The sequence below is a fragment of the Archocentrus centrarchus genome, chromosome 13, assembly GCF_007364275.1.
Source record: "Archocentrus centrarchus isolate MPI-CPG fArcCen1 chromosome 13, fArcCen1, whole genome shotgun sequence".
Taxonomy (NCBI): domain Eukaryota; kingdom Metazoa; phylum Chordata; class Actinopteri; order Cichliformes; family Cichlidae; genus Archocentrus; species Archocentrus centrarchus.
Window position 1 is genome coordinate 10,686,704 of NC_044358.1, and position 72,089 is coordinate 10,758,792.

The 72,089-nt window shown below is 41.7% G+C and overlaps 5 protein-coding genes across 5 annotated transcripts; 2 read left to right on the top strand and 3 right to left on the bottom strand.

Moving 5' to 3' along the window:
* The first annotated feature begins 10,884 nt into the window (after nucleotides 1-10,884).
* Nucleotides 10,885-11,826, top strand: LOC115790115 (olfactory receptor 142-like). Its single transcript, XM_030743784.1, has one exon. The coding sequence runs from the start codon at nucleotides 10,885-10,887 to the stop codon at nucleotides 11,824-11,826; it is 942 nt and encodes a 313-aa protein (XP_030599644.1).
* Nucleotides 11,827-23,700: 11,874 nt separating this feature from the next.
* LOC115791152 (olfactory receptor 11A1-like) lies at nucleotides 23,701-31,354 on the bottom strand. Its single transcript, XM_030745279.1, has 2 exons — nucleotides 31,331-31,354; nucleotides 23,701-24,633 (listed from the first exon to the last, which is right to left on the bottom strand). The coding sequence occupies exons 1-2, from the start codon at nucleotides 31,352-31,354 to the stop codon at nucleotides 23,701-23,703; spliced, it is 957 nt and encodes a 318-aa protein (XP_030601139.1).
* A 9,153-nt stretch (nucleotides 31,355-40,507) lies between these two features.
* LOC115791151 (olfactory receptor 142-like) lies at nucleotides 40,508-41,440 on the bottom strand. Its single transcript, XM_030745278.1, has one exon. It carries the CDS (start codon nucleotides 41,429-41,431, stop codon nucleotides 40,508-40,510), a length of 924 nt encoding a protein of 307 aa, XP_030601138.1. The 5' UTR covers nucleotides 41,432-41,440.
* Nucleotides 41,441-50,109: 8,669 nt separating this feature from the next.
* LOC115791093 (olfactory receptor 52N2-like) lies at nucleotides 50,110-51,039 on the top strand. The gene has a single exon (XM_030745192.1). It carries the CDS (start codon nucleotides 50,110-50,112, stop codon nucleotides 51,037-51,039), a length of 930 nt encoding a protein of 309 aa, XP_030601052.1.
* Nucleotides 51,040-62,365: 11,326 nt separating this feature from the next.
* Nucleotides 62,366-63,292, bottom strand: LOC115791150 (olfactory receptor 11A1-like). The gene has a single exon (XM_030745276.1). The coding sequence runs from the start codon at nucleotides 63,287-63,289 to the stop codon at nucleotides 62,366-62,368; it is 924 nt and encodes a 307-aa protein (XP_030601136.1). The 5' UTR covers nucleotides 63,290-63,292.
* Between the last annotated feature and the right edge of the window lie 8,797 nt (nucleotides 63,293-72,089).

A 72,089-nucleotide genomic window follows, 5' to 3' on the forward strand; every position in this document is an offset into this window, starting at 1 on the left:
GTGCTGCCATGGTATTCTGTGCTCTTGTGTGCTAATGTGTTATCCATAGGTGTCTAGTCTGTGTGACGTTAATTCCTGTTTTATTTTTTGTAGGTCTTTGGTCCTTATGCTTTAGGTTTAGTTTTGCTTCCTGTGTTTCCTACCCAGCTGTTTCCCATTTGCCCATTTCCTAGTGTGTACATGTTGTCCGTGTTCCAGTTAGTTCTTTGTCGTGTCAGTAGTTGTTCTTCGCTGTCGTGTTGGAATTTCAAGTCAAGTCAGGTCTAGTCAAGTCATTTCTCATCACTCTCCTGTCTGGATTGATTCCAGGGAGAGTTCATGTTTTGTAGCTCATGTGTGTAAATAAAAACCGAGTGTTCAAACACCATCCCAGAGTTTACATTTGGGGTCCTCCTTCCTGCCTACTCAGTGGTGAACCGTGACAATGTCAGGTCTGGGGTCTTCTGGGGGTGATAGCACGGCACCTCTGGGTGTATGACTTCCAGATTGGAAGCACCAGTCAGGGTGGAAGAGGTCGTTATGACCTACAAGGGCCTCATGTTCATGACCAAGGCAAGCCACCATGTAGGAGGAGTTTGGCTGTGGTCATGCTTGGAGGGGAGATGGGCGCCACCAAGCTAATCAAGCCCAGAGAAAAGACATGTACTTTTTTAATGGTCTGTCTTATTGTAATTATGTGTTTGAATTCAAACAACTTAATATCATCAGGTGTTGCACAAAAATCTAGTTTATACCAGTTTTAACTGAACTGGATTGATGATATTGGATTGAAGATATGTTGGGCATTGATTAAAAGACATTTTGATTGTTAAGAACTATGAAAGATAAGTTTGGTCAATTAGAACATACAATTTAGTTCAATTTGTACTGGAGTAGTGCTTACTTAACAAGCTGAGTTAAATAAATGGGTGGTGAATGATTGCTTAAACTAGTTCTTAACAATCAAAATGTCTTTTAATCAATGCCCAACATATCTTCAATCCAATATCATCAATATATTAAGTTGTTTGAATTCAAACACATAATTACAATAACAGAGACCATTAAAAATGTACAGTCTACTCAGAATTGATAAGTAATAGCTGCCACAACCAAAAGACATACTGAACCTCTCTAGCCATACCATCCTAATTGTTTTAGCAGGCGTCTGCATTCCATCACTGATCCCTCGTGGGTGACATAGAGTCTTGATCTGCACATCACTTTTTTTGGAGCTCGGCATGCTCATGTCGTAAACCCTTGTTGCATTCCTCAGCATCAACCTCTCTAACCCTATGGGTTATTACTGTGGTTCTGGGATCTTCTTGCAAAGGCTGGTATGAACCCAAGAGGCGCAACCTTTGACCTTAACTGCTGTCTGTGTTGTCAGTAGTACATGAAATGGTTTCTGCCACTGTTTTTGCTTCCAGATGGTTCTCCTGAGATCTTTGATCAGCACCAAGTCTCCAGGTCTGAGAGGGTGTAGGTTTGTTTGGGGTAGTTGTGGAAGGGCTGGTTTAATCTGTCTACGGAGAGAGGACAGAGCAGATGAGAGATTTATACAGTAGCGTAACATTTGATCCTCACAGTGCTCTGTGGTGGGAAGAGGACGTCCTGGGGTCCCTATCCCTGTATTTGGTGGATGTCTAAACAAAATTTAGAACAGACTGAGGCTACGTTTAACTCTTGCAGAAACGATGTATGGGTAGACATGGTTAGTTATTGGGACCATACCAAACTTCACCTGTTATGTAAGCCTGTTGTTTTCCATAACCATTTCTCCTCTGGGTTGGTCATGCTTTGTATAGCTTGTAAATCTGTGTTAGGAGATGGAGTTAGTGTGGTTTTGATGTTAATGCTCTAGTCTGGTTTCACATTCTGTTTAGCTGCTGCATTTTCTGCTGCGTCTGCTCTGGAGTTGCCTAGAGGGGTTGCCTAGTCTTTTGAGTTAATGTGAGGTTCACATTTACAAACAGCTGCAGCTTTTGGGAGCAATAAGGCATCCAGCAATGCAATGCCACTGGTCACTGGTCTTTGTCACCCTCCATACTCCTGCAATAAAACAATTGTCATGTATCCACCCTTCACGTCGACTGTCTGGCTGAATGGTTTATCAGGATTTGGTAAACCTAAAGTCAGTTTTAAGTCAGTGAAAGCTTTGTCAGCATCTTCACTCCACTTTAGTCTGTCATGTGCAGTCAGTCCCCTCCCATGTATCATTGCTGACAGTGGAGCCTCTCGCGCAGCATAGCTGAGGATCCACTGATGGCAGCATGACATCACATCTAGAAAACTCATCATTTGTTTTTTTGTTTGTGGTTTTGGAATGGATTGAATAGCTGCAATCCTTTTTGGAGAGAGGGACTTACCGTCTGATGAGATCACGTGTCCCAGATAGGTGACCTTCTCTGAAGCCCACTGTAATTTGGAGAGACTCGCCCTGTGACTGTTCTCAGTGAGGTATTTCTACAGTGCTTTTGTGTTTTTGTCTCGCAGGCCTGATTAGAAGGGGAACAGATCATCAACTCATTGACATATTGCAACAATGTGGAACCCTCTGAAGGGTGAAACCTGACAGGTTTTCTTTTAGTACACTATAAAAAAAACTGTGGGGGCCTCATTTAGGCCCATGAGGCAAGAGAAAGCAAACCAAAACTGAGTGGCAGGATCAACCTTTAGACTGAAAAATGCATTAGCCAGATCAATCACAGAAATATATTTGCTTCCTGGTGGAACTTAAGCCAATATGGTGTGGGGGTTGGGAGCTTCAGGCGCCCTGGGGTGTATTGCTGCATTCATTGCTTGAAGATCTTGCACAAAGCACCATTCTTCAGGCTGCCCTTTATCCCTTGTTTTATTACAGGAAATATTGGCGTACAGACTGAGCTACCTTTACATGGGATGATCCTGCCTTCACTAAAGAGTTGAACACAGGAGTAATACCCTTCACAGCTTCTGGCATTAATCGATATTGATGCTTACATGGTCTGAAGTCAGACTTGGGAGTCACCACCAGAGGAGGAGCACCTTTCATTTCCCCCACATCATTTTTAGTGGTGGAAACATGTGGAACACTGTAATGGATTCTGTAAAAAAATGTTTTTGCTGCACACTTATCTTTTGTCCCAAATATACTGTCTATTCACACTTACTTATTCATACATACTTCAGTGTTCTGTCTCTCTCTATGCCATTTTTCCTCGTACTGTTTATCAGTTCCCTCAAACACATGCACTGTGACATGTAACAAGTCTGCTTCCCTGTAGTCAGATTTGTGTGTGTGTGTGTTGCTGTGCAAGCTTCACCAGTTCATTACAAACAGGAAACACAACAGTCTGTTGGAGTCTCCACTCATATGCATACAGTGGCAGATCTGAGTGATATTTAACCATCTGCAACATTCTGTTCACCTGTGTTATGATCAAGCCATTTTTCCCTGACACAATGACAGTCAATGTCTTCACACTGTAACTCTATTGTATATGCTTCAATTATTGTAAAGCCTCCTGCTCCTACAGTTTTAATTTATCTACCACTAAATTTTGGTTTTAAATCTTCCTGTCTAATCACTGATTCAGTAGGACTACAGTCTACTCATGAATTAACCTTTTGTCCTACAACTTGGTCAGTTAGTTGTGGCAAGTGTTTGTAAGCAGTAGATGAGCTCAGCATTTGGTAATAGGTGTGTTTGTTAGGTCTTTAGGCTTTAGCGGTGATATGAGATATGGTCATGTTTATTTGTGTAAGCTGGTCTTCACTGGATGTGTGTGTGTCTGTCTTGTTTTCATTGTGTGTGTGTGTGTGTGTGTGTCTGTCTTATTTCCATTGTTTACCTTTTGTTGCAATATCTGGGCACCCTTCCCCTTCTCAGCCTCCACCCCGAGTCAGTCGGCCTCAGTTTTCTGCTTTTCAGGACAATCCTTAACCCAATGTTCAGTGGCACCACACTGTAAACAGCTTTCTCTCTTTCTCCCCCCACCTTGTTTGTAATTGTATCATCTGTGATGTATATTCTGGACACTCGAGTGGAGAGAGGAGCTGTTCTGGTGGTCGAGGCCAAGTGCAATGAGACGTGGGTGGTGGCCAAAGCAAAAACTTGGGTGTGACGGGAGTTTGGTGAGGCCATGGAGAAAGACTTTTGGACAGCCTTGAAGCAATTCTGGCAAACCGTCAGGTGATGCAGGAGATGAAAGCAGTGCTCTACTCCTATGGTTAATAGTTCAGGTGGGGCACTGCTGACTTCAACTGAGACTATAGTCGGACTGTAGAAGGAATACTTCAAGGACCTGCTTAATCCCACTGACAGGCCATGTAGCGGAATCAGAACCTGTGAATGAGGGGGACGACTCGCCCATCACTGGGGGTCCTTGGGGTGGATGAGATTCGCCCTGAGTTCCTGAACGCTCTGGATGTTGTAGGGCTGTCTTGGCTGATATGCCTCTTCAACACTGGAGTATGTTGGAGCATGGACTATGTTTGAAAATCTGGACCTGGAAGGGTACACACAAACTGTGCTTTCATACATCACCTACTGTGCCGAGAATGTCACTGTACAAAAATAAGATGGGTCTTTCCCAACCAGAAGCCCTGGATGACTAGTGAAGTGTAATTCTTGATTATAGAACGCAACACCAAATTCAGAGCAGGAGACAAAGCACAGTACACCACTGCCAGGCCAAACCTGAAAAAAGGGCACCAAAGGAGTCATACAAACAGAAAATTGAGGCCCATCTCACTGACAACAATCTAAGATGGGTATGACAGGGAATAAACCACATCACCAACTACAGGGGCAGCACCATCTCAACTGTTAAAGCCGATGCTTCACTGGCTGAGGAACTGGACCGTTTTTTTTTCACAAGATTTGATATCAGTAGGCCAGCAACCCCTCCCCAAGCCTACAGCAGCATCTCACTGACCCTTCACCCGCACCAGGTGAGGCATGAACTCAGGCCAATAAACCCAAGGAAAGCTGCTGGTCTGGATAGAAGACCTGGAAAGGTAAAGGTGTCATGTGCTTATGAAAACCATCACCAGATTGTTCAATCTGTCCCTGAGCCCGGCCACCATTGCCAACTGCCTCAAATCATCCACCATCATCCCCATTCCCAAAACACCCACAAAAACCAGTCTGAACAACTTCAGGCCCATCATGCTCATGTTGTTGAAAATGAAGTGCTTTGAGAGGCTAGTCTCACGCCACATCAAAGACTGCATCAAAACAGCATTTGATCCCCATCAGTTTGCCTCCAGGGCAAACTGCTCCACCGTGGACGCCATCACCCTCACCCTCCAATCGATGCTAAGCCACCTGGAACAACCTACAGGATTTTCTCATTAAAAAAAAACTGCTGGACTCCTGCACAGAAACACTTCCCCCCATTACAGGAGGGGACGAGGATGCATACAGAGATGAGATGAAACATCTGTCCATGTGGTGTTTAGCCAACAACCTGCTGTTGAATGCCTCATACACCAAGGAGATCATTGTAGACTTCTGAAAGACCAGAGTGGACCACACCCCTCTTTACATCAATGGGGATGTGGTGGAGACAGTGATCTCCTCCAGATTCCTGGGAGTCCATACAGTACCAGTCAAAAGTTTGGACATGCTCAGCAGTGTTAATTTTGACACCAAATTTTGATTAAGTTTTAATCATAGTCTTTTGACAGAAATGTAATTTAGTTTTAGTCATAATTTAGTCATCTGAATAGTTTTAGTTTTAGTCTAGTTTTAGTCGTCGAAATTATCGTAAGAATATAGTCGACTAAATCTACAGTTGATTTAGTCGACTAAAATATAAAGGGTGTAAAATGTAAATGCTTTTTCTTCAGTTCCCTTGAATTAGTCATTGTACACACTTACACAAAATTAAACATTTATTAAAAATTATGGAATATTATTAATAATATTAACTATTAGATCCAAGATGGCGCCGCGAATGGATGCCCTGGTACTTCGGTGCGCTCTGTTTTGTTTGTTTTTGTGCGTTATTTCTGTGTCTGGACACTCTTCTGGGTATTCTTACACCAGAGAAGAGCTTTTCAACATTAGGGTCCACAACACCTTCGGATTTATTTCCTGTTCTTGTCGCAATCTGCGGCTGATTTATTACACACTCTGGCCCAGAAAGTGAGACGCCGAAAGAGAGGGAAGCGCGCTGGCGTGCTTGTGAGGCTAAGGAGACGTGGATTACGCACAGCCTTACCTGGGATTTTCCTCTCCAACGTGCGTTCACTTAGGAACAAAATGGACGAACTGACACTGATGAGGAGCATGAATAAAGACTTTTCCAAATCCTGTGTGTTATGCTTCACGGAGTCATGGCTGTGTGAGGAGATACCGGACTGCGCGCTCCAGTTGGAGGGATTTCATCTCCTCCGCGCAGACCGGCAAGCTGCGCTTTCCGGCAAGGCTACAGGTGGAGGAGTCTGCTTCTACATAAACAGTGGCTGGTGTACGGATGTGACAGTGATTGCTAAGCACTGCTCTCCCTCACTGGAATATCTTTTCATTCACTGTAAACCGTTCTACTCTCCGCGGGAGTTCGCTTCATTCATACTGGCTGCTGTTTACATCCCGCCGGACGCGGACGTGCACGAGGCCCAGTGCGCGCTCACAGAGCAGATTGTGTGCATGGAGCGGACATACCCGGACTCTCTTATCATCGTACTTGGGGACTTTAATAAAGCCAGCCTGAGACAGGAACTTCCCAAATATAAACAATATATCACATGTCCGACCAGAGAGGAGAAGACACTAGACCACTGCTACAGCACGATAAGCGGGGCTTATCACGCAGTGCCCCGCGCTGCACTCGGCCTCTCTGACCACGACATGATCCACCTGATTCCCGCGTACAGACAGAGGCTGAAGCTCTCAAAACCTGTGGTGAGGACAACAAAGCAGTGGACCCGTGAGGCTGTGGAGGAGCTCCACACATGCTTCGAAACTACAGACTGGGACTCAATGAGGGCTGCCTGTGACAGTCTGGATGACTACACGGACACTGTAACCTCGTATATCCACTTCTGCGAGGACAGCATTGTGCCATCACGCCCCAGGGTGAGTTATAACAGTGACAAACCCTGGTTTACTCCCAAACTGAAGCAGCTGTGGATAGAGAAGAGGGAGGCTTTTAAAAGCGGGGACAAAGACTGCTACAAAGAGGCCAAGTACATGTTTAGCAAGGAAGTGGCCACTGCTAGATCACATCACTCTGAGAATATACAGCAGCAGATCTCAGAGAACGACGCGGCCTCTGTATGGAAAAGTTTTAGGCAGATTACCAACTACAAGCCTAAAACCCCCCACTCCACAGACGACCTACAAACTGCAAATAGACTGAACGAGTTCTATTGTCGTTTTGATGGTCAGTTCAGCAGCCTTCACACCTCCACCAGTCCCAACTACAATACAGCCAACACAAATATTCACCCCCAACCTCCCCCACTCCCCACACCTCAGAGAAGCCCACATCATCAAGGACTCCCACCCCAGAGTCCCCCTCATCCCCCACCCCCACAGTCTTTTGTATTCAGGAGGACCAGGTGCTAAAGCAGTTCAGGAGTGTCAAAGCTCGCAAAGCTCCAGGTCCAGATGATGTCTCACCTGCCACACTGAGATACTGTGCTAACGAGCTTGCCCCATTGTTCACGAACATCTTCAACTCCTCACTGGAGGCTTGCCATGTGCCTGTCTGCTTTAAAACCGCTACCATTGTTCCTGTCCCCAAGAAGCCAAGGATCACTGGACTAAATGACTACAGACCTGTGGCACTGACTTCTGTGGTCATGAAGTCATTTGAGCGTCTGGTGCTGTCCCACCTCAAGTCCCTCACAGCCCCCCTTCTGGACCCCCTGCAGTTTGCCTACAGAGCCAACAGGTCTGTGGACGACGCCATCAACCTGACTCTGCACTTCATCCTACAGCATCTGGACTCCCAGGGAACCTACGCCAGGATCCTGTTTGTGGACTTCAGCTCTGCCTTCAACACCATCATCCCTGATCTCCTCCAAGACAAGCTGTCCCAGATGAACGTGCCAGATCCCATCTGCAGGTGGATCATTGACTTCCTGATGAACAGGAAGCAGCACGTGAGGCTGGGGAAGAATGTCTCGGACTCCCGGACCATCAGCACTGGCACTCCTCAGGGCTGTGTCCTCTCTCCTCTGCTCTTCTCCCTGTATACCAACTGCTGCACCTCTGACCACCAGTCTGTCAAGCTTATTAAGTTTGCAGACGACATGACTCTCATCGGACTCATCTCAGACGGGGACGAGTCGGCCTACAGGATGGAGGTCAAACGTCTGGTGTCCATGGTGCAGCCACAATAACCTGGTACTGAACGCCCAGAAGACAGTGGAGATTATAGTGGACTTTAGGAAGCACACAGCCCCTCTACCCTCCATCATCCTGACTGACACCCCCATCACCACAGTGGACTCTTTTCGCTTCCTGGGAACTACCATCACCCAGGACCTCAAGTGGGAGCCCACCATCACCTCTGTCGTCAAAAAGGCCCAGCAGAGGATGTACTTCCTGCGGCAGTTGAAGAAATTCAACTTGCCAGCAAGGACCATGGTGCAGTTCTATACTGCCATCATTGAGTCCATCCTCACCTCCTCCATCACTGTGTGGTACGCTGGAGCCACCACTAGGGACAAACAGAGACTACAGCGCGTTGTGCACTCTGCTGAGAAGGTGATTGGCTGTAACCTCCCATCTCTCCAGGACCTGTACACCTCCAGGACACTGGGGCGTGCAGGTCGGATCACAGCCGACCACTCTCACCCTGGGCACAGACTTTTTGACCCTCTCCCCTCAGGCAGGAGGCTACGGTCCATACGGACCAGAACCTCCCGCCATAAGAACAGTTTCTTCCCCTCTGCTGTTGGACTCATGAACAATTACCCTAAGACTGTTACCACCACCCTCCACAAACGCTGATGACCCTATGTCTATGCACCTGTCTGATTGCACTGATGTACATATTAGTGGAATATAGTTTACATTCTTTTATCTTTTAATTAGTCTCTGCACTGTATATTTTGTAAGCTCTAATATCTCTGTATATTTGCAATTTGTATACTTGTATATTGTCTTATAGTTTTTATACTTATTTGTTTTTTTTTTCTGTAAGCACGAAGTACCGCAGCAATTTCCTAATGCTGTGAACCTGTTCACCCATATGGCAATAAAAACCTTCTGATTCTGATTCTGATTAGCGTTTCACCTGCTTCCCACACACCTGATCATTAACACCACCTTACTGAGATAATACGAGCGTTTTACAGCAGGACGCTCTGAAAGGTACAGGGCAGTGTTCAGGACTAAGATTAGGAAAGGCTAATCCACCGCGGTGTGGAGATTTTCTCTAAACACAAACGCTAAACTGGGAAAAACACTTTACCCTGCATGACATTAAAATGCTGACCTTTGCATGGAGATCTGGGTGACTGGTTTGCAGATGTCGTTTAAGATTTGTCATGTTTTTACCCGAGATAGTCGCCCCACATGGTTTACACACCATTTTGTTTGTCACGACGTCAAAGGACAAATGTGTCCATACATCGGCTCTTCTTTCTCCCTGCTGACATTGTTTACATAACTTCTATCAGAAGTAAAAACAAATCACAGGCTAGTTTGTCCTTCCTGGGATTACAGCAAATTTGTGCAACTGTGCATTTGATTGGATGTTTTCCTAACTTGTCCCTCCCTGTAACAAAATTAAATCAAAATCAATGTTCTGATTGGATGTCGTCCCCGCCAAGCCTTTTCATTTCGTTCTCATGCGTTGATGAAAGTCTCAATTAATTTTGTCATCGTTTTTATCTTTTTATGTAGTTTTAATTTAGTCATCGTCTCGTTTTCGTCATGAAAAAAAGGGTTGTTGCTGAAAACTATGACGAAAATATCTCGTCAACGAAATTAACACTGATGCTCAGTGTGTCAAAACAGCCAGAAGGAAAAGTTAATGGCGTGCTATTAACAGCTGAGTGTGTTAGGTCTTCCTGTTGGAATCCATCCTGTGTTTACAGTGCAGATAGCAAAGATTTAGATGTCTTTAGTTTGAACCAGTGAGCTCAGAGCTGAAAGTCACAGACACAGGAGGGGAGTGTGAAAGGTAATATTCTGTTATTGAATATAGATATATATTGAAGTTAAACTGTGGCACTTTTTTGAATGCAGATATTTTTGTTCTTTTCCACACTTTGAAGCAGGAAGAGAACAAGGAACACCGAACACTTCAAGTTTTCGTCACAGGATAACAGGGTTTACAGGAACTTATCAAAGATATCATCTGCTTCAGATGCTCAAAAAAATCATTTTGAAGGGGAGCTCAGTTAAGGTTGATTTTCTTGGGCCCCTTCCTGAAATGTCCTAAATCCCCTTTGTATTTTCAAAAATAGTAACAGTAGGCAGTCTTAAACATGAGTATCATGAGTATCAGATAATAAGCTCAGCCTTCTGCTGTGGGTGTCAGCTGAGGTTAGAAAGTGCAGTATCAGATTTTTAGCTCAATGAGGACCAATTCTCAATAAGAAGTAAAGATTTAAACTTAAGACTCTGTTTTGATCAATATAAATACTTTTGAAAAGGGAACGACAGGTTTGGGTTATGTTTAATATTTGTTGTCTGTATTTTATTCTAAGCATATACTCACACTGATCTTGATCTGTGCTGTTTAACAGATTTTTGTGCTGTCTTGCTCGAGCTCCTTGCTGAAAATATATATCATATAATTTTAGAGCCTTTTTCTTCTGGACTCATTTATCATTGGATTTGATGATCATGTAGCTGCAGAATTCTTTCTGACTGTACAACCAGCAGATCTGTGAGATGACGGAAACATAAAGAAAATGTGATTTCTGCACTCGGTTCATTCCTGTACAAAGAGGATCATGAAAAACTCTACACAGTTTTCATATTTCACTCTTGGTGCCTACTTTGAGGCTGGAGCTTTCAAGTATGTATATTTTCTCATTATTATGTTATATATTTCTATTATTGTTGCCAATGTCTTGCTGATTGTGGTTATCTGTGTGAACAGAAGCTTACATGAACCTATGTACATGTTTCTGTGCAGCCTGTTTGTAAATGAGCTGTATGGTAGTACAGGGCTGTTTCCATTCCTCCTGATTCAGATCCTCTCTGATGTTCACACTGTTTCTGCTCCTCTGTGTTTCCTGCAGATTTTCTGTGTGTACACTTATGGGAATATAGAGTTCACTAACTTAGCTGTCATGTCTTATGACAGATATCTTGCCATCTGCTGTCCTCTTCAGTATCATACACGTATGACTTCTAGAAAGATTGTCATGATCATTGCTCTAACGTGGTTGTGCCCTTTTCTTGGAGTAAATGTTTTGATTTCTTTGAGTGTTCCTCTGCAGCTGTGTGGGAACATCATTAACAAAGTGTACTGTGACAACGACTCCATTGTTAAACTGGCCTGTTCAGACACCACAGTCAACAACATCTGTGGAATTGTTTACACTTTCACAGGAGTTCTTCTTGTAATTTTAATTCTTTATTCTTACATGAGGATCCTGAAAGTGTGTTTTTCTGGATCCAAACAGACCCGACAGAAAGCCGTCAGTACCTGCACACCTCACCTCGCTTCTCTGCTCAACTTCTCCTGCGGTGCCTTCTTTGAAATTATACAAAACAGATTTGATATGAGGCACGTCCCAAATATGTTGCGTATTTTTTTATCATTGTATTGGCTCACGTGCCAACCACTCTTCAGTCCTGTAATCTATGGACTGACTCTGACCAAAATCCAAATTGTGTGTAAAAGTGTCATTGGTAAAATCCATCTTTTTACACTTTGTCACAACTGAACTTTTGCCATGTAATATCCAGTTAAATTATCTTTGTGCTTTAAGTATCTTTGTGATCCATGTTTGATTTGTTTTAGCTGCTAATGCTAATATTAGATGCATTTCTTCAGACTTTATCTTGAAACATAATGAGTTTAAATTTTCCACTATATAATTCTTTTTTAAAAAATCACATGCATCTATAGTATGAAAATATTAAATGACTTTAAAATTATTTAATAAATTAAATAAAGAATTGTTAAATGTAGTAATTTTTATCTTTGTTTTAGAGCCTCTTAATGTGTCTTAAAAGTAGAAGTCATTCTGCCTTCATGTTGACCTGAAAGAAAAATATAATTTTTTTTCTGCTGTTTGTTGCTTAATACAATAGTATTTGATGCAATAACTTTTTCCGAGCTGGAAAAGGGTGGAGTGCCCACTCCAGCTTAGGGACGAGTTGCTGCCCCAGATGGAGGAGTTTAAGTATCTTGGAGTCTTGTTCATGAGTGATGGAAGAAGGGAACGGGAGATTGACAGGCAGATTGGGGCTGCGTCTGTAGTGAGGCAGACACTGCAACGGTCTGTTGTGGTGAAGAGGGAGATGAGTGTGAAAGCGAAGCTGTTGATTTACTGGTCAGTCTACATCCCTACCTTCACCCATGGTCACGAGCTTTGGGTAATGAAGAATGAGATCACGAATACAAGCGGCTGAAATGAGCTTCCGCCGAAGGGTGGCTGGAATCTCCCGTAGAGATATGGTGAGGAGCGCAGCCATTCAGGAGGGGCTCAGAGTAAAGCCGCTGCTCCTCCATATCACAAGAATCCAGTTGAGGTGGTTCAGGCATCTGACTATGAATCCTCCTGAGCGCCTCTTGGGTGAGGTGTTCAGGACATGGCCTACTGGGAGGAGGCCCCAGGGCAGACCTAGGACATGCTGGAGAGATTATATCTCTCAGGTTAAATCCAGAAAAGAATTTAAAAACCTTTTTCTTACATACAAAGCCTTGAATAATCACGCCCCATCTACAGATGCAGCCACCTAATGTTGCCGCATCCAGCCAGACGTCGGCCAGCTGAAGTCCAGCTCCCAGCTGGCCAACGTCCGGCTGTCGTTGGGCTGGAAGTCCCCCTCCTTCTCCTGGGCGTATCTACTTTCCAGCATGAACACACCCCTTTCGCTCAATTGTAGACTGTCACCAAAAGGTGGCGCCTTCTTAACAAAAACGTTGAGTTCTGTGATTCAAAAAAGTTTTGGTGAAGTAGCAAGTTTTGAAAACCTAAAATAGATGCCTAAAATTTTTGTCAGTATGACCTTTCACACATTTCCATTGCGAATCACCAAAAGATTCCTTTGTTTCACTTCATCTTTTAACTAAATAAGTAAATAAATACAGTAGGTTAAAAAAGAAGCGGTGCTGTGCTGAGCCAACCCGGTCTCACGGCAGTTCGTGCAGTAGTCACGAAATTTAATCTATTGATTCGTGCTCATGAACACGAATTCCCTCTTTTTTTCGTGTTACTCGGCACGACTTCTATTCTGCCTGAAAGGCAGTGGGATAAAGTTCGTGCCTCTGAGCACGGCTTCTAAGCTGCAGTATAGTTTTTTTTTTTTTGCCCCTGTCCCCCTTTTTTCCCCCCTTTTCTTTTGAACTGGAAGCTCAGAAGCTGAATTATGCCTTTAATTGCGATCCTTAACCACCACTTTTCCTTTTGACATGAATTTCTCCTTGTTTCATTTAATGTGGGGTGCTGCTTATGGTTGTAACGATGACATTTGTGGGGCTTTTTAGGTCTAAATTTATATTTACGTGTTTATGGTTAGTGCTATATTCGGTGTCCAATTTTTTCTGTGAGTTCCGTGGTCTGAAGCCGTTTTTCCTCTGTGTTAAATCCATGAACCAACGATGAATAAATAAATGAACTACAGTACCCATCACCCCATCGGCCGTAACCATGGTCACGCGTATTCCCGTTGCTGTCCAGCTAATTGCATTAGTTCACCCGCTTCGGATGTTATCAGGTAATTACTGACTTTATTAGCGGTTTTCAGGCCCGTAGATATGGGCCAGCAAGGGCCGTCTGCACCTCGTAGTCAGTCGAGAAGGTAGTTATCGTTCTAACGGAGGATCACTGACAGAGGGATGAAGGACTACAGAAGAAGGACTACAGAAGCCATGCTCGCTGACTTCCGGCGGATGCTGCAGTGTTCAGGTAAGAGGATTTCAATGGACAGCGTTTATATAGTGATATTATTACGGCAGTGAGTTCAATAAGCACTTGAAATTAGATTAATGTGGTGTAAGAGAGCGCTGATATCCCAACTCTGAGATGCATTTGTAGAGATTATTGCGGGTTTTGCCGTCTTTGAGACGCTAGCTTAAATTTTCTGTGCAAATGTTAGCGGATATCGTAGGAAAGCGTTCACTATTAAACAATGTTATGACAGAAATATGAGCTTCTGGACTTACTAGTTAAGTAAAATGATTATTTTCAGCCACAGATTCCAAATAAATATCCCGATGAGCTTCAGTGCATCCATATTCAATATCTGCGAGTACAGTGCTTCATTTAATCTGCACTGAACTGACCCAGGGTTATCACAATGTAAAATAAAATGATACTGGTCTGAACACAGTTGCTGGATCAGGTGACCCTGAAGCCTCTCTTAGTTATGCTGCTATAGGCCTAGACTGCTGGGGAGGTTCCCGTGATTTCTTTATATTCACTGTAAACAAACCTTATATTAGCAAGTTTCTTATATTCACTATTTAAACAAAGAGCAGTCTGTTTATACTTCAGACTGCTGGCTTACTTGTGGTTCCTATGATACTTAAGAGTAGAATGGGATGCAGAGCCTTCAGCTCTTCTGTGGAAAGAGCCTTGAGGTGACTGTTGTGATTTGGCGCTATACACATAAAACTGAAAGTCTGGCTGCCTTTAATCCTCTGTGACAAACCTGAGGATCCATGAAACCTGCCAGCACCTGAGAATGAGCTGAAACTTACAGTGAAACTTACAGTGTATTACAGTGTATTACTTACAGTGTATTAGCTTCCAGACTCTGGGAATCCTGTCAGTGAGCAGGGACTGAGTCACTGTCCTCTGCTTTAAACAAACCCAGTCTCCATCTCAGGTTTTGACTCAGCCTGCTTTGGAATCACTAATCTAGAAGCATCAGGCTACTTACTTTCAACACCATAATTTTGTTACTGATTCATTAATATGTTTTACATTGTTGTTGTTTATCAGTGGAGGGAGCAGATTTGAGAACAGCAATAAGAACCACTAAATCTTTTTTTTTTTTTGTGGAAGAGGAGGTTCATCTTTAATACTTCAGGCTATATCAGCTACCAGTTTGTAAACCTGTTTAGTGCTGCAGCAACAATCAAACATTTACGCTTCATACATCATTGTAGTTTGTGTCTTTACTCTTTCAGAACTGAATTGGAAATCCAAAGGTGCTGGAAAGCTTCTTCTCCAACCCTCAAAGCCAAACTTCACCCATGAGAGCTGACAGCATGCAATCATTTTGAGAAGTGACACTCTCATAAATAAAGGTGAGCAATGATACTTAATGTGTACTTTTTGATTATCATGTTTAAAGGTTTGTCATTGCTCACAGTGGCCTTGTATTCATTAGGCATTTCCAGAACAGTATCCAGCAGTTTCTTGTGAGCTAAGCTGAATCATTTTTCTTTTAATACATGTTTAACATTCACTTGAGTATTACTTGTTGTACATAACTGTGGCTCTGAAACAAAGGCTCTCCTGAAGGAGAAGAAGAGAGCCTTTAGATCAGGAAATAAGGAGGAGCTGAGAGCTGTGCAGAAGGATCACAGAAGGAAAATCAGGGATGGAAAAAACACCTACAGAAAGAAGATGGAGGACCAGCTACTGCAGAGCAACATCAGTGGAGTTTGAAGAAGCTTGAACTCAAGTTCAGGCCACAAACCAATCCCACTCTGAGACTTAGAGTAGAGTGGGTGAACAACTTGGACCACTAGAACTACCAGCATTTTCACACTACTCCTTTTTCTACCAAGCACCTCCAAATGGCAGTTTACATCTCATTAGGCCACCTTTTGTTATGTACACGGGGCCAGTAGATCGGAATGTGTGTGGGATGGGTGTGGGGGTGGGGATGGGTTACCACTGATGACCCAGGGTCGCCAGGTGTATAAAAAGCCAGGTCACAACACATATTTCACCTTTAATAAGAACATATTTGTAATTGTGATCTCAAATTTGGAAGAGATGTTTTGTGTTCTCCGTGCTTCAGGTTCACAGCAGATGGAAGGAAACTCAAACAGCCACTAATGTAGCCGTTGTGCTGACTGTAGACTGAGGGATCTCTTCAAATTGTTGTATTCCTCCTCTTCCTCGTCACCCAGTGCTTCAGATCTTGCTGTCACCATCAGACTGCAGCAGTTATGTTATTTAGCCATGAAACATGTCGTCACCCTCCCAAAATTATGGTCTACTTTATTTTTTCAGGCTTTTCAGAAAACACAAAAAACTGAACCGAATGTTGAAAATTGAATTTAGACAAAAATAAAATTTTAAAAATGTCTTTGACCATTTTTTTAGGAGGGTGACGATATATAACCTTGTTCAGCCTGTTTAGGAATGCACTGAGATCAATAACCTAATTTCCAACGCAGATCTGGAGAAACAGCAAAAACCAACGGGACCCTACACAGCCACAGATGCTGCTCCAGAGCTAGAAGTTCTAAACCATAAACACCAACCTGGGAAACTTGCTAAGTGTGACTGGTCCAACGTAACCCCAGATACAGCCCAGCCACAGGGTGAACCAAATCTTTCAGATAATGACAACAGAGAACCAAACGCACCTCCCTCCTAAACTCACCAGCTGCACCAACCTGACATTTCTCCTCCCTGAGTTAAACAGATGAATGGAAGTTAAGTGGTTACAAACATAAAAACCACGGGTCCACAGACAGGAGCAGTGAGCTGAAATCAACACAAAGCTACCCGAGAGGCTGTATTGAACTACTATATATAATTTAATCATTTGTCCTGACTGGTTTCACCTCAGATGTTCTTTCTCCTTTTGGTAGATTTCTCCCACCTCTGTTTTGATGCCAAGAAGAAGAAGAAGAAGAAGAAGCTGCTTCAGAGAAGTGTGCTTCATGGTCTCAGTGCACAGGCTGCCAGTCACACTCACACAGCAACATGTGTTTTCACTGCCACAATCAAAACATTGAACAAAATTTATGTATTGTTGTTTAGAAATGTGTCACATTACTACATGCTAAGGTGTGTTATTACAGAAAAAAATGAGTTCTATTTTTCTGGTTTGATGATATCCCAAGCTTTTGTTTCAAAACGATTATTTTCCACTGGACAAAATATTTACTGTTACACATTTATTTCTCATAGGGATTTTTTTTTTCCATATTTCAGTCTCTGGTTCTTGAGAGTCATGGCTCTGTCTGGTCTCTGACAGAGATCCTTAAAAATATTATTGGAAAGTACCTATAAATTTTACTTTCAAACAGCTTTATGTGAATGTTGTCTTTTTATTTATAATTTTTAATATATTGATCACAGTGTAGTGTACCGTAGAGGCATCCAAAAATGATGAGACTGGGCTGCTTGTGTGTGATTTGGAAGGTTTGTGTCTGTCTGTGACTCTGCAGAGGTTAAAGCTGTGATCCAGTCTCAGTCTCTGACTGAAGGTTGCTGAGACTCTGATTAGATACACAATGTGAAGTTCACAATTCTCTAAACAAATAAAATGGTAATGACAAACATGAACATCTGTACTTATTTCAGAGACATGAATGTTTACAAACATAATATTTATTTTAAGGATTGGACTTCATAAAGCGCACTGATATTAGAGTGTGTGTTCATATTTAAATCATTTTGTAGGCTAAAAGTGTAACGGTGGACCTGAGATGGTCCAGAGAAAGTAAACACATGTTAATTGGAGTAATATCAACAACAGACTGAGACAGACAGCTGTGAAATGCGCACACAATGACGTCACCTCATTCACTGCTAGCTACACTGCTAGCTACATCGTATCATTCATGATCATCTATGTAAACAACGTTTAAAGAAGCCGCCACAGCTCTGCGGCTGTAACTGTTTCAAATCATATATTTTTGCTCGTTTGAACTCTGAGGATGTTTTTAAAACGGTCTTAAAAGGCTGTTTCTATGGTGGTTGTCACGGACGCCTCAGTAGCTTCTTAGGCTAACCTGGCGCGTCCGGTTCCTGCTGCTAGCTGTCTGCCGCAGGAAGGCTGCGTCCCATTTCAAGGAGCCGCCGCTCCGCCGTAACTGTGGCTCAAACACCACTTTATCCTTTAAGAAAAGGCCTTTTATAGCCACTGATGACACACACACACTAATGCACGTCACTGTCACAGTGTGACTTCACGAAAACCTCTAAAGTATTGTTTATAAAATGGAAAATGAACCGGGCAGGGCTCTGATGATGGAGACTGGGGCTCTGCAGCTGACGTTTCACAATCCTGAATGACTCGCTGTACATTCATATAATTAATCAGAGCAGAGTTTAGACTGCACAGTGTGCTGCGCTCACTGTTACTGTGTCAGCTGCTGCCTTCATATATGTTTGCTGCTGAGGTTTGATGAAGCAGGTGGAGGAGAGTCAAAGAAGTAAATAATAATCCACTTATTATGCAATTACTAACCCTAACCCTAGCTCAGCATACAATAACGACTGCCGGTATTATTAGTTTGAGAAGGAGTCATTTTGGTCGCAGTTTTGATTATAAAATAAAAGCGAAAATATAAACAAACAAAAAGCTTAACATTGTGAAGACTTGGAAGAACAATGTGACACTGATGAGAGGATTAGGCTTCCCAGGTCATTCCCAGGCCAAACCGGCTGGTGATCAGAATTATTTTAATTATTTTTTTACCCAGTTTCGCTGGCGGTGCAGCGCTCACAGCCTGTCCGAGGTCCCGGGCTGAACTTCAAGCCCAGCCCGTCCCTCCAGACAATACTCACCGCTCCACTATAATGACCGCTTTACTCTCATCTTTCTATTGTTTTTAATGGACAGTTCCGCTTACAATTACAGTTCAATGATGTGAGGATCCTTGGTACAGTATACAGCGGGCTGTAAATGAATGCGCTTCCACTATTACTGCTCCTCCTGGTGGATAAACAAGACATTACCACCATTTTCCCCAAATGCTATAGGGGCGTTCCCACCAGTGGCTGGAATTCCTACGTCATTAGCGGGGGATCACGTTTAGGCCAAGGTTCGGCCACGAATCGGCCAAGGACCGGCCAAGGTCGCGTCACGGATCGGCCGGAAATTTTCGGTGGCTGCATCTGTATGGATTAGGGTAGTGAAAGCTGTTTTACATACTGTAAAGATTGTGTACTGTAAATATGAATGCAGTGCAAATCAATTTAAGAAATTTTTATTCTTTTTTGCAGGAAGTCAATGAAGGTGCTCAAACGGCCATAGCAGAGACTGCGTTTGAAATCTTTGTCCTTCAAGCAGAAGGTGCAGAGTCTGGTGATGACCCCATGGATGTTGGGAGTGGAAGTGATGAGTAACTTGGACAGTGTATCTTTTGCTGTAGAGATGTTGCTGGGTCTTGTCTATGTGCTAAGAGAGGCAAGAGAGTTTATTCCTTGTTTAGTAGTCAGCAAGCATCTGCACTGCCCATGTAAAAGTAAATGCATTACATTTTTGGAAATACATTTTTGGAAATACAATTCTATTGTATTTTTTCTAATTTGTTGTGTATTCTTTCCACCCTTTAAACCAGTACTGTTAAAACACTTAATTTATTAACACTAAAAAACTATTCTTTAAGGTAACGTAATTCAATCATGGAAAGTATTTCCACAAGATTAAATTGCTTTCTTTCAGCATAAAGCAAATTTGTTAGGCTAACTTAATTTCCATGAATTGGATCAACTTAATTAAGTAGTGTAGTTATACCACTGTAAAATAAGCTGAATTCAACTAAATTTGAATTAATCTGAAACAAGTAAATTCATTTAGTTGGTCCAAAACATTACAAATTAGTTGGGCAGGCTCTATTAAATTAAATTGGGCCCAACTATAGTAAATAGGTTGAATCAACCTTAATAAATTAAGTTGAACCAACACAGGTGCTTTAAATTGGAGCAACAGAATTACATAATGCTGAAATAAAGTAATCATGTGGAAATCTTTTCCATGATTTTTTTATGTTAATCCAAAGAGTTATTTTTTTGAGTGTAGAACGCAAAACTCCGGGATGGGTGTAAGTCACTCACACGCTTTATTTGCACAAATACACAGAAATACAGGAGCTCTCCCAGCATACACCTACGTAACGGGGGAGAGACGTGAAACTAACTGGGCTTTACTCGAATGAACAAACATGCAAGACAGCAGCGGACAACCAATGACGCAACAACAAGCATAGAAAACACAAGACTTATATACACAGGAGGTAATGGACAACTGGGAAACAGCTGGGAGGGTAATACAGGAAACAAACTAAACCCAAAGCACACAGACCAAGAACCTACCAAAATAAAACAGGAAGAAACCTAACATAGTACACACAGACTAGACCTAAGGACAACACATATGCACAGGAAGAAAGAAACACAGAAACCATAATAAAACAGAACTATATAACAAGAACCTAAAACACTGGGCCACCGGACCAGGACCATGACTCTTAAATTGGGTTAATTATAATATTAAATCAGGTATGTGGATTAACTTTACCGATACTAATTGATCATTAACAGCAGAATAAAATGACGTTAGTCTAAATAATCTTTAACCATAGCAGTTCAATTCTCCAGAGCATTGTCAAAAATTAGTAGAAAACTCATAAATAAATAATTAAATCCTGTATCTTTAATGATGGGAAAATGTTTTGGGAAATCAGATGGACAAATTCTAACTTTTTCTCTTTAGTAGATGATTAATTCCTAGGAAAAGACAAAAAGAAGAAAAGGTCTGAAACTGTAATGACAGGATCAATTATTCAGCAAATAAATACTAACTGATGAACGTGTGATAATAAATATTTGTTTTATGTGATGTGCTTTAAACAGATATATTCTGAAGTTTTGTTTGCAGAATGATCACGATCTTGTGTCTCAGGCTTTAGTCCACTTGCTTGGCATTTTTGTTTGTTTGGTCTTACTGTATAGAAAAGAAGGGTGATTTGTGGAAATGAGAGAGAGCTTATAATAATTATGAATTAAGATGCTTTTCATATACTTTTCCATTCTTTACTGAAAAAAGAGAGCTGCTGTCTCTGTCTCGGCTGAAACAAATATGTCTGTGTCTATGACCTTGTTGAAGTATTAACACAGATTACAGAACTCAGTGGCTCACAAAAATATCATTGGGGAGCAACTCTGGCTTGTAATGACTTATTGTGCTTTAACATATATTATTATCATGCCATGTTGTTTGTTTTCATGTTGTTTTTAGTTTTAATCAATAGGTTATTAACCATAGGGGTATTAAATTTGTTTCACATCTGAATGGTATGAAAAAAGGAGGGAGTTTTATTATTATTTACTCAATGAATAAATGAAAAATAAACTCCAGTAAATTAATTAAAGAAATGCAATATGGGACTTATGGATTATTAACATTAGGTGTCTCCCTTGTAAGTCCCCGTTAGTAAAAGATTTAATGATTGATCAACATATTGCTTTATCCTGCCTTACCAAGACCTGCTTACAACACACTATATAACATTCATAAATTGTCATTATATATGTCCAAATTTGGGCTTCACAGTTTTTTTTAGGCAACTTGGAGATGGCTGAGCAGAAGGCTCATGATAATTTGAAATTGAGTGACCCCCTAATAGAAGATGGTTTTCACAGTTTTGGGGTATGGTACAGCCTGTTTGGAAGTGTTGTCAAGAGAAAGCATCTTCTCACTAAAGAGATCGTGGCAGCATGGCTTAGCTTTGCAAATTTGCATCTGACCAAACCACAAGATGTCTGGAACAATGTCCTTTGACACCAAAGTAGAGATGTTTGTCCATGATGCAGAGTGCCATGTTTGGAAGAAATCAAACTCAGCATATCAGCACCTCAGACCAACTGTCAGCGCGGTAGCTGATGGCTGATGATTTGGGCACCTTGCACTCAAATACTTGACTATGAACTCCTCTTTATATCAAAGTATTCAAGAGTGAAAGCTGTCTCGCAGCTAACTTGAACCAAAGTGGGCCTTCAACGGGACAATGATCATAAGCACAGCAGCAAATCTCCAACAGAATGGCTGAAAAAGAAAAGAATCAAGGTGCTGCAACAGCCCAGTCAGAGTTCAGACCTCTACCTTATTAAAATGCTGTTGTGAGACCTTCAGACAACTGTGCATAAATGAATGAAAAAGTCATACAGGAAGCCATTGCTTCAAGTTATTGCTGCTAGAAGGAGATATTTTTTTTTTTTTTATTATTGGAAAAAAAAATATAGAACTGATGACATATGTAGGCCTCACATGCTAGCACATACTGTGGATGTTATATGTACTCTTTACATCTGGAATAATATGTGATGAGTGCATAAAACTTAATTTATTAGGCTACCTAACTGCTTACAAAATGACACTACAACAATTTAAAATTCATAGTGAAAAGAGGAGAAAAACAAGTTGTAATTTTATTTCTGTTTTCAAGCCACCAGAATGGGAGAATATTTGCTGTCTTTTTTAAGCCACACTAAAGCCAGAGTAACTGTCATGGTCCTGGGCCGTGTGCCCAGCATCTTGTGTTTAGTTATAGTTTTTATATCGATTTCCTAGTTCCCTTTGTTCCTCTCTCCCCTGCGTCTGTGTTCGAGTGTCTGTCCTGTCCCTCTGTCATGTCTCTGGTCTTATGTTGTTTTTGCTGTGTTGTTCATTTCCTGTGCAGTGTGTCAAGTCTGCATTTCCGTCTCCATCTAGTTGTTTCCTGTTTTACTTTGACAGTCCTTTGTGTTTAGTTTTGCTTCCACTTTTCTCATCTGTGTAATTACATTGAGCTGTGCCCCTCATCTGTTGCCTGTGTGTATTTAAGTCCTCGGTCTGTGTCTGTTCCTTGTCATGTGGTCATCAACGTATCCCTGCTGTGTGTCACCCTGCCCGTTAGTTTTGTTTAGTGCCAACACCCGTCCAGCCCAGTTACTTGTATTCTGTGTTTCTGTCATTTGTCCAATAAATCGCCTTTAAGTTCAGTTCTGCATTCTGGAGTCCACCAACACCATGACAAGTAACTACAATTAAGATAACAAATAATACTTCCAGCAATACTTTATTAAAATAAATTCATTAAACACTGAATTTTAATGTTGATACAAAATGAGAGTAATTTAAGGAGCAAGAAAATTTTAAAAGATTTAAACTGTTCAGTACATTTCTCATAAATGGGTCAAGCCTAAACCAAGACTGAAAGAAATAATCAATGAAGATCTCGCTTTAAACAAACAATCAAAAAGTTTATGGTCTATAACATGATCAACCATGTAATTATTTACCAACTTGGATAACAATTACCTGCTTTAAGTTAAATGAATAGAGTACAAAAATAGCATTTAAAACAAGGAATACGTTAAAAGTGTCAGGGTAAGAATTTTAATAAAACTAATATTTGTTTCAGATTCAGTCTGTACAATAAAGGCTTAAATTGCAGTTGACATGGAACCAAATAATCAAAGGATTTAAGCAATAAAAAAATAAAAACGGAGGATAAATAAGGACAAATGACAATAATTCAGATATGGTGTTATGATTTTAGGTGACAACAGCATGAGCAGGCAGCCTTTATACAGTCCATGCTATAGGGGTCTGGGTTTCATTGCCCCTTACTCTCTCCCCATTTCCTGTCTACTACTTCACCATCCTGTCTAAGATTCAACATCCAGCATTTACATTTTACCAAACATTAAACTTTTACATATGATTCGGATTTTGGTCAGATTCAGTCCGTAGAGTACAGGATTAAAGAGCGGTGGGCATATGAGCCAATATATTGATAAAAAAATACGGAACATAATTGGGACATGGCTCATGTTGAATCTACTTTGTGCAATTTCAAAGAAGGCACCACAGGAAAAGTTGAGCAGAGAAGCGAGGTGAGGTGTGCAGGTACTGATGGCTTTCTGTCGGGTCTGTTTGGATCCAGAAAAACACACTTTCAGGATCCTCATGTAGGTGTAAAATGTCAAAGACACAAAGCAAGCTATTATGAGAGAAGTGTAAATAAGTCCATAGATGTTGTTGACTGTGGTGTCAGAACAGGCCAGTTTAACAATGGAGTAGTTGTCACAGTACACTTTGTTAATGATGTTTCCACACAGCTGCAGAGGAGCACTCAGAGAAATCAAAACACTGACAGCAAAAAAGGGAAATAACCAAGTTAAAACAATAAGCAAGGATATCTTGCTAGGGTTCATACGTGTGTGATATTGAAGAGGACAGCAGATGGCAACATATCTGTCATAAGACATGACAGCTAAGTTAGTGAACTCTATAGTTGCATATGTGTGCACACAGAAAATCTGCAGGAAGCACAGAGGAGCAGAAACAGTGTGAACATCAGAGAGGATCTGAATCAGGAGGAATGGAAACGGCCCTGTACTACCATACAGCTCATTTACAAACAGGCTGCACAGAAACATGTACATAGGTTCATGTAAGCTTCTGTTCACACAGATAACCACAATCAGCAAGACATTGGCAACAATAATAAAAATATATAAAAACACAACAACTGTGAACAATAAATATTTCAAAGCCCCGCTGTCAAGGTAGGCAGTGAGTGTGAAATATGAAACCTGTGATGAGTTCATTGTGATCCTCTTTGTACTTTTACAACACATCATTTAAACTGTGCTCAGAATGAACTGCATTTAAGGATCAGGATCACCCTGATGTAACCTGAAAGTAAGTCCCTCCAACTGCACTGAATCACTCCGTGTTTTATCCTTCTCACTCCAGCATTGACTATATGATACTGAGTGAGTAAACAGTATTTCAAAGTAGTAGTTTTAGAAACCAGTGGGTGTTTCAAAAAGAATGAGTCTTTTTCTTTTGTTTAATAAATAAATAAAACCGTAATCATTTAATTTAATGCATACAATCCATGTTCTGAAGGGGCCTTGTGAAGCTTTAATTGAAATGACAGACCTAATTTTAGCATAAATTTTATTGTAAATAGAAGACTTTATTGCCATTATATGTAAACATAATGAAAATTCCATTCAAGAACACACATCCAAGAAAAAGACAAACAAACCAGACAAACATAGGGAGATAAGTGTTCTGCAGCCTTGCTGTCGTCACGAGAGGCGCTGCAGTTACAAAAGATGAAAACAATAGCAAAAACACAGAGAGTTTAGGTGAGGCTCTTCTGCACTAATTACCTGTATTAATTGCACCTTTTTGAACTCATTAACTGTATAAAAGACACTCAATCACACTCCAACCTCTCCACTGTGCCCAAGACCAAAGAGCAGTCTAAGAACACCAGGAACAAATTTGTAGACATGCACAAGGCTAGGATGGGCTATGGGACAACAGGCAAGCAGCTTGGTGAGAAGGCAACGAAAAAAATGGAAGAAAGATGACTGTCAATCTTCCTCGGTCTGGGGCTCCATGCAAGATCTCACCTCGTGGGGTAAGGATGATTCTGACAAAGGTCAGGAATCAGCCCAGAACTTAGTGATGGGATGATGATGCCTAAGGGCGTAACTTTGGGTCCAACATTGGGGGTGTTAAGCTCACTGACTATTTATTCATTAATTATATAATTTACTTTTCTAAAAGGATTCAGGAGATTTTGGGTTAACCGTATCAGAAATACAGTAGAAGCCACTTAATGTTGCCGCTCCCAGCCGACTTCCAGCCGGCTGTCAGCCGGTTGGAAGTCCCCCTCCTTCTTCTGGGTGTATCCACTTCCCAGCATGGCCACACCCCTTTCCCTCAATTGCAGAGTGTCACCAAGACATGGCGCTTTCTTCACAAAAACTTTGACTTCTGTGATTCACAAATGTTTTATTAACATTTCATGCTCAACTATTTTCACTGTCTAAAACAAAGCTGCAACCAGTGGTGGAACAAGTTTTGAAAATCTAAAATAGATGGATAAAATTTTAGTCAGAATGACCTTTCACACATTTTCCAATGCACATCATGAAACATTCTTTTCATCAATTTATTTCTGTGAATGTAATAAATAAGTAAATAGTTTTGTTTTTTTAAGTAGTGCTGCACTGAACAATCTAAGCTTTCTCCCTTTTCAGTCTCCTTTTAGAAGTTTTGCATGAAGTTCCACTTTTATCAATTATAAAAAATATTTATAAGCTACCTACTAAAGGTAGCTTATAACTTTTCATCGGCATTAATATGAACACCCACCGCCTCCTCCCACTTCTGCTCCCTGGTGTCAAACCCGATTTGCATGACAGTATTGTCCCAACTGTCCTTCCACCATCAGACAGATGTGCATTCTCAGAAATGTGTACTGAAGATAATCTGACTGATACTCATGAATCCTGCTTTTTGGAATTTTTTTAAAGGCTCTTAAAAATAAACCATGAATTAATCAAAAATGGCACTTAACAATGGGTTTCATAGAGTGATGAGAACAAATTTGAAATTTTTGTTCAAATTATAGTTATATAGTATGGGGGAGCTCAGGGAGGTGCAACAGTGAACATCTACAGCTGTCTTTAAAAAAACTATGCAGGTTCTGTCATAGTTTAGGGCTGAATTTCATCCACTGGTGCTGAGATCTTGTCTAAAATCATTTATCAGCACAGAAAAGTCTCAAACACCCTAGAACTACAGTAAAAGCATGCCTGGATAGAAAAACACACAACGGAACACCATAATATCACTGACTTGTATAAGACATTCTTTTACCACTTCCTTGACATTTCACTAGTGAATGCCTTCATTCTCCACAAATAGCTGTTCACTGCAAAAAGAACAAGTACCAATGTGCCAGAAGGCATTCAGGGAGACACTGGCTGACCAGCTGATGCAGTTATGCACTCAAGGGAGTGTTCCTGGATTATCACTGTCAGAGCCATCTCAGCTATGGCCATCACAGCCAAGTGGCTCACAACACCGGCTTCGGTTCATCAGTGAGCACTAGACTGCTGGAAGAGTAAGATGTTGTGTATCTGGTTCGAAAACTGCAGTTCAGTGCTCCACATGTGACAAGCCATTGTGCTTTGTCCCAAATAGACTATTATAACCGGTGACGCAGTAAAAATCCCATGTGAGAGGGAGGGGGCGTGGGCTAGGGTAAAGCAGAATAATTGTAAATAGTTGCAGTTTGCTGTGTTTTACTGTTTTTTAAACATTACTCTGAAAACAAAAAAAAGCATTTATAAAAATAGTGTCTGACTTTTTTGACTTTTTTTGTACAATGCACAATATTGTAATTAATTTTATTGTGTTTATATATCTATATTTTTAATTAATTCACACTATCAGCAAATTTGTGTATAGCACTGGATTCCTCAGGGTAGTATCTTTCATTAGAGCCCTCAGTGATGACTGTATGTTGAAGCATTTGTTGTGTTTTAGGAAGAGACGAATATCTTTGCGATTGCACATTTCTTCAACATTTCACTAATCAAATCTCAAACATGGTCACCCTGTAGATGAGGAAACTTCGCCACCTCCAGAAAAGAGAGGTCGCATGGAGACACATGAGTGGCTGACAGAGACGGCAAAAGATGGCACAGTGTGGCGTGAGGAACAGATCAGAAGGCCTCTGCATCACAGCCCAATTGATTGTTATGCCACAGATGGAGAGCCAACTGCTTTGGCCAGAAGAAAGGTGTTGAGTCGCTTACAGAGTTTCCTCTGTTTCATCACTCTGGAAATGCTTCGGACCATTCAGGAGTGGACTGTCCAGCATGCACGCCAGACACAGCAGGGAAACTGGTTCATGGCCCTCCCTGAACTAAAGGCGTTCATTGCAATCCTCATCCTGCGAGGGATTGTCCGCCTTCCAGCGGTGCATGATGTATGGTCAGCAACACTGGGAGTGCCCGCAATCAGCAAGATTATGGCCCGAAACCGCTTCCAGGACATCATGCGGCACCTACGCTTCAATGACAAGGACACACGCAATGAACGAGTTGCAAATGATCGGTTTTCTGCAGTCTCTGACATTTGGGGGTCTTTTGTTACCAACTGCATTACCTCTTACAACCCAGGAAGGCACATCACCATAGATGAGCAACTATTTCCAACTAAGACCCGTTGCTGTTTCCTGCAGTACAGTGCTACAAATCCTGACAAGTGTGGCATAAAGTTCTGGGTGGCATGTGACCTGAAATCCAAGTACAGATGCAGCCACCTAAAGTTGCCGCATCCAGCCAGACGTCGGCCAGCTGAAGTCCAGCTCCCAGCTGGCCAACGTCCGGCTGTCGTTGGGCTGGAAGTCCCCCTCCTTCTCCTGGGCGTATCTACTTTCCAGCATGAACACACCCCTTTCGCTCAATTGTAGACTGTCACCAAAAGGTGGCGCCTTCTTAACAAAAACGTTGAGTTCTGTGATTCAAAAAAGTTTTGGTGAAGTATCAAGTTTTGAAAACCTAAAATAGATGCCTAAAATTTTTGTCAGTATGACCTTTCACACATTTCCATTGCGAATCACCAAAAGATTCCTTTGTTTCACTTCATCTTTTAACTAAATAAGCAAATAAATACAGTAGGTTAAAAAAGAAGCGGTGCTGCGCTGAGCCAACCCGGTCTCACGGCAGTTCGTGCAGTAGTCACGAAATTTAATCTATTGATTCGTGCTCATGAACACGAATTCCCTCTTTTTTTCGTGTTACTCGGCACGACTTCTATTCTGCCTGAAAGGCAGTGGGATAAAGTTCGTGCCTCTGAGCACGGCTTCTAAGCTGCAGTATAGTTTTTTTTTTTTTTTTTTTTGCCCCTGTCCCCCTTTTTTCCCCCCTTTTCTTTTGAACTGGAAGCTCAGAAGCTGAATTATGCCTTTAATTGCGATCCTTAACCACCACTTTTCCTTTTGACATGAATTTCTCCTTGTTTCATTTAATGTGGGGTGCTGCTTATGGTTGTAACGATGACATTTGTGGGGCTTTTTAGGTCTAAATTTATATTTACGTGTTTATGGTTAGTGCTATATTCGGTGTCCAATTTTTTCTGTGAGTTCCGTGGTCTGAAGCCGTTTTTCCTCTGTGTTAAATCCATGAACCAATGATGAATAAATAAATGAACTACAGTACCCATCACCCCATCGGCCGTAACCATGGTCACGCGTATTCCCGTTGCTGTCCAGCTAATTGCATTAGTTCACCCGCTTCGGATGTTATCAGGTAATTACTGACTTTATTAGCGGTTTTCAGGCCCGTAGATATGGGCCAGCAAGGGCCGTCTGCACCTCGTAGTCAGTCGAGAAGGTAGTTATCGTTCTAACGGAGGATCACTGACAGAGAAGGACTACAGACGAAGGACTACAGAAGCCATGCTCACTGACTTCCGGCGGATGCTGCAGTGTTCAGGTAAGAGGATTTCAATGGACAGCGTTTATATAGTGATATTATTACGGCAGTGAGTTCAATAAGCACTTGAAATTAGATTAATGTGGTGTAAGAGAGCGCTGATATCCCAACTCTGAGATGCATTTGTAGAGATTATTGCGGGTTTTGCCGTCTTTGAGACGCTAGCTTAAATTTTCTGTGCAAATGTTAGCGGATATCGTAGGAAAGCGTTCACTATTTAAACAATGTTATGACAGAAATATGAGCTTCTGGACTTACTAGTTAAGTAAAATGATTATTTCAGCCACAGATTCCAAATAAATATCCCGATGAGCTTCAGTGCATCCATATTCAATATCTGCGAGTACAGTGCTTCATTTAATCTGCACTGAACTGACCCAGGGTTATCACAATGTAAAATAAAATGATACTGGTCTGAACACAGTTGCTGGATCAGGTGACCCTGAAGCCTCTCTTAGTTATGCTGCTATAGGCCTAGACTGCTGGGGAGGTTCCCGTGATTTGTTTATATTCACTGTAAACAAACCTTATATTAGCAAGTTTCTTATATTCACTATTTAAACAAAGAGCAGTCTGTTTATACTTCAGACTGCTGGCTTACTTGTGGTTCCTATGATACTTAAGAGTAGAATGGGATGCAGAGCCTTCAGCTCTTCTGTGGAAAGAGCCTTGAGGTGACTGTTGTGATTTGGCGCTATACACATAAAACTGAAAGTCTGGCTGCCTTTAATCCTCTGTGACAAACCTGAGGATCCATGAAACCTGCCAGCACCTGAGAATGAGCTGAAACTTACAGTGAAACTTACAGTGTATTACAGTGTATTACTTACAGTGTATTAGCTTCCAGACTCTGGGAATCCTGTCAGTGAGCAGGGACTGATTCACTGTCCTCAGCTTTAAACAAACCCAGTCTCCATCTCAGGTTTTGACTCAGCCTGCTTTGGAATCACTAATCTAGAAGCATCAGGCTACTTACTTTCAACACCATAATTTTGTTACTGATTCATTAATATGTTTTACATTGTTGTTGTTTATCAGTGGAGGGAGCAGATTTGAGAACAGCAATAAGAACCACTAAATCTTTTTTTTTTTTTTGTGGAAGAGGAGGTTCATCTTTAATACTTCAGGCTATATCAGCTACCAGTTTGTAAACCTGTTTAGTGCTGCAGCAACAATCAAACATTTACGCTTCATACATCATTGTAGTTTGTGTCTTTACTCTTTCAGAACTGAATTGGAAATCCAAAGGTGCTGGAAAGCTTCTTCTCCAACCCTCAAAGCCAAACTTCACCCATGAGAGCTGATAGCATGCAATCATTTTGAGAGGTGACACTCTCATAAATAAAGGTGAGCAATGATACTTAATGTGTACTTTTTGATTATCATGTTTGAAGGTTTGTCATTGCTCACAGTGGCCTTGTATTCATTAGGCATTTCCAGAACAGTATCCAGCAGTTTCTTGTGAGCTGAGCTGAATCATTTTTCTTTTAATACATGTTTAACATTCACTTGAGTATTACTTGTTGTACATAACTGTGGCTCTGAAACAAAGGCTCTCCTGAAGGAGAAGAAGAGAGCCTTTAGATCAGGAAATAAGGAGGAGCTGAGAGCTGTGCAGAAGGATCTCAGAAGGAAAATCAGGGATGGAAAAAACACCTACAGAAAGAAGATGGAGGACCAGCTACTGCAGAGCAACATCAGTGGAGTTTGGAGAAGCTTGAACTCAAGTTCAGGCCACAAACCAAGCCCTAAGGATTTAGGAGACTGTTGTAGGAGGTTGGAGGAGTGGGTGAACAACTTGGACCACTAGAACTACCAGCATTTTCACACTACTCCTTTTTCTACCAAGCGCCTCCAAATGGCAGTTTACATCTCATTAGGCCACCTTTTGTTATGTACACGGGGCCAGTAGATCGGAATGTGTGTGGGATGGGTGTGGGGGTGGGGATGGGTTACCACTGATGACCCAGGGTTGCCAGGTGTATAAAAAGCCAGGTCACAACACATATTTCACCTTTAATAAGAACATATTTGTAATTGTGATCTCAAATTTGGAAGAGATGTTTTGTGTTCTCCGTGCTTCAGGTTCACAGCAGATGGAAGGAAACTCAAACAGCCACTAATGTAGCCGTTGTGCTGACTGTAGACTGAGGGATCTCTTCAAATTGTTGTATTCCTCCTCTTCCTCGTCACCCACTGCTTCAGATCTTGCTGACACCATCAGACTGCAGCAGTTATGTTATTTAGCCATGAAACATGTCGTCACCCTCCCAAAATTATGGTCTACTTTATTTTTTCAGGCTTTTCAGAAAACACAAAAAACTGAACCGAATGTTGAAAATTGAATTTAGACAAAAATAAAATTTTAAAAATGTCTTTGACCATTTTTTTAGGAGGGTGACGATATATAACCTTGTTCAGCCTGTTTAGGAATGCACTGAGATCAATAACCTAATTTCCAACGCAGATCTGGAGAAACAGCAAAAACCAACGGGACCCTACACAGCCACAGATGCTGCTCCAGAGCTAGAAGTTCTAAACCATAAACACCAACCTGGGAAACTTGCTAAGTGTGACAGGTCCAACATAACCCCAGATACAGCCCAGCCACAGGGTGAACCAAATCTTTCAGATAATGACAACAGAGAACCAAACGCACCTCCCTCCTAAACTCACCAGCTGCACCAACCTGACATTTCTCCTCCCTGAGTTAAATAGATGAATGGAAGTTAAGTGGTTACAAACATAAAAACCACGGGTCCACAGACAGGAGCAGTGAGCTGAAATCAACACAAAGCTACCCGAGAGGGTGTATTGAACTACGATATATAATTTAATCATTTGTCCTGACTGGTTTCACCTCAGATGTTCTTTCTCCTTTTGGTAGATTTCTCCCACCTCTGTTTTGATGCCAAGAAGAAGAAGAAGAAGAAGAAGAAGAAGCTGCTTCAGAGAAGTGTGCTTCATGGTCTCAGTGCACAGGCTGCCAGTCACACTCACACAGCAACGTGTGTTTTCACTGCCACAATCAAAACATTGAACAAAATCTATGTATTGTTGTTTGGAAATGTGTCACATTACTACATGCTAAGGTGTGTTATTAAAGAAAAAAATGAGTTCTATTTTTCTGGTTTGATGATATCCCAAGCTTTTGTTTCAAAACGATTATTTTCCAGTGGACAAAATATTTACTGTTACACATTTATTTCTCATAGGGATTTTTTTTTCTTTCCATATTTCAGTCTCTGGTTCTTGAGAGTCATGGCTCTGTCTGGTCTCTGACAGAGATCCTTAAAAATATTATTGGAAAGTACCTATAAATTTTACTTTCAAACAGCTTTATGTGAATGTTGTCTTTTCATTTATAATTTTTAATATATTGATCACAGTGTAGTGTACCGTAGAGGCATCCAAAAATGATGAGACTGGGCTGCTTGTGTGTGATTTGGAAGGTTTGTGTCTGTCTGTGACTCTGCAGAGGTTAAAGCTGTGATCCAGTCTCAGTCTCTGACTGAAGGTTGCTGAGACTCTGATTAGATACACAATGTGAAGTTCACAATTCTCTAAACAAATAAAATGGTAATGACAAACATGAACATCTGTACTTATTTCAGAGACATGAATGTTTACAAACATAATATTTATTTTAAGGATTGGACTTCATAAAGCGCACTGATGTTAGAGTGTGTGTTCATATTTAAATCATTTTGTAGGCTGAAATTGTAACGGTGGACCTGAGATGGTCCAGAGAAAGTAAACACATGTTAATTGGAGTAATATCAACAACAGACTGAGACAGACAGCTGTGAAATGCGCACACAATGACGTCACCTCATTCACTGCTAGCTACATCGTATCATTCATGATCATCTGTGTAAACAATGTTTAAAGAAGCCGCCACAGCTCTGCAGCTGTAACTGTTTCAAATCATATATTTTTGCTCGTTTGAACTCGGAGGATGTTTTTAAAACGGTCTTAAAAGGCTGTTTCTATGGTGGTTGTCACGGACGCCTCAGTAGCTTCTTAGGCTAACCTGGCGCGTCCGGTTCCTGCTGCTAGCTGTCTGCCGCAGGAAGGCTGCGTCCCATTTCAAGGAGCCGCCGCTCCGCCGTAACTGTGGCTCAAACACCACTTTATCCTTTAAGAAAAGGCCTTTTATAGCCACTGATGACACACACACACTAATGCACGTCACTGTCACAGTGTGACTTCACGAAAACCTCTAAAGTATTGTTTATAAAATGGAAAATGAACCGGGCATTGATCTGATGATGGAGACTGGGGCTCTGCAGCTGACGTTTCACAATCCTGAATGACTCGCTGTACATTCATATAATTAATCAGAGCAGAGTTTAGACTGCACTGTGTGCTGCGCTCACTGTTACTGTGTCAGCTGCTGCCTTCATATATGTTTACTGCTGAGGTTTGATGAAGCAGGTGGAGGAGAGTCAAAGAATGCTTTGTTAGATTCAGCAAAGGTAATATGGATGACATTTAGTCTGAATTACTAACCCTAACCCTAGCTCAGCATACAATGACGACTGCCAGTATTATTAGTTTGAGAAGGAGTCATTTTGGTCGCAGTTTTGTTTATAAAATAAAAGGGAAAATATAAACAAACAAAAAGCTTAACATTGTGAAGACTTGGAAGAACAATGTGACACTGATGAGAGGATTAGGCTTCCCAGGTCATTCCCAGGCCAAACCAGCTGGTGATCAGAATTATTATATTTATTTTTTTACCCAGTTTCGCTGGCGGTGCAGCGCTCACAGCCTGTCCGAGGTCCCGGGCTGAACTTCAAGCACAGCCCGTCCCTCCAGACAATACTCACCGCTCCACTATAATGACTGCTTTACTCTCATCTTTCTATTGTTTTTAATGGACAGTTCCGCTTACAATTACAGTTCAATGATGTGAGGATCCTTGGTACAGTATACAGCGGGCTGTAAATGAATGCGCTTCCACTATTACTGCTCCTCCTGGTGGATAAACAAGACATTACCACCATTTTCCCCAAATGCTGCTTAGGGGCGTTCCCATCAGTGGCCGGAATTCCTACGTCATTAGCGGGGGATCACGTTTAGGCCAAGGTTCGGCCACGAATCGGCCAAGGACCGGCCAAGGTCGCGTCACGGATCGGCCGGAAATTTTCGGTGGCTGCATCTGTAATCTTAAAGACCTCATAGTATTGTATCACCCCAAAAGACCACTTTGTTCTCTGACTGCTGGCTTATTTGTGATTCCTGGATTCTGGATTTGGGAGAGAGACATCATCTCTATTTTTACGATTAAGCTTAAAACTTACCTTTTTGATCAAGCTTATCATTAAGCCTGGATTAAGTGACCCTGAACCACCTCTCAGTTACGCTGCAAACGGAATAGGCTGCTGGGGGTTCCCATGATGCACTGGATGTTTCTTTTTCATTCAACTCTTTTCACTCTGTTAATACACCACTCTGCATTTAATCATGAGTTATGATTAATCTCTGACTCTCTTCCACAGCATTTTTGTCCTGTCTCCCTCCCCTCACCCCAGCCAGTTGAGGCAGATGACTGCCCCTCCGTGGACCTGGTTCTGTTGAATGTTTCTTCCTGTTAAAAGGGAGTTGTTCCTTCCAATTTTCAAAACTGCTTGCTCATAGGAGGTTGTTTTGATTATTGATTTTTTTTTCTCTAATTATTGTATGCTCTTTATCTTATAATATAAAATGCCTTGAGGTTACTTGTTGCGATTTGGTGCTATACAATTGTGAATTGGTCATTGCTCAGTTGCATAGAAATGATTTTTATGTACTCTGCAAATTCACAACGAAAATAGCGAAAATCTTTATGTCTTTAGGCAAGACCAGTAGACCTCACCAGTGTAGAAGAATGCCTCGCCGTGCAGGTCACTGCAGCCATTTTTGAGCAAACTGTGTCTGTGTAATCCTTCTGTGTCCCCTTTTCTTCCAGTAGATTTGTAGGAGACGGCTGCTGCGGAGCTGAGCTGGTCTGTCTTCACTGACTTAAGACCTGGAGGGGCCCATCTGAAGCAATTGTACCATTGGAAGAATATTTTTTTATGATCATGTTATTCACTGGCTTTTGAGTCTTCAAAACGACAGTTATGTCTTGACAGGTGATATAAAAGCAGTCTTCTTTGTTACTTTTTTAAAAATTTCTTGACCTTTATTTAACCAGGAAAAAAAAAAAACACATTGAGATTAAAATTTTTTTTTTCAAGTGTGTCCTGGGCATGACAAGTGTAAACAGAAACAGTAAACAGCAGTACAAGTGAACAGGATATAAGTAAAAAAAAAACACGTCATTAAAAATTAAACAAAATATCTACGGCTCATTGCAGTCATTTGCAGGTTATTTAAAAGTGCCTTAAACTCACGTATTGAGAACAGCTCCTCAAATTTGAGGTTTTTTAAAATTTCATTCCAACAGGACTTGGCACCTGCACACAGTGCCAAAGCTACCAGTACCTGCTTTAAGGACCGTGGTATCCCTGTTCTTAATTGGCCAGCAAACTCGCCTGACCTTAACCCCATAGAAAATCTATGGGCTATTGTGAAGAGGAAGATGTGATACACCAGACCCAACAATTCAGAAGAACTGAAGGCCACTATCAGAGCAACCTGGGCTCTCATAACACCTGAGCAGTGCCACAGACTGATCGACTCCATGGCACGCCGCATTGCTGCAGTAATTCAGGCAAAAGGAGCCCTAACTAAGTATTGAGTGCTGTACATGCTCATACTTTTCATGTTCATACTTTTCATGTTCATACTTTTCAGTTGGCCAACATTTCTAAAAATCCTTTTTTGTATTGGTCTAAAGTAATATTTTAATTTTCTGAGATACTGAATTTGGGGTTTTTGTTAGTTGTCAGTTATAATCATCAAAATTAAAAGAAACAAACATTTGAAATATATCAGTCTGTGTGTAATGAAAGAATATAATATACAAGTTTCACTTTTTGAATGGAATTACTGAAATAAATCAACTTTTTCATGATATTCTAATTTTATAACCAGCACCTGTAGGGTGTCCTGGTGCTGTGTGCACTTATGGACATCCTTTTGTTTGAACATGGTGCTTGTTATGGACAAACTGTGGTTTGCACAGAGGTCCAATAACAAAACACCACTCGGATTCAGATCAGGCAGGCTGTTCCTCCCAATGACGCCACTCCAGGTCCGAAGTTGCAGGGAAGCAACCTTCTCATCCACTGGTGAAAACTCCAACGTACAGCCAGTAAATGAAGGGGATACAAGAATACCCACCCCACCCCGCCTCTCACCGAGGGCAACTCCAGACTGTTCCAGAGCGGGCACTCCACGCTTTTCTGGCTGAGGACCATAACTTCAGACTTAGAGGTGCTAATTCTCATGCCAGCTGCTTCACACTCAGCTGCGAACTGTTCCATTGCGAACTGGAGGTCACCGCCTGATGAAGCCAAAAGGACCGCATAATCCATTCTGGTGGTGAGTTGGATAAGGAACAGGAGACTGGTTCCAGAGCCCAGGCCATGCACTGATGTGAGCCCGACTATATCTAGCCAGTATCTCTCAACCTCATGCACTAGCTCAGGCTCCTTCCCTACCACAAAGGTGAGGTTCCATGTACCGATAGCTGGGGATTGGTCTGCCAGGTCCTCTGCTCTTGGCCACCACCCAACACACATTGCACCCAACCACTACGACACCTCCTGAGGGTGGTGGGCCTACAGGAGGGCGGGCCATGTCTCTTCTTTGGGCTGCACCCACCCTAGCTCCATGGGCTAATGCCCGGCCACCAGATGCTCTCCCTCGAGCTCCCTCCCCAGGCCTGGCTCCAGAGGTGGGGGTCCTGGTAACCCTATCCTGGGCAGGGTAAACAGTTCCCTTAATGTGTTTTCCATAGGGGTCATTGGAATCATGCTTTGTCTGGCCCCTCACCCGGGATCAATTTGCCATGGGAGACCCTACCAGGGGGCAAAGCCCTCAAACAACAAAACTCCTGGGATCACTGGGATGCACAATACCCTCCACCAGGATAAGGTGGCAGGGCAAATTGGAGATGGCTGAGCAGAAGGCCCATGATAATTTGAGATTGATTGACCCCTTAATAGAAGCAGGTTTTCAGAGTTTTTGGGTATGGTAGGGCCTGTTTGGAAATGTTGTCAGGAGAAAGCATCTTCTCACTAAAGAGATCATGGCAACATCAACTGCAAGACTTCTGGAACAATGTCCTTTACAGGGTCATAATAGTTTTGGATTTTACATTATAGTTTAGTTTTAGTGAGTTTATACTTTTTTTTTCTCTAATTAAGTTAGTTTTACTTAGTTTTCAGAGTGTTTTTTCTTGTTTTTATTTTTGGTTTCATGCTTAGTTTCAGTTAGTTTCAGTATTAGTTTTAGTATTTTCATACCTAATCAGGTTCAAGCTTCAAGGCGCAAAAGTGACTATTGTGTAATGAAAACTTGACAAAAGATACCGTTTAAAGAAATATATTCAACAACCAACTGTTCACAAGACGTGCTAAATGTGTGTAATAATTAGGACACACATGAACATCAACAGGGAGAAACAAAGAAAAACATGAATTCCCAAACTCAATAAATTCTACAATAAACTCCACAATAAAGTTCAGCATCAGTGCAGTAGATTAACAACACCTACATGTGGTGTTTGACAAAAACAAACTCTTTGAAGGAGTCAAAGCTCAAATCCAGCTGCATCCTGATGTTCTCACCACCTGAAGCTGCTTCTGTTTTGGAGCTAGCTTGGTTAGATACTCGCTAATTAAACTTGCAGGGTCTTTGCGGCCTCTGTACATAACCTACGGAAGTTGCCGACCTCGTGTCCACATTCATGCTTGTGTAGCTGGATTGTGTGTGTTAATTACCTTGTGGTCGTGTGCAGGTGTTTTATATGCAGCGCAGGCTGGGACTTCTTTTTTGGTCCTTGCTCTTTGTGCTCAGTTTTTTGGCTGCAAACATATTTGTCCCTGTTGTTTTCACTTTCTTCATTCCTTTCCTTCACGTCCATTTCGATAGTTTCAGCAGTCTCCTACCAGGAATTTGCTGACAGTTGTGAGTCCTTATATTGATGCTTTAATTATTATTCCTTATTGTTATTCTCTCAGTGATAAAGTAGCTGGAAACGCACAAGGACGCAACAGTTTAGTCACAACGTTCTGGGCTGCGTGGACCCGACAAGTGGTCCCGTTTCTCCAGAGGCGCAGGCCAGGTTACCTGGTAGGATCAGAGCGGTTTCTGTAGCCCTTGTGGCTTCTCAGGTGGACTTTGATGTTGCTGGTTTTTCCTGACTGAGAAATGTTCCACACATTTTTCATCATCCACAACAAGACTTTCGATTCTATCTGTGCTCTTGTACTCAAAGAACCTCCATACGGGACGCTTTCTCGGCAGACCGCAGCCATTACTTTGCGGACCAGTGCGGTGAGCGCACGCACATGCGCACACACTCACACAGTTGTCCGATGGCGCTCCCAGCTTAAACTCAGAGAGCGGAAAAAATGATTTCATATCAATCCACAAGGCTTAAAAAAAACTAAAAAACAAGTAAATGAAAGTCAGTTTATTGATAATTTCAAATAGTTTTAGTTAGTTTTGTAAACTCACAATTCAGTTTTAATTAGTTATCATTTTTTCCTTTTAATTATAGTTTTTATTTATTTCAGTTAATGACAATGTTTTTTCAATTTCAGTTTCCGTTATTTCGTTCGTTTTCGTTAACTATAATAACCCTGGTCCTTTAAGACCAAAGTGGAGATGTTTGTCCATGATGCAGTGTGCCATATTTGGAGGAAACCAAATTTAGCATATCAGCACAAACACCTCAGACCAACTGTCAGCACAGTGGTTGAGGGCTGATGATTTGGGCACCTTGCACTCAAATACTTGACTATGAACTCCTCTTTATACCAAAGTATTCAAGAGTCAAATCTGTCCCGCAGCTAACTTGGACCAAACTGGGCCTTCAGCAGGACAAATCTCCAACAGAATGGCTGAAAAAGAAAAGAATCAAGGTGCTGCAACAGCTCAGTCAGAGTTCAGACCTCTACCTTATTGAAATACTGTGGTGAGACCTTCAGACATCTGTGTATAAATGAATGCTACAAATGTCAATGAACTGAAGCAATGCTGTGAATAAGAGCGGATCAATATTCTTCCACAATGACAAGACCGAGAAAGTCATACAGGAAGCTATTGCTTCAAGTTATTGCTGCTAGAAGGAAATAATTTTCTATTATTGGGAAAAGAAATTATGGAATTGATGACATAGGCCTCACATGCTAGCACATACTCTGGATGTTATATGTACTGTTTACAACTTGAATAATATGTGATGAGTGCATAAAACTTGATTAATTTATTAGGCTACCTAGCTGCTTACAAAATGACACTGCAGATATTGCATTTGAATTTCATAGTGGAGTGAGGAGAAAAAACATGTAATTTTGTTTCTGTTTTCAGGTCAACAGAATGGAGAATAACCTCTGTCTTTTTTAAGACACAGTAAAGCCAGAGTAACTACAATTAAGATAACAAATATTACTTCAAGCAATACTTTATTAAAATAAATTCATTAAACACTGAATTTTAATGTTGATACAAAATGAGAGTATTTTAAGGAGCAAGAAAATTTTAAAAGATTTAAACTGTTCAGTACATTTCTCATAAATGAGTCAAGCCTAAACCAAGACTGAAAGAAATAATCAATGAAGATCTCGCTTTAAACAAACAAACAAAACGTTGATGGTCTATAACATGATCAACCATGTAATTATTTACCAACTTAGATAACAATTACCTGCTTTATGTTAAATTAATAGAGTACAAAAATAGCATTTAAAACAAGAAATACACATTACAGGTGTCACAGGGTAAAAGCTAGAATTTTAATAAAACTAATATTTGTTTCAGATTCAGTCTGTACAATAAAGGCTTAAATTGTAGTTGACATGGAACCAAATAATCAAAGGATTTAAATAAAAAAAAATATAAAACTAAAATGAATAAAGACAAATGACAATAATTCAGATATGGTTCTATGATTTTAGATGACAACAGCGTGAGCAGGCAGCCTTTATACAGAAGGCTGGAGTCCTTGCTATAGGGGTCTGGGTTTCATTGCCCCTTACTCTCTCCCCATTCCTGTCTACTACTTCACCATCCTGTCTAACATTTACATTTTACCAAACATTAAACTTTTACATATGATTCGGATTTTGGTCAGATTCAGTCCGTAGAGTACAGGATTAAATAGTGGTGGGCATATGAGCCAATATAATGATAAAAAAATACGGAACATAATTGGTACATGTCTCATGTTGAATCTACTTTGTGCAGTTTCAAAGAAGGCACCACAGGAAAAGTTGAGCAGAGAAGCGAGGTGAGGTGTGCAGGTACTGATGGCTTTCTGTCGGGTCTGTTTGGATCCAGAAAAACACACTTTCAGGATCCTCATGTAGGTGTAAAAAATCAAAGACACAAAGCATATTGTTGTGAGAGAAGTGGAAATAAGCCCATAGATGTTGTTGACTGTGGTGTCAGAACAGGCCAGTTTAACAATGGAGTAATTGTCACAGTACACTTTGTTAATGATGTTCCCACACAGCTGCAGAGGAGCACTCAGAGAAATCAAAACTATTATCCCAAAAAATGGAAATACCCAAATTAGAGCAATAAGCAACAATATCTTGCTAGGGTTCATATGTGTGTGATATTGAAGAGGACAGCAGATGGCAACATATCTGTCATAAGACATGACGGCTAAGTTAGTGAACTCTATAGTTCCATATGTGTGCAAACAGAAAATCTGCAGGAAGCACAGAGGAGCAGAAACAGTGTGAACATCAGAGAGGATCTGAATCAGGAGGAATGGAAACAGCCCTGTACTACCATACAGCTCATTTACAAACAGGCTGCACAGAAACATGTACATAGGTTCATGTAAGCTTCTGTTCACACAGATAACCACAATCAGCAAGACACTGGCAACAATAATAAAAATATATAAAAACAGAACAACTGTGAACAATAAATATTTCAAAGCCCCGCTGTCAAGGTAGGCAGTGAGTGTGAAATATGAAACCTGTGACGAATTCATCGTGATCCTCTTTGTACTTTTACAACACATAACTTAAACTGTGCTCAGAATGAACCACATTTAAGGATCAGGATCACCCTGATGTAACCTGAAAGTAAGTCCCTCCAACTGCACTGAATCACTCCGTGTTTTATCCTTTTCACTGTCATTATCAGGGGACAGACTCCATGATACTGACTGAGAAAACAAACCGGCAGTTTTAGAAACCAGTATAGAGATTTGACTGGGTGTTTTTTTTTTTAACATATTTTTCTTTTGTTTCAAGAACATGCTGGATATAAGTATATATATAAAGCCAAAACATAATGTAAAAATGATGCCAATAAATACAAACCAGAATAATTATTTAATTTAATGTACACAATGTATGTCCAGACAAGTTGTTCATAAATACTTTTTAAAATAACTGAATCACTGAACCAGAGCAGTGTTTTGTAGCTGGGCTTTCATGCTAATGACACTTTATTCAAACATAAAGGGTTCATAAATGCACTTAGCACAAGGACACTCTAGGCTGCAGATCTGATGGTATAATTTTGCAATTTTATTTTCAGAGCTGCAGCAGTATATTTGGAGCAGTACTATCAACTGATCACCACTTGGTGGCGTGAGTTGTATGTTGTTGAAGAGTGATAGGAGAGTGGAGTGGGAGAATGATACATGGAGTGGTGTGGTGTCTGGTGCTCCATTGATGTTGTCCGTCTTGTGGTTGCAACTTTATAAGGTGCTGTGATCCAAGGAGCCTTTAAATTTGTGGCCTTTCTGCCATGAAAGACTTTTGTGTTATCTCGGGTTGTTTGGTCAAACTCATGTTGGCCTGCTGTTTTGGATGCCCACTGATGCTGCATTGTCATTCCTCCAATACTTTAATACAAGAGTTGGCTTACATGGTTCTTCTGAAGTTTAATTCAAATGGCAGACCTAATTTTAGCATAAGTTTTATTGTAGTTAGTACTGTTTAATTTTGTGGTGTTTTGGTTCTTTGTTTTCTTTATTTTTCTTTATAAGTAAATATATCTGCCTCCCTTGATGGAAATCAGAGCTCTGAAGGTTATTTTGTACAGTGCGTAAAAAGATTAAAGGAACACTTTTTAATCAGAATATACCATCAAGTTAATTAAACTTCTTGGATATTGTTCTGGTCAGTTAGGTAGCAGAGGGGGTTATTTATCAGTTTCAGCTGCTTTGATGTAAATCAAATTAGCAACAGGTATACTAGAGGGTCAACAATGAGACAACCCCCAAAACAGGAATGGTTGTACAAGTGGAGGCCACTGAGATTTTTTTCCTGTCCTCATCTTTTCTCGACAGTTTTCTCACTAGTTTTTCATTTTGCTAAGGTCAGTGTCACTACTGATAGCACACGGTAATACCTGGACCCTACAGAGATGGCACAGGTAGACCAACTCCTCAAGGATGGCACATCAGTATGGGCCATCACTATGTGTCATGTTTCCCGGCACAGTCTGAGTAGCCTGGAGGAGATTGCAAGAGACAGGTAGTTACTCCTCCCTCCTAGGACCTGGCCCATTGACTTTTGTCCTCTGTAGTGGACATTATATTTTCATGCACAACTTTAAATTTTCAACAAACTCAATTAAATCCTATTGTATGCTAAAGAAGACATCCTGGTCTTTCTGGGGATATGTGATGTGACAGGCTGGCATGTTGGGAACATTGTTTTGTTCTCAATCCAAAATGGCTGATTTTTCAGGAAGCATATTTTATGAAAATAGAAGAAGTCCAATATATATATTTTTTTTGCCCACAGCAGCTTTTTATCATAGTGGAGAGAGACAGGAAATGGGGGAAAGATACAGGGGAAGACACGCAGGCAAATTGGCGACGGGCCAGGACGCGAACCCGTGCCGCCCGCACTGCAACGCTGTATCTATATGTGGTCGCTGGCTTCACCACTAAGCCACCCAGGCACCCACGTAAGTCCAATATTGTTACTTTTTTGTTGTTTTAATCATGGTTATGATATATGATTTTGTTTGTAAGGGTTTCAGGAAGTGTATTTACAGTTATAAACAGAGTTAAATCATTTATGTTTTGAAATAATGGTCTTTGAACAACTATCAAGTGTAATGATGTCAGGACCATGTTTACGTACTTTGATACCTAATATTTGTAGGTAACAGGACTGAGGCAGCAATGATTTTGTATAAGATTTTTGTACAAAAGTACTAGACTTTGCACCATCCACTAGGGCTGGCTGGGGACTGTTTGCCTCAAGCTGTGCAGTCCATCAGATCGGCCCCTCTGAGGCCACAGCCAGGATAGCTGGAGGCAAGCAAATCTACAGTTACCCTGTGTGGTACGGTGGCAGCGATTCAGGCAGTTTATTTTGGTCACTAAGTACTCAATCAGGGTGTATCGTCTCTGAGCTCCCAGATTCTTAAAGGTGCCCACAGGCTTACAGTTCACATGTCTGGACCGTTGGTTCCCCAATGGAACCTCCATGGTCTTTAGCACTCTTCAGCATCCCCCCTTGATCCTGTTAGGGATTATTTTTTACTCAGTGAATAAAGGAAAAATGTTTAAAAAATAAACTCCAGTAAATTAATTAATAAACAGCGGATCAACCAAATAATAAACAATTAAATAATACATTAGACAGAGAACAACAGATAGAAAGTGCTCACTAACTTCTCTGTCTCAGTACATCCTATGTTGAGGTTCGGCCATAGAACTTACAACTAAAACATAACCAACGTCACCATGTTCTGTTATTAATCTGGACAAGATTGCTCTATGACAAATTAAAACATCAGGAAGAAGATGTGCTTTATGACTCCACTGCTGATGAGAGGAATCTGGGTCATGAAAAACCAGCTTGAACAAGAATGAGTGACGAAGGCCAACTCACACTGCATGAAAAGAGGGATTTTCGACCCCGTATACTTATATATATATATATATATATATATATATATATATATATATATATATATATATATATATATATATATATATATATATATATATATATATATATATATATAAAGAAAACAAAAGCATTATGACATATAGTGCTTTGCTACTTCTGAGCCATGTGGTGGTGGCTTTCTCTCAGAGCATGGTCCAGCATACAAACACTTATGGTGCATCGTTGTATTTAGGGTGAGCTTCTAGTCTGTCTTGCAGTTTGGCTCAGAGGTCACTGAGCTCCTGGCTGCGGAAGCTTGGGGGTCTTAATCCAGCCCGACACGCCCTCTGAGACGCCATCCTCCTCATCCAACATGAGGTCAGTGGTGACACCGTCCCAGAAGGCAACCTCCTTCACTGCCAGGACACTCGCCCTCGCCTCCAGCAGCTGTTGACACAGAGCACACATTAAGTCATTATGAAACTAAATGAAATATTGTGAAAAATCATGAAATTACACTGAAAGTTTGAGTCTCTTGTCTTTGAATGCACACATAGCAGATAAGACCCAAAAACAAGGGAAAAATTTTTTTAATATCAGCCCATCTCTGTCATCGAAACCAATGGTTATCAGACAAAGTACGTCCTGTGCATCCTTTGAATAAAAGACAAATGAACAAGTACTTTGAAAACATGTAACATTGATAAAAGTACTTCAGTGATTTTGGTCATTAACCCTTGAGGCACCTTTAAACTGATAATACACTTTTTATCTTTTAGGTCCCAAAATGTTACAGCTGCTAAAACTATAAACATTCAGTATTAATTATTTTCACCTTCACTGCATCACCTTTTTATAGACATTTTGGGTTGTTCAAAAGAAGCCAGATTTTATATAAAGTAAAAAAAAAAACAATAAGTAATATTTTCCAAAAAGAAAACTGCATTTACAAGCTAACTACACAAATACAGCAGACCAACAATACAATCCAATACGTCTTACCGGCTTCCTTCTTGCACGACACCGGGCAGAATTTTTAATGGCTGCCGCCTTTTCCGGAATGTGAGCTTGACTGTATCGGAAGTTGTGGCGGACCATCTCGTAGTAGGTTTTGCAAGAAGCTGGAAATCATTGTTGTACATTGTAAATAAAGAGCTTAAACATTGCATACATAAACAATATTTAGGCAAAAATCAAATCACAATACGTCTGTCAGCTTACTGTGACCATTCCACCACTCTTAGTATTTTTGTTTTAGAAACAACCAAGTCTTACCGCAGTTTTCGGATGCCGTCTTTTCCTCTTTTGTCCTTCTGTAGGTGAGTCTTAGTTAGATTCCAGAGCATCGAGTCGCTACACAATAGACGCCATCTTGTCTTTCAGTTGCGCTAGTAGAAACTTGAGTAACTGACGAGATAACCCACTCAATGCAGCCAGCAGTGTCTTCTCGTCTGCAGCGGGGCTGGTTGAAGCTGGCCGGTAGAGAGGCCCGCTTTCACGAGGAGCTTCTGAGGTGTTGAAAATATAGACGACGTCCTCCATTGTCGTACCAGGAAAGCAGCGTAGACAAAGAACGTCATTCAGTTTGAACGGAAGAGAACGACCGCACTGATTTCCTTTGGTCTTGCGAGACCTTCAGCGTGATCCCGCACATGATCTGTATTGTCCAATCACAGGCGAGGAAGCTGTCACGCGGAATTCAATTCATTTCAATTCAATTAAATTCAGCTTCATTTATATAGCGCCAAATCACAACAAACAGTCGCCTCAAGGCGCTTTGTATTGTGGGTAAAGACCCTACAATAATACAGAGAAAACCCAACAGTCAAAACGAGCCCCTATGAGCTGGAAGATGTGTTGTACACACATCCACTGTCCGTTTACGCAGGACAACTGAGAAGGTGACTGTTGCATTAAAATTTTTACAAGTTATAGCCTTTGTTTATCTCCCTCAGTCCACTAAGGTTCAGGGTTCACAAAAAACTCCATCACAAAGGCTCACAGACAGAAGCTCACAGCCTTATTGGAAAAAGGGACAAAAGCTGAAATCTTCCAAAAGTATATTTGATGTAGTGTGTAACAGATAGTCTGTTCGAGAGTATTTTTACTGGCTGTGTGTGTGTGTGTGTGTGTGTGTGTGTGTGTGTGTGTGTGTGTGTGTGTGTGTGTGTGTGTGTGCGTATGTTTATAATACCTTGTGGGGACAATTTTCCTGACATATACTACGTTGTGGGGACCAATTGCTCCTTGTGGGGACTGGAACCTTGTCCCCACAAGGGGAAACCCTGTTTTTGGGTCAGGGGTCAGAGTTAGGGCTAAGGTATGAATTGAGTTTAGGTTAGGGTTAGGGTTAGGTATGTGATGGTTAGGGTTAGGAAAAGGGTAAAGGTAAGGTTTAGGCTGTAGAAATCAATGGAAATCAATGGAAATTCCCCACAAAGATAGCAAAACACACTTGTGTGTGTGTGTGTGTGTGTGTGAGTGATCTGACCACAGTGTTTGATTTTTCCACACAGGCCAAATGATTTTTGTGGTGATGGTTTGATTTTTGACAGGGAAGTCTGGGTATTTGTGAATTTAGCTTCAATTTTTGGATTTGTGTTTAAGGTTTTGGGGAAATGGGTGGTGGGTTCAGGAAATGCGCTCTAGCAATTATTACAGCAAAATACTGTAATAATAATTAATGATTAAAGGCCAAACAGTGTGTAAACAGAATGAAAAGAGGTGAAATATTAAGTGCATCAATGGAGGCGAGTTAAATCCCCCCCCCATCATTTTATTTGACTATGACTTACGTTTACTGTCATTAGTAACAAAGTTAAGCTGTAATATTCAGTAACAACAAGAGCAACATAGTAAAATGATAATGACAACATACATAGCAATGATAGAGAACCCAAATAATTGGCTGAACTTACATGCTTCAGCAAGTGTTGAAGGTCTTCCTGCATCAGCTTCTACAGACCTCTGCAAATGTTTTTTTTAGTGTATCTATCCAGGACAGGACACATAGAAAAGATTTATTTGTTACTGCCTGTACAGTATAAGCAAAACATGTAGCTGCAGTAGACAGACTCATGCCTTTTCTCATGTCTTTTCTCTGGGCTAATTTGCTTGGTGGCGCCCATCTTCTCTCCAAGCATGACCACAGCCAAACTCCTCCTACACGGTGGCTTACCTTGGTCGTGAGCACGAGGCCGTTGTAGGTCGTAACGACCTCTTCCGCCCTGACCGGTGCTTCCAATCTGGAAGTCATACACCCGGAGGTGCCGTGCTATCACCCCACATGCGGCAGGTAGTACTGGGTTACATTGTACCAGTAGCAGGGAGAAGACCCCAAACCTGACATGAGTAGACAGAATACTACTAAAATATTATGTAATTGTGATTATGTATTACTAAAATAAGTGATGGTTACAATGCTACAGTGTCCACAGTAGCAATACTAGGCAACTTTAATTTAAGTTAGCTAACCTCTAGCTCACACATACCTTTTACACCACCTCTTTTCTTTGCTTTCAGAAAGCTCAGAGGGCCTTTTCATGATTAAAGTAATATACTATATGATACAAAATAGAATAGAAGAATAGAATAGAACTTTATTGTCATTATACATACAAATTAATCATTATACAACAAATTGTATAACGTCATTCCGTCATAATATAACAAAATTGCATTCGGAACAACCATCCAGAGAAGAACAGACGAGACAACATAGGGAGATGGGTGTCCGCAGCCGCTGCCACACTGGCGCCGCCATTACAATCAGTCCCCGGAAAAGGAAACAAACACGCATCATGGGGTAGTTACCAGGGTCCAAAAAAACCACCTTAGCAAAGTATATTTGCACATTTAAAGCCAGGATAGCAATATGGTGGGGCAGGGGGTGGGTGGGAGGGGATGCAGACAGAGAGACGAGAGGGTGGGGGCATTGTGGAGCCAGATGCCCGCTCCTAGCCAAAACAGTTTGCTGATAATGATGTTCATCAGCGGCCGTGGTACACCAGATCCACCTCACACAAATCACAGAGAGGGCTGAGGGGAAGAGCGACCATCACACATTGTCCTTGAGAGATATGACTACCAGCCCAAGGCCAGCTAGGGAGCCGAATTCCTGATAATGAAGATACAACAAAATAGAGGCTTGGTACGAACCGCTACCTGAGATGAGTAACTCCCCCCTCTCTTCCACAGAGTGCAGGGTGGAATCTTAAAAATAGAGAGAGTGTCTGCCTCCCTAATTCAAACTAGGAGCTGGTTCCATAGAAGAAAAGACAGATACATAATATTATTATTATTATAAAATAATACAAAAACAAATCAATTTAATACACCAATACCTCTTACATCACTCCTCTAATATTACAATTTTGTAAAGAAGCTGGTGTCTGAGACATACACCTGGTTATATGTCACACCAACAAGTTGCAAAGTGGTTGCGTCAGATGGAGGGTATTAAAGTGCTCTGTCAGATCAGCAGGGACAGATGGACGGAGCAATGGATGGAGGTGGATCAGTGTTTGACAGCATCAGCCTGCATGCAGGACACACAGTCAGCAAGTAAAACCTGCCCATTTATTTCCAGCAGTACTTCATGTTACCCTCCGACAGTCAGGAACAATTAGGTAACCTCTCAAGCTTTTCATAATGTTCATCATGTTTGTCTTGATATTTCTTGATATGTTACAGAGAGTCCCAGTACTCTAGATTTTCTTGTAAATTAAAAAAAATATGAACCTGAACAAACTGATTTATTACTAAACCCTGTGATCTGAGTGCTTTCAGTGTCGTCTTTGATGTGAAACCAAACTCCGTGAGGAAAGATGAGCCCTCTCTGCTCTGTGTGGAGTTTGCTGTGATCATTTGTGCTGCTTTTCACACACAGCTGATGTTGGCCAATTCAAACTTTCCATGCAGTGCTACTAAAAGAGACGTGATTTCTCAGCACACACCACACCATCTGTGTCTCTTGTTTTTGTCATATTTTTGGTTGTTACTTCATTTTGTTATTTTAATCTGAAACCTACAAACATCAACCTTCGAGTGAAACACGAGGTTGAAAAGAAATTACAAGTGAGAAGAAAACACAGTAGGGATGGCTCCACTGGGATACAGTGACATGTAATCACTAAGAGACCGGACCATGATAATGTAAAAAAACACACTGACTACAGAGCAGGGAAATAATAAGGTGAAAGAATACGACTGTCTAATGGAGCTTTCTGCTGTTTGATTTCATAAGTCCTTCGAACCTTTATAGGTTCAGTTTTCAACATTTATGTCATGTAATTAGTTCTGAATATGAAAAGATTCCATGTGAATACTGTAAAGCAGCTGCTTGATTGAATATGTATGTGACAGGAACAGTTTTGAATGTTAATTTTAGAAAGGCCTTGAGAAACATTTGTGGATGAAACCTGAGGAACAGGGTTGATCAAACAGACAGTTTGATAATGATCAGTGGACACACAAAACATGACACACTGTCATTGTTTAGAAGAGGTAAATGTGTGTAAAGATCAGAATTAAAAATCATTAATGTTATGCTAGCCAACCCAGGATGATTGTTATGATGTCACTGAGGCTCACAACCAGTCAGGAGACCTTTTACAGGAGATGGAGAGCCGTGTGTGTGTCTGCAGCTCCAGCTGTGTGTATGAAGGTGTTTGATGGGAACATTTCCCCATCAAAGACCTAAAAATTAAATTTTAATTTCTTTTCAATTATTTAAAATGATTCAGATCTTTGTGTCTCTTTTCAGGCTGATTCTTCTAAAACTGGGTGTGTTTAGGAAGAGAGGAGGATGGAGGCATTGAAGGAGAACATCTCCTCACACACATATTTCTTTCTGGATGGCTTTGGTGAACTTGGAGCATTGAGGCCTTTCCTCTTCATCCCGTTCTCCTTCATGTTTGCTGTGTCACTGTTTGCTAACTTCCTGCTGCTGTACGTCATCATTTCACAGAAAAGCCTCCACTCACCGATGTACATCCTCATTGCTGCTATGTCGTGCATTGACCTGAGCCTGCCTTTGTTCTTTGTTCCCCACATGCTGCTGAGCTTCCTGTTTGATTGGAGAGGAATCTCTTTGACCGGCTGCCTTGTTCAGATGTATTTTGTTCATTTGTTAGGAGCCTTTCAGTCCACTCTGCTGCTGTGGATGGCTCTGGATCGTTACTTTGCCATCTGCACCCCTCTCTACTATCACAAACAAATGGCTTTACCAAGATTTCTCAAATTTGTCATCCCACTTTTCATCAGAAATCTGATCACTGTCTTGGTGGTGGTGATTCTGGCTGGAAAGTTATCGTTCTGTTCCAGAAATGTGATAAACCATTGTTTCTGTGAGCACATGGCCTTGGTGGAGCTGGCCTGTGGAAGCACCACCATCAATAGTGTGGTCGGGTTGATCACAGTGGTGTTTGTCCCTGTGACTGACTTCTTCCTCATCACTGCCTCTTACATTGTTATATTCAGTTCTGTGCTTAGTTCAGGAAAATCAAGAGCCAAAGCTCTTCACACCTGTGTGACCCACATCGTGGTCATGACTGTTAGTCTGATCATTGTACTCACAGCGTTCCTGTCATATCGCATAAGAAACAACCTCCCTGCAGGCGTTAGGCTTTTCTTCAGCATAATGTACCTGTTCTTTCCAAGTTGTTTCAACCCGATCATCTACGGCATCAGAACCGCAGAGATCCGAAAGCACATCCTGAATACACTGAAAATCTGAACTTTTCTAAAGAAGTCAATTTAATTTGAACCTGGATGCATTTGTGCAGTGGTGACAAATTTGATAGTGCAGTTTTAATACAGCAACATGTGAACCCATACTAATTATATAATTATCATCATTATTATTATACTTTCATATGTAATGTCTAATGTAATCTAACATGTATATTAGATGATATAATTTTTCTGAGTTTGAATGAGAAAAAGACAGAAATCATGTTTTTTAGACCCAGTGGCACCAGCAGTACCCCCTGTGTTGACCGTTCTTCTCTGGCCCCACATGAGAAATCCATTATCACTAAGTTACACTGTATGAAAAGTTGGATTTTTGACAGTTTCTGGCATATAATATTGCCGCGTGCCTTGAGATTTAGGGCTCTCAGCAGGAGACTTTGGCCAGAACAGTAAACTGTAGGGAAACTGCCGTGGACTCTCTGTGTCAGTGCTCCCTCAGCTCCCCCCTCTCCTCAGGTCTAGGGCAGGCTTTCGTATGTAAAGGAGGTTTCTGTGAGTCATACAAATGCAAATCAAGTACTCACCAGTGGTCACCAGTAATCACCAGTAATCACCAGTGGTCTACGCCCAACATTATTATACAGCAAAACATTCAAACAAGACTAAATTCACAAGAAATCATTCCAATTTATAAATTAGTATTATCTAGTTGGAAATATACTTTTGGACGTTTTCAGCTTTTGTCCCTTTTTCCAATAAAGCTGTGAGCTTCTGTCTGTGAGCTTCTGTCTGTGAGCTTCTGTCTGTGAGCCTTTGTCATGGAGTTTTTTGTGAACCCTGAACTTTAGTGGACTGAGGGAGGATAAACAAAGGCTGTAACTTGATCTTGGTGACACTACAAGCATTATTTTCATTGAAAAGCATACTCAGTTTTCAGTCTAATTCACTGTAACAAAAAGTCTGTCGCACCATCATCCTGTCCTGTGCAGTGGGTTCCCAGCTAGCATTGAACATTCAGACAACATCCCATGAACGCTGCCATAAACGTTCAGTGAATGTTTGCAGACAATGTTCACATGCATTAATGACCTTAAAGACTACCTGTCAGGATGCAGGGGTTTTGTTGTGGTGGTGCTCTCTCTCTCTCTCTCTATCTCTCTTCCTTTTCCAGGGGGCAGGTCTTGCTGTGTTTTTCTACTTCAAGGCGGAGCCTGAGGTCAGAGCTGGGTAATCCTGCACACCTGTTTCCTGTTGTGCAGCGATTAGCACTGCATTTAAGGTCCAGGTTTAACCCTTGGTCTCTGCCAGAGTGTCTTTCTACCACAGTGGTAACAACCTCCAGCCAAACCACGATGATCAGTGTTTACTTCTCGTCAGATGTTCATGTCTCTATGTATCCCTAGGAAGCTCCAACTTGCCTCAGCCTGCCTGCCCTCTTGGACCCGCTCGTCTGTCACCACATACGGACCACCTTCCACACTCACTTCTTACTGTCTGCCCCCCTACGGATCATCCAAACCCCTGCTGCCCTTACGTGCCTCCCCTGCAGGATTTCACTGTTCCCGGATTCAAGTAAGACTGTCTCTTTTTGTTTGGAATTTTCAACTCACTCCCAATCTCCAGAAATCTCACAACCAACTGTCTCCTCCTCTGCCTAGAGCGAGTTCCTATTTCCCCTGAAAGCCACCGATAACCTGTCACCACGCTGGATTAATCTGCAAGACCCCAGTGCTAACCGTATCACTAATTGTGTTTCCAATAAATTGTTTACAAATCACTCAAGCCACCTGGTCCGCTTCTGCTCTTGGGTCCACTTAGCAATCCTTACTGCTAGTTGTGACACTACCAAGGCAGAAGTAATAAGAAAACATATAAACTTTTATTTTGCTATACATGGATGTTCATGAGAGATATTGGCAAAACCTTTATGAGAAAAATGTAAAAAAAAAAAAAGTAAAAATTTTAATGCAACAGTCACCTTCTCAGTTGTCCTGCTTAAACGGACAGTGGATGTGTGTACAACACATCTTCCAGCTCGTTTTGACTGTTGGGTTTTCTCTGTATTATTGTAGGGTCTTTACCCACAATACAAAGCACCTTGAGGTGACTGTTTGTTGTGATTTGGTGCTATATAAATAAAACTGAATTGAGTTGAAATGAAATGAATTGAATTCCGTGTGGCAGCTTCCTCGCCTGTAATTGGACAATACAGATCACGTGAGGGATCACGCTGAAGGTCTGTAAGACCAAAGGAAATCAGTGCGGTCGTTCTCTTCCGTTCAAACTGAATGGCGTTCTTTGTCTACGCTGCTTTTTTGGTACGACAATGGAGCTGTCTATATTTTCAACACCCCAGAAGCTTCTCGTGAAAGCGGGCCTCTCTACCGGCCAGCCTCAACCAGCCCCGCTGCAGACGAGAAGACACTGCTGGCTGCAGTGAGTGGGTTATCTCGTCAGTTACTCAAGTTTCTACTAGCACAACTGAAAGACAAGATGGCGTCTGTTGTGTAGAGACTCGATGCTCTGGACTCTAACAAAGACTCACCTACAGAAGGACAAAAGAGGAAAAGACAGCGGCACAATCCGAAAACTGCGGTAAGACTTGGCCGTTTCTAAATCTGACTAGACGAGACGAGATGCTGTGAGATCGCGAGACTACCAGCGTGAGATTTGTCAGTTTTTTTTGCATTCAGGGTCTGATCTGCTATGTGTGCATTCAAAGTCAAGAGACTCAAACTTTCAGTGTAGTTTCATGATTTTTCACAATATTTCATATAGTTTCATAATGACTTAATGTGTGCTCTGTGTCAACAGCTGCTTGGGGTGAGGGTGAGTGACCTGGCACCGGAGGAGGTTGCCTTCTGGGACGGTGTCAACACTGACCTCATGTTGGATGAGGAGGATGGCGTCTCAGAGGGCGTATGGGGCTGGATTAAGACCCCCAAGCTTTCGCAGCCAGGAGCTCAGTGACCTCTGAGCCAAACTGCAAGACAGACTAGAAGCTCACCCTAAATGCAACGCCGTGCACCATAAGTGTTTGTATGCTGGACCATGCTCTGAGAGAAATCCACCACCACATGGCCCAGAAAGTAGCAAAGCATTATGTCATAATGTTTTTGTTTTCTTTACATGAATACAACATAACATACAAGGTATATCACAGAAATAGTAATAATTTAAAAATAATTTTTATTACTGGGTTATTTATTAGGGAGGAGCTTACCCAGGCCTGTCTTTATAAAGGCCAATGGGGGACAGATCTACCAACCAATCACATGTGAGTGATGAATTGAGATGTTTTCATCCAATGACTGAGAAGCCAAATTGGTCGGTTGCCGCTGCTTCAACTTGCAGCGCTGCTATTCATATGCAAAGCAGAGTCGTTAACACCTCATGTCTCTGGTGGTACGTAAACAACCGTATCCGACTGAGGCGAAAGCAAATGTGCTGCCCTGTAAGCTGTCAAAAGCTGTCGTGTACTAGCGGCGCCGGGGATGAAAATCCCTCTTTTCGTGCAGTGTTAGGTGTGAAAATGGACCCAAATTGTCTTATAGTTTTTATACTTATTTGTTTTTTCTGTAAGCACGAAGTACCGCAGCAATTTCCTAATGCTGTGAACCTGTTCACCCATATGGCAATAAAAACCTTCTGATTCTGATTCTGATTCTGAACTTTAACCTGTTAACTGGCCGCTCCAAAATCACCAAAAACGCCTGAAAAAGCATATCTAAATTAAATGAGCTCCTGTTCCTGAACTATTTGGAGTACATGCAAAAGCTTGGTGTCTTTGTGAAGAAGACAAGCTATATTTTTCATTTTTGCAGTCAAAAATGCTGTAACTGTAATGAGTATGTAGCAATTAAGTTTGGAACACAGAAAAATTAGACAATTTTTGCCTCGCTTGGATTTTTCCTGTTTGTTTTCATGTAACTACACACTGAGTGTAGAAGGTATCAACTGGAAAATATAATGAAGCTGTAGAATGAAGTCTTTTTACCGTGCATTTCAAATTTGATCAAGATAGCACAAAAACCTACTGTTTTGTAAAGGATTTTGTCTGTTGATGTCCAGGCGTGGTCTTACATGTGCCATTTGGAGACTCCGAGTGCCACATGAAACTTCAAATGGCTGTAACTCCTCAATGCTTCAACATACAGTCATCAGTGAGGGCTCTAATCAAAGATACTACCCTGAGGAATCCGCTGCTATACACAAATTTACTGATAGTACAAAATAATTATAATTATAGATATAGAAATCAGGGGTTGCCCTAATTTGTAAAAGAAGGAAAATGTTAGGCCTTCATTCCCCAAAACTCCAGTCTATTTTCAGTGATTCCTTCACACACACAAAATAAATTGTATATTGATCAGAAGTTACAGTAAATGTAAACACTACATATACACATAAAATAAAAAAACCACAATCCTCCCAATAGTCCTTCTCTGATACACAACTTACAACCCCCTCCCAAACAAATACCCCCACCCCCACAAACAAAACTTACACAAAGGATAAAGCTTTTTGTAAAACTTTAGACACTTAGTGCTCAAAAAAACCTCTGAGCCATTGACCTCCTGCCGTAATAAGCGTAATAAAGACCCCCGAAAAACCTTATCGAGACCTGTAAAAACCTTCCCTGCCCCCAACACTGCTCTTGTAAATTTCCATATGTAAAGCACATGCACAATATAAGTGGTGTAACAACAGCGTACGGTGATACTCTTACTTCCTGCTCAGGACGCACTGAATACGCAGGGAGTTTATGGTTTCATGTGAAAACCCACCCCATAGTGCCATATACCCACGTGCCAGGAATTATATTGGCTATACATCTGTGGTTTCGGATTTTGGGTCAGACTCGACCAATCAGAACGATTGGGAACATTTGGGGGCATGTCCAGAAAAGTCACATGACACTGTCTGGTTATTATTGGCTCTGGAAAACCCATTTCATAACATGATTGTACAAATGAGGTGTCAATCCAATTCTGAAGGTCTACTCTGTCATATAAAAGCATTGTAAGGGCGGACTGCAGCGTTACTGTGACGCTATGAGGCTTCATAGTTGGGATGCAGGAAAAATCGGGAGGCCGACCATGCTCCCAGCGGTGGCGAAGCGGGTCAGGAGGCTGCACGGAGTTTATGGTTTCATGTGAAAACCAGCGGTGAAGATGGATGACTTCGGGCGGGCAGCCGCATGGCATGTGGTGAAGACCGAGGACCCCGGGCGGGCGGGCGGCCACATGGGATGCGGTGGAGGCTCTCCAGAGCCTTAGCTGGCCTGGACTCTCCTGAGCCCTGGATGGTCAAGGACTCGGAAGACTCGGGACACTCGGAAGACTCGGTGTGGATGGAGACTTAGGCCGTGATGCAGGGTGCACAGCAGTGTTCGCAGATGGTTGGGGCAGCTCCGGGGATTGGTTTGGTGTGTTTGGTGGTGGTGAGGATGATGGTGACAAGGGCTCTGACTGGGAAACTAGGGGCTCTACTGCAGCTGACGGGAGAGGCTGGGGCTGAAACAAGGAAGCTGCTGAGGCTGACACTAGGGGCACTGACTGACGCTGAGGGGAAACTGACACTGGGGAGACTCAGGGGACCGAAGACACTGAAGGGACTGAAACTGAAGGAGCTGGAATTGAGGGACCTGAAGTTACCAAAGACACTGAGAGTACAGAAACTAAAGGCACTGAAGGTAATGCTGAAGAAGCTGACCAGGACTGGACGGAGGCTGGAGCTACAGCTGGCTGAGGGTTGGTGGTTGCTGCTGCAGCTGACTGAGACGGGGAAGCTGCTACAGCTAGCTCGGCCTCTGACTGAAATGGGGAACCTGCTACAGCTAGCTGGGACTCTAACTGAGATGGGGAAGCTGCTACAGCTAACACTGAAGGCTGTGAGGAAGCTGGTGGTGCTGACCCTGACTGTGGGGAAGCTACTGAAGTTGATGCCGAGGGAGCAACAGCTGACCGAGGGAGAGTTACAGGAGCTGCCTGAAACTGAAGTGAAGCTGAAGCTACAGGAGCTGACTTGGACTGGAGTGAAGCTAGAGCTACAGGAGCTGACTTGGACTGGAGTGAAGCTAGAGCTACAGGAGCTGACTTGGACTGAGGCTTGGAAGCTTCTGCTACAGCTGGCATGGATTGTGGTTGCTTGGAGGCCGCTGCAGTCGGCTGAGACATGGACTGTGGCAGCAGGGGCTTAGACACTGCTGCAGCGAGCTGTGGCTTGGGGGCTGCTGCTGCTGCAGGTGGCGTGGAGTGTGGCTGTGGCTTGGGGCCTGCTGCTGCTGCTGCAGGCAGTGTGGAACGTGGCTGAGCCTTGGGACCTGCTGCTGCTGCAGGCAGTTTGGAGGGTGGCTGTGGCTGAAAAGGCGCTGCAGGCGGCATGGACTGAAGCTGGGAAAGAGGCTCTGACTGAAGAGATGCTGAATACACCAAAGACTAGCTTGAAGGCTTGGACCTGGCTGCCCCCACCCGAGGAGGAGGAACGGGTGCAGAGGTGAGCCTGTCCGTGGCCACCTCCACCCGCGGAACAGGAATGAGGTCAGGGAGCTTCACAGGATCATTCTTCACAGGGAAAGTAGTCTTTGCAGTCTCTTCTGTGGCCGGTGTATAAGCAGAAATCATTTTATGGGTCTCGGAAGGGAAAGTGAGTGCAGCCCAACTAGTTATTTGCTCAACATAGCTCTTTGTTAATGTGGTCAATGAGTCCGTAAGCCAGGGGTATTCTGACATTAATTCATGAAGTCCGTGTGCGATGGCCTTCCCCTGCTTGTCACAGGGTTGCCGACACCACTGAATGCATAAGTCCAACACATGTTCATTGGTGTCCTGCTTAAACCCCTCACTGGGCTGTTAAAGCTGTTGTTCACAAAGGTCTAGCACATAATCAGTCTTATAAGGAGCCAACAATGAGTATTTATCTTTGGATGTAATTGAAACTGGATATGTAGGGCCTGATTTCACAGCCGGCTCGGAAAGCTTGTGTTCTTTAATGGCCACTTTGTTAGGCACAATGTCCACAAACTCAGTCTTAGCATTAACAGGCATAGCAAAAGAGTCACTCACAGACTCTGTAGACTGTGCATGAAGTGGTGATGGCTGTGTGGAATCCTGAAGCCACGGTGATTGACTCTGCGGCGTTATATTGCTCGGCTCCTGAGGAGATTCCCTCCTCTGCTGGCTGGAGCTTCCTCTCTCAGAAGCAGGCAGCGGTGAAGCGGAAGCGCTAGGAGGCCAGGGACCCCTGTGTCCCAGGAACTGGAAAAATGACTCCTCCAGAGTCAATCTGGGCGTTGGCTCCGGGGAAATGTCCCTTTGCTTACGCCGGGCTTTTATCCCCTGTGGCTGCGGCATGGAATTCCACGGTGTGAAAATCCGCAGCGTTATACCGCACAGCTGCGGGGATGAGTCATGCTGCTGCTGCCGGGGACTCCTCTTCCTCCATGGCTGCGTTGACGGCTGAGGAAGGGAGGGGCCAGCAAGTGGAGTGGCAGGTGACCTAGAGGCTGGAGCTAAAAAAAATTCCGCCAGTGCGAATTCCCTGAGGTTTAGGCGGAGGAGGTGAGTAGCCTCACCGGGGACCGTTCCAATATGCAGGTCCCCCCAGCACCAGGCGAGTGACACTGTAGAGATCGGAGTCTACAGGATCCACTCATGGTCATTCTGCCACGGCTCGCCGCTGTGCAGGCAGGAAGGAGGACCCTAGAACGCAAAACTCCGGGATGGGTGTAAGTCACTCACACGCTTTATTTGCACAAATACACAGAAATACAGGAGCTCTCCCAGCATACACCTACGTAACGGGGGAGAGACGTGAAACTAACTGGGCTTTACTCGAATGAACAAACATGCAAGACAGCAGCGAACAACCAATGACGCAACAACAAGCATAGAAACACAAGACTTATATACACAGGAGGTAATGGACAACTGGGAAACAGCTGGGAGGGTAATACAGGAAACAAAATAAACCCAAAGCACACAGACCAAGAACCTACCAAAATAAAACAGGAAGAAACCTAACATAGTACACACAGACTAGACCTAAGGACAACACATATGCACAGGAAGAAAGAAACACAGAAACCGTAATAAAACAGAACTATATAACAAGAACCTAAAACACTGGGCCACCGGACCAGGACCATGACTCTTAAATTGGGTTAATTATAATATTAAATCAGGTATGTGGATTAACTTTACCGATACTAATTGATCATTAACAGCAGAATAAAATGACGTTAGTCTAAATAATCTTTAACCATAGCAGTTCAATTCTCCAGAGCATTGTCAAAAATTAGTAGAAAACTCATAAATAAATAATTAAATCCTGTATCTTTAATGATGGGAAAATGTTTTGGGAAATCAGATGGACAAATTCTAACTTTTTCTCTTTAGTAGATGATTAATTCCTAGGAAAAGACAAAAAGAAGAAAAGGTCTGAAACTGTAATGACAGGATCAATTATTCAGCAAATAAATACTAATTGATGAACGTGTGATAATAAATATTTGTTTTATGTGATGTGCTTTAAACAGATATATTCTGAAGTTTTGTTTGCAGAATGATCACGATCTTGTGTCTCAGGCTTTAGTCCACTTGCTTGGCATTTTTTTTTGTTTGGTCTTACTGTATAGAAAAGAAGGGTGATTTGTGGAAATGAGAGAGAGCTTATAATAATTATGAATTAAGATGCTTTTCATATACTTTTCCATTCTTTACTGAAAAAAGAGAGCTGCTGTCTCTGTCTCGGCTGAAACAAATATGTCTGTGTCTATGACCTTGTTGAAGTATTAACACAGATTACAGAACTCAGTGGCTCACAAAAATATCATTGAGGAGCAACTCTGGCTTGTAATGACTTATTGTGCTTTAACATATATTATTATCATGCCATGTTGTTTGTTTTCATGTTGTTTTTAGTTTTAATCAATAGGTTATTAACCATAGGGGTATTAAATTTGTTTCACATCTGAATGGTATGAAAAAAGGAGGGAGTTTTATTATTATTTACTCAATGAATAAATGAAAAATAAACTCCAGTAAATTAATTAAAGAAATGCAATATGGGACTTATGGATTATTAACATTAGGTGTCTCCCTTGTAAGTCCCCGTTAGTAAAAGATTTAATGATTGATCAACATATTGCTTTATCCTGCCTTACCAAGACCTGCTTACAACACACTATATAACATTCATAAATTGTCATTATATATGTCCAAATTTGGGCTTCACAGTTTTTTTTAGGCAACTTGGAGATGGCTGAGCAGAAGGCTCATGATAATTTGAAATTGAGTGACCCCCTAATAGAAGATGGTTTTCACAGTTTTGGGGTATGGTACAGCCTGTTTGGAAGTGTTGTCAAGAGAAAGCATCTTCTCACTAAAGAGATCGTGGCAGCATGGCTTAGCTTTGCAAATTTGCATCTGACCAAACCACAAGATGTCTGGAACAATGTCCTTTGACACCAAAGTAGAGATGTTTGTCCATGATGCAGAGTGCCATATTTGGAAGAAATCAAACTCAGAATATCAGCACCTCAGACCAACTGTCAGCGCGGTAGCTGATGGCTGATGATTTGGGCACCTTGCACTCAAATACTTGACTATGAACTCCTCTTTATATCAAAGTATTCAAGAGTCAAATCTGTCTCGCAGCTAACTTGGACCAAAGTGGGCCTTCAACGGGACAATGGTCATAAGCACAGCAGCAAATCTCCAACAGAATGGCTGAAAAAGAAAAGAATCAAGGTGCTGCAACAGCCCAGTCAGAGTTCAGACCTCTACCTTATTGAAATGCTGTTGTGAGACCTTCAGGCAACTGTGCATAAATGAATGAAAAAGTCATACAGGAAGCCATTGCTTCAAGTTATTGCTGCTAGAAGGAGATATTTTTTATTTTTTTATTATTGGGAAAAAAAATATAGAACTGATGACATATGTAGGCCTCACATGCTAGCACATACTGTGGATGTTATATGTACTCTTTACATCTGGAATAATATGTGATGAGTGCATAAAACTTAATTTATTAGGCTACCTAACTGCTTACAAAATGACACCAACAATTTAAATTTCATAGTGAAAAGAGGAGAAAAACAAGTTGTAATTTTATTTCTGTTTTCAAGCCACCAGAATGGGAGAATATTTGCTGTCTTTTTTAAGCCACACTAAAGCCAGAGTAACTGTCATGGTCCTGGGCCGTGTGCCCAGCATCTTGTGTTTAGTTATAGTTTTTATATCGATTTCCTAGTTCCCTTTGTTCCTCTCTCCCCTGCGTCTGTGTTCGAGTGTCTGTCCTGTCCCTCTGTCATGTCTCTGGTCTTATGTTGTTTTTGCTGTGTTGTTCATTTCCTGTGCAGTGTGTCAAGTCTGCATTTCCGTCTCCATCTAGTTGTTTCCTGTTTTACTTTGACAGTCCTTTGTGTTTAGTTTTGCTTCCACTTTTCTCATCTGTGTAATTACATTGAGCTGTGCCCCTCATCTGTTGCCTGTGTGTATTTAAGTCCTCGGTCTGTGTCTGTTCCTTGTCATGTGGTCATCAACGTATCCCTGCTGTGTGTCACCCTGCCCGTTAGTTTTGTTTAGTGCCAACACCCGTCCAGCCCAGTTACTTGTATTCTGTGTTTCTGTCATTTGTCAAATAAATCGCCTTTAAGTTCAGTTCTGCATTCTGGAGTCCACCAACACCATGACAAGTAACTACAATTAAGATAACAAATAATACTTCCAGCAATACTTTATTAAAATAAATTCATTAAACACTGAATTTTAATGTTGATACAAAATGAGAGTATTTTAAGGAGCAAGAAAATTTTAAAAGATTTAAACTGTTCAGTACATTTCTCATAAATGGGTCAAGCCTAAACCAAGACTGAAAGAAATAATCAATGAAGATCTCGCTTTAAACAAACAATCAAAAAGTTTATGGTCTATAACATGATCAACCATGTAATTATTTACCAACTTGGATAACAATTACCTGCTTTAAGTTAAATGAATAGAGTACAAAAATAGCATTTAAAACAAGGAATACATTAAAAGTGTCAGGGTAAAAACTAGAATTTTAATAAAACTAATATTTGTTTCAGATTCAGTCAATACAATAAAGGCTTAAATTGCAGTTGACATGGAACCAAATAATCAAAGGATTTAAGCAATAAAAAATAAAAACGGAGGATAAATAAGGACAAATGACAATAATTCAGATATGGTGCTATGATTTTAAATGACAACAGCATGAGCAGGCAGCCTTTATACAGAAGGTTATAGTCCTTGTTGTAGGGGTCTGGGTTTCATTGCCCCTTACTCTCTCCCCATTTCCTGTCTACTACTTCACCATCCTGTCTAAGTTTCAGCATCAAGCATTTACATTTTACCAAACATTAAACTTTTACATATGATTCGGATTTTGGTCAGATTCAGTCCGTAGAGTACAGGATTAAAGAGCGGTGGGCATATGAGCCAATATAATGATAAAAAAATACGGAACATAATTGGGACATGGCTCATGTTGAATCTACTTTGTGCAATTTCAAAGAAGGCACCACAGGAAAAGTTGAGCAGAGAAGCGAGGTGAGGTGTGCAGGTACTGACGGCTTTCTGTCGGGTCTGTTTGGATCCAGAAAAACACACTTTCAGGATCCTCATGTAGGTGTAAAATGTCAAAGACACAAAGCAAGCTATTATGAGAGAAGTGTAAATAAGTCCATAGATGTTGTTGACTGTGGTGTCAGAACAGGCCAGTTTAACAATGGAGTAGTTGTCACAGCACACTTTATTAATGATGTTTCCACACAGCTGCAGAGGAGCACTCAGAGAAATCAAAACACTGACAGCAAAAAAGGGAAATAACCAAGTTAAAACAATAAGCAAGGATATCTTGCTAGGGTTCATACGTGTGTGATATTGAAGAGGACAGCAGATGGCAACATATCTGTCATAAGACATGACAGCTAAGTTAGTGAACTCTACAGCTGCATATGTGTGCACACAGAAAATCTGCAGGAAGCACAGAGGAGCAGAAACAGTGTGAACATCAGAGAGGATCTGAATCAGGAGGAATGGAAACAGCCCTGTACTACCATACAGCTCATTTACAAACAGGCTGCACAGAAACATGTACATAGGTTCATGTAAGCTTCTGTTCACACAGATAACCACAATCAGCAAGACATTGGCAACAATAATAAAAATATATAAAAACACAACAACTGTGAACAATAAATATTTCAGAGCCCCGCTGTCAAGGTAGGCAGTGAGTGTGAAATATGAAACCTGTGATGAGTTCATTGTGATCCTCTTTGTACTTTTACAACACATCATTTAAACTGTGCTCAGAATGAACTGCATTTAAGGATCAGGATCACCCTGATGTAACCTGAAAGTAAGTCCCTCCCAACTGCACTGAATCACTCCTTGTTTTATCCTTCTCACTCCAGCATTGACTATATGATACTGAGTGAGTAAACAGTATTTCAAAGTAGTAGTTTTAGAAACCAGTGGGTGTTTCAAAAAGAATGAGTCTTTTTCTTTTGTTTAATAAATAAATAAAACCGTAATCATTTAATTTAATGCATACAATCCATGTTCTGAAGGGGCCTTGTGAAGCTTTAATTGAAATGACAGACCTAATTTTAGCATAAATTTTATTGTAAATAGAAGACTTTATTTCCATTATATGTAAACATAATGAAAATTTCATTCAAGAACACACATCCAAGAAAAAGACAAACAAACCAGACAAACATAGGGAGATAAGTGTTCTGCAGCCTTGCTGTCGTCACGAGAGGCGCTGCAGTTACAAAAGATGAAAACAATAGCAAAAACACAGAGAGTTTAGGTGAGGCTCTTCTGCACTAATTACCTGTATTAATTGCACCTTTTTGAACTCATTAACTGTATAAAAGACACTCAATCACACTCCAACCTCTCCACTGTGCCCAAGACCAAAGAGCAGTCTAAGAACACCAGGAACAAATTTGTAGACATGCACAAGGCTAGGATGGGCTATGGGACAACAGGCAAGCAGCTTGGTGAGAAGGCAACAAAAAAAATGGAAGAAAGATGACTGTCAATCTTCCTCGGTCTGGGGCTCCATGCAAGATCTCACCTCGTGGGGTAAGGATGATTCTGACAAAGGTCAGGAATCAGCCCAGAACTTAGTGATGGGATGATGATACCTAAGGGCGTAACTTTGGGTCCAAAATTGGGGGGGTTGAGCTCACTCACTATTTATTCATTAATTATATAATTTACTTTTCTAAAAGGATTCGGGAGATTTTGGGTTAACCGTATCAGAAATACAGTAGAAGCCACTTAAAGTTGCCGCTCCCAGCCGACTTCCAGCCGGCTGTCAGCCGGTTGGAAGTCCCCCTCCTACTTCTTGGTGTATCTACTTCCCAGCATGGCCACACCCCTTTCCCTCAATTGCAGAGTGTCACCAAGACATGGCGCTTTCTTCACAACTTTGACTTCTGTGATTCACAAATGTTTTATTAACATTTCATGCTCAACTATTTTCACTGTCTAAAACAAAGCTGCAACCAGTGGTGGAACAAGTTTTGAAAATCTAAAATAGATGGATAAAATTTTAGTCAGAATGACCTTTCATACATTTTCCAATGCACATCACGAAGCATTCTTTTCATCAATTTATTTCTGTGAATGTAATAAATAAGTAAATAGTTTTTTTTTTTTAAGTAGTGCTGCACTGAACAATCTAAGCTTTCTCCCTTTTCAGTCTCCTTTTAGAAGTTTTGCATGAAGTTCCACTTTTATCAATTATAAAAAATATTTATAAGCTACCTACTAAAGGTAGCTTATAACTTTTTATCTGCATTAATATGAACACCCACCGCCTCCTCCCACTTCTGCTCCCTGGTGTCAAACCCGATTTGCATGACAGTATTGTCCCAACTGTCCTTCCACCATCAGACAGATGTGCATTCTCAGAAATGTGTACTGAAGATAATCTGACTGATACTCATGAATCCTGCTTTTTGGAATTTTTTTAAAGGCTCTTAAAAATAAACCATGAATTACTCAAAAATGGCACTTAATGGGTTTCATAGAGTGATGAGAACAAATTTGAAATTTTTGTTCAAATTATAATTGATATGTATGGGGGAGCTCAGGGAGGTGCAACAGTGAACATCTACAGCTGTCTTTAAAAAAACTATGCAGGTTCTGTCATAGTTTGGGGCTGAATTTCATCCACTGGTGCTGAGATCTTGTCTAAAATCATTTATCAGCACAGAAAAGTCTCAAACACTCTAGAACTGCAGTAAAAGCATGCCTGGATAGAAAAACACACAACGGAACACCATAATTTCACTGACTTGGAAAAATAAAACCTCTTTACATGGAGATGAGAGACGCTTGCTGCCAAAACTACCATCCTCACCAGCACATAGCAACTGATGAGCGAATAGCTGCATCAAAAACTGTTTATGGACAATTTTTATAGTAGTCCCATCCTATTCCAAGATCTCATGCAGCAGAGGATCTGGGCATGTGGGATTATTAGAAAGAACAGACTAGGTTACCCAGAAATGACAGACAATGCCCTTGCTCCTAGAGCTCCACGTGACAGCATCCTTTGGCTTTCCACCAGCTCACTTCTCTTCATCCAGTGGTGAGACACTCGAGATGTCTTCCTCTGCTCCACCATCCACACAGCAGACAGCAGCGACACAGTCACACAGAAGGTGAAGGACAGCAATGGACGCTGGACAAAGAAGGACATCCCAATTCCTCTGGCCATCAAAGAGTACAATCAGTGCATGGGAGGAGTGGATGTCTCTGATGCACTGATTGAATACTATCAAGTCCTCCACAAAACGCACAAGTGGTATAAGACATTCTTTTACCACTTCCTTGACATTTCGCTAGTGAATGCCTTCATTCTCCACAAATAGCTGTTCACTGCAAAAAGAACAAGTACCAATGTGCCAGAAGGCATTCAGGGAGACACTGGCTGACCAGCTGATGCAGTTATGCACTCAAGGGAGTGTTCCTGGATTATCACTGTCAGAGCCATCTCAGCTATGGCCATCACAGCCAAGTGGCTCACAATGTCGGGTTTTTTTTGCGGCTCTCTCCCCCTGTTGCTCTTACCAGGCGGAGGGGAGACCAATGGGAGCAAATGCACCTTGAGAAAAGCTCCACACTTCACAGAAACTCACTGGAGATGAGCAGATTTCGTTTCCAGGATTTATTGAAGCACAAAGTTAAACAAAGTACAAGATAGCAAAAAGTTAAACAAAATACAAGATAGCAAAAGTTAAACAAAATGCAAGAAAGCAAAAAGCCTCCCGAGAGTGAGTGCCTTGGTGCTGTTATAAGGTGGTAGAAAAGCAAAGAAATAAACGTCCAGAGTTTAACAGAGTATAAAAAACAGAAGCTCTCTCGGGAGTGAGAGCCTGCAGCCGCTGCAAACACGGGTGAGAGGAAGAGCAAAGAAGAGCGCTCCCTCCAAACTGTGCCTCTGCCTTTTATAGACCAACCTCACACCTCCTCCAGCTGTTATCAGGCGGAGGGGACATATTAAGATGCTCTTTAGGCAACAGTTCTATGACTTGATCTCGGGGGGCTAGCAAGACACCCAACTTTCCCACGGAAGGAGTCCAGGTGCGCCTCTTCCCCTCCCTTTCAGGACTCACTCCGGCTACTCGCCCTCCCCTCGGGAGAAGCTGGGTCAAGAGTGCACTGTGTAAAAGGTGAAGCTCCTCACAAAGGTGGGGGCTAGCATTACTCAATGGAAAAATCCCAGGTCGCAGCAGGCCTTTTCCACCTACCTATGCAGTGCTCCAGTGTGTGAGTGACAATATAGGTGACAAATAATATATAATGTGACCATTAATTAGAGTGTGTGATTAATATATATAACAATACATGATAGAAAAATATTGATAGAAAATACCGATGTCATCAAGATAAAAATACACGACAACAACACTGGCTTCGGTTCATCAGTGAGCACTAGACTGCTGGAAGAGTAAGATGTTGTGTATCTGGTTCGAAAACTGCAGTTCAGTGCTCCACATGTGACAAGCCATTGTGCTTTGTCCCAAATAGACTATTATAACCGGTGACGCAGTAAAAATCCCATGTGAGAGGGAGGGGGCGTGGGCTAGAGTAAAGCAGAATAATTGTAAATAGTTGCAGTTTGCTGTGTTTTACTGTTTTTTAAACATTACTCTGAAAACAAAAAAAAGCATTTATAAAAATAGTGTCTGACTTTTTTGACTTTTTTTGTACAATGCACAATATTGTAATTCATTTTATTGTGTTTATATATCTATATTTTTAATTAATTCACACTATCAGCAAATTTGTGTATAGCACTGGATTCCTCAGGGTAGTATCTTTCATTAGAGCCCTCAGTGATGACTGTATGTTGAAGCATTGATGAGTTACAGCCATTTGAAATTTGCATATCAAAGGCTGTCTCACGTGTGCAATTTGGTGTCTCCAAATGGCACATGTGTGACCATGCCTGGACATCAACACACAAAAACCTTTACAAAACAGTAGGTTTTTGTGCTATCTTGATCAAATTTGAAATACACATAGACAAGACTTCATTCTACAGCTTCATTATATTTTCTTGTCCATACCTTCTACACTCAGTGTGTAGTTACATAAAAACAAACATGAAAGACCTAGGCGAGGCAAAAATTGTCTAATTTTTCTGTGTTCCAAACTTAATAACTACATACTCATTACAGTTAAAGCATTATTGACTGCAAAAATGAAAAATATAGCTTGATATCTTCACAAAGAGACCAAGCTTTTGCATGTTCCCAGGAGACTCGGCAAGTGGCCGAAGAAAGAAGAGACAGAACACCTCTGGCTCTGGACGCTCGAACAGAGTGGGACCCTTGGGACCCTTGGACATCTGGGGCTGCTCTGGTGAGTCTGGTGGTGGTTAAGATGATGGCAGCCGAAGAGAAGCTGCTGGAGGCGGAGACACTGTGAACTGTGGGTGCAGAGCTGCTGCAGGCTGAGATGCTGTGGACTGTGGGTGCAGAGTTGCTGCAGGCTGAGACGCTGAAGGTTCGGACCTGGTGGCTCCCACTTGAGGAACAGAAACAGGTGCAGGAATGGGCTGGTCCTTGGCTGCCCCACCCAAGGAAACAGAGCAGGTGCAGGTTTAGTTACTCATTGGCCTCCTTTAGCAGTAATGATACTTGTAATAAATGTAGCCTGTTTGTAGGTATAGAGTCAAGGACCAGTGAATTGGAGATTCAGCCCCGCACACTGGGAAATCCAGTTGCAAACCAGGCCCATGTAGCTGCCATTAACCCCCCACCCCCAACGGATCCCGAGCGGCTAGGAAAGCAGGGCGGCTGGGTGACTGTGAGGAGGAAGTGTATACTTAAACAGGAGTCCCCAGTAAACCACCAACCAGTTCATGTCTTTAACAGTTTTTCCTCCACCTGCTGAGAAACAAATTTTGGTTATTGGCAACTCTGTTTTGAGAAATGTGAAGCTAGTGGCACCAGCAACCATAGTCCCGGTTACGGCAATCGGAGGTAACCAAAGTTAATATTGAATTGGTGTGTAATGTTGGGTTTTGTTTTTTTACTCTGAACAAAATGACAATGCTTTTGAGTAAATTGCAGGAAATTATTTATTTAGTAGTGGCTGAAGCAAATAATAGATTATTAAATATGTAAATTAGAGAGCAGACAGATAGTGGACCAGTGGAAGCCTGGCTGACTTCACGACCTTTGGTAGATATGTTTATCTTATTTATGGTCTTCCTGGTTTTGGGGAAAATATGTTTATCTAATTCTTGAAGGTTTTGCCAAAACATGTACATTTGTGTCTAAGGAGGGTGAGTATATGTTACGCTCTGTTACTAGGTAGAATAAAACGGCCTTGTTATGATTAGTTAGATGTGAGTGCCGGAAGTCATGTGCTTCTTTTACAAAGCTTTTATCGCTGATGGAAAAAAATCTGTGCGATTAGGACCCACCATTGGACAGACCAATGACAGAGGCCAAACCATGGCTCTTTGTATCTGTTTTGCTTGTAAATAGTGGTAATAGAAAGTGTTATGTCTAGCCTAGGATTGCTGCTCTTCTCAATATAGGAGTCACATCCAGCTTCCTTTATGGCCTGTGATTTGCTGAAGCGAGAGTGCCCATGTACATATCTAAATCTTCTGATTCTTTAACCATCTGGGGTCCCGGGTATATTTGGCCGTTTTTGATTACTTTTGTTTTTTTCGTTATAGTTGACCTTAGAAACTGTTTACCTTACCTTGGTTGGGATCATTTTTTTCAGTACCAATTCATGTATGTGACTGTGTATTGCAATTTAACATACTGTAATAACACATTAGGCTTAAAAATCACATAAAAACATAAAATCAGAGTAGAAAAAAGATTTTTTTCTTACTGTAAAAACCACAAACATGCTTAACGAATTATTTTTACAACTTAAAATGCAAATATAAGTTGTCAATTTTCAAAACTTATGTAAAAATATAGTAAATAATAAAGTTTTATACAACTATTCACATTAAAATGCAGGAAAGGCCTCAGAAGTTTTTCAGTACAACTATTTGCAGAGCAATCAGGACTCGCATTAAGGTGCAACACAAATTATTTATGCCACCTCAAAAAACAGTTTCTGTCCTCCACAAGACTGAGAGGCCCACCACAGACAAAACTTGCCATCAATATTGTCTCTTTTACTACTTTTTCACATGTTCCTGAGCAGCCAAATGCAACCTAATGCATCATGTTACCATATAATTTTCAGACTGATTGATATGGTGCATTTTTCAACCATTAGGAAAGGGGTTGTCGGGATTTAATTTGTTTTATTAGGAAGCACTTCCTGTTAATGAAACTCCTGTTTTTCAGTTTCTTCCTGCAAAAAGCACACATCGAACGGGAGGACAATATACAAGAAAAAGTACGGTGTAAATTATTAGGCATAACTCTAGTTTTACTTGACCTATCAACACAATTTAAAAACTGGTAAGTAGTTTGAAGTCTGCACTTTTGATTTATGTTGAAACAGAGACTCAGTGCAGCAGAGTCCCGATGCTACATCCTCTCGATGTCATTTTGATGTACCGGTGTGTCCGTGGACCCCAGAGGGTTAATATTAAGTGTTTTAAATGTGAACTAATGTGATGTCTTCCTTCACAAAAAACACCTAACAAATTGGCGACCCCGACATGATTTGTGAAGGGTGGACAATTAGATGTGGGGGAATATTTTCTCTGCGAATCCCCTTGGGATCTTATTTCCTCAAAATACTCACATGAGGCACCTCATAAAAGGTAAGCAGAAACCTGTTGTTTAAATAACCTAATTGAGTGTTAACAAATTTTATCAGTGAAGAGGTGGTAAGGTTACGAGAGAAAAAATTTTAGGGGATCTGTTAAATAAACTTGAAAATATTAAAGCATCAGAAGAACAGTTAAACATTAAGCGTTAAAATAGTGGATGAAGGATACCGAGTGCACCCAAGTGATTAGAGTTTAAGTGATTGATAAAGTACTTTGAGATACTGGAAACATAAAACTGCACCTCAGCTTTAAGCTGTTCTAAGAGAAAATTTATCAAAACTGTGATGTGTGTAGCTGGATAAAAAAATAATTTTATTTGGAAGTAATTCCTAAAACCCAATAGCCAGTCTCAATAGCCTCTGCCCTTGGCCACCGCCTGACACACACTGCACCCGACCCCTATGATGCCTCCTGCAGGTGGTGAGCCTACAGGAGGGTGGGCCCATGTAACCTCTTGGGGCTGCGCTGGGCTGGGCACCACGGGCTAATGCCCGGCCACCAGATGCTCTCCCTCGAGCTCCCTCCCCAGGCCTGGCCCCAGGGTGGGGCCCCGGTAACCCTATCCCGGGCAGGGTGAACTGTTCCCTCATTGTTGCCGACATAGGGGTCTTCTGAACCGCTCTTTGTCTGGACCCTCACCCAGGACCAGTTTGCTATGGGAGACCCTACCAGGGGGACAAGCCCCCGGGCAACATAGCTAGTTGAGGTGGCTCGTGCATCTGATTAGGATGCCTCCTGGCCGCCTCTTAGGTGAGGTGTTGCAGGCGTGTCCCACTGGGAGGAGGCCCCGTGGAATGGGACACGGAGGAGAATCTCACAACTGCGCAGAACGAGCAGCGGTTGAGATAAAACTCAGAGTGCATCTAGAGGCTACACCATTGGAGAACCCTGATCTCATCCTGTTCACAGATGGATGTTGTTACAAAGGTGACAGGGGAAACGTAGCCTCATTCGCAGTAGTGGAACAAGACCAGAGAACTGGATAGCACACCACTAGAGATCATGGAGTGATCCCACAGCCAGCCTCATCTCAGTTGGCAGAAATCATAGCTCTAACACGAGCCCTGGAGCTAGCAGAAGGAAAACGAGTGAATATATACACTGACATGGCCTATGGCCACGGAGCAGTGCATGTAGATGGACCACAGTGGCTAAGGAGGGACTTCCTCACAACTGGAAACACACCAGTAAAACACAGAGAGCACCTAGAAACATTGGTGCATGCTGTGAGCCTGCCCACAGCAGTGGCAGTCATGAAATGCAAAGGACACCAGAAACTAAGTTCAAGGATTGCAGCTGGAAACAACGCAGCGGACGCAGCAGCAAAAGAGGCTGGAGGCTATGCGGCCAGACATATGGTACTACAGCCCATGGGGGAGCTCCCATCACTAACAGAGGAGGATTTAAAACTGATTCAAAGGAGGCTGGCCCCTATGAGCATAGTGAATGGAAAAGAAAGGGGGCAAGTGAAAAAGATGGACTTTGAAGGTCACACGATGGAAGAATAGTGGCGCCAAGCAAGCTATGCCACCTTCTATTGAAGCAAGCACATGGACCAGCTCATGAAGGGAAAAAGAGAACACAGTACAACATGGAAAAATGTTGGTGGGTGGAAGCAATCCCGAGCAGGAATGAATCAGCCAAAACAGTGGTCAAGTGGCTGAAGAATGAACTCATACCCAGATATGGGGTTCCCAGATGCATCAGGTCAGATAATGGGACCCACTTCAACAACAAACTGCTGGCTGAAGTGGAGAGAGCACTGGGGATCACTCACAA

Coding starts and splice junctions, on each gene's coding strand:
- LOC115790115 (XM_030743784.1), top strand. CDS start 10,885: ATGAAAAACTCTACACAGTTTTCATATTTCACTCTTGGTGCCTACTTT.
- LOC115791152 (XM_030745279.1), bottom strand. CDS start 31,354: ATGTTCTTATTAAAGGTGAAATAT. Junction 24,634..31,330: donor TCTTATTAAAGGTGAAATAT/GTGTTGTGACCT, acceptor AAAAGTACAAAG/AGGATCACAATGAACTCATC.
- LOC115791151 (XM_030745278.1), bottom strand. CDS start 41,431: ATGAATTCGTCACAGGTTTCATATTTCACACTCACTGCCTACCTTGAC.
- LOC115791093 (XM_030745192.1), top strand. CDS start 50,110: ATGGAGGCATTGAAGGAGAACATCTCCTCACACACATATTTCTTTCTG.
- LOC115791150 (XM_030745276.1), bottom strand. CDS start 63,289: ATGAACTCATCACAGGTTTCATATTTCACACTCACTGCCTACCTTGAC.